The sequence below is a fragment of the Physcomitrium patens genome, chromosome 14, assembly GCF_059467195.1.
Source record: "Physcomitrium patens ecotype Gransden chromosome 14, ASM5946719v1, whole genome shotgun sequence".
Lineage (NCBI taxonomy): Eukaryota > Viridiplantae > Streptophyta > Bryopsida > Funariales > Funariaceae > Physcomitrium > Physcomitrium patens.
The window spans coordinates 6346859-6415338 of record NC_143423.1 but is presented as its reverse complement, the minus strand read 5'-3'; the positions used below and the strand labels follow the sequence as shown (position 1 = coordinate 6415338).

Below are 68480 nucleotides of genomic sequence, written 5' to 3'. Positions count from 1 at the left end.
TTGGTGCTTCTTCTGTAAATTGGTACTCATTCTATTGAAAGTTCTTTTTGAATATTAATTTGGTAACTTTATGCTTTGTGATAGCTGATTACAAAACAGTGTATGCTATTTTACTAGTAAAAGGAAAATTACAGAAGTTTTCATGTATATAATACAATATTTTATGGTGTAAAACAAATCAGGAGAATGCGTTTTTGTTCATTAAAAGGTTGAACATGCAGTGAAGATACGGATTCTATGGTTTAAATTATTTAACAAATTTAATCAGAAATATTCAGTTTTCTTTTTATTTTTCTTTTTTCTTTTTTCTTTCTGGATTTCATTTGTTACTCAATTATTTTTAGAATGTATTGAAATTGTAGTATATGTGTTTAAAATACATCTGTTTTCATCTGCTATTATATTTCCATAGATATTGCATTACTAAAATGTAGTATACATTTATATATATATATATATATATATATATATATCAAAATATGCAATGTTTGCAAATATTGCATGCAACATATGCATTTAGATAATGTATATATTAAAGTCAACTTTGCTTTATGAGTTCTATTTTTTCGAGTGAAACATGCAATTAGGATTGTTGCTGTGTAGACTTTATATGTTACATAACAACCATTTGCACCACTCTAATACTTCTTTTAAAAAAAACTTAAGAGTTGGCAAATCTACATGCTTCTACAGCAAACCATTGAATCTCCATACCTTTCATTTTAAGGCAAATTCTGTACTCATCATACTGCACAGAGGACATGCTCATATTTTATCTCCACACACTACAATATTCAAAACTCAAAGATAGCAATAAGAATAACTGCTTACAAATCAATTAATAACAACTGACATATCAACATTTTGCCTTCATTCTTATCACTGTTGAAGGTATTTTCGTTATAATGTTTTAATGTTTTACTATAAAGGCTTGATGACTGTTATTATTATTTTAACCCCTAGGAAAAAAGTTAACAAGAAATAGAGCTGAAAAGGGACTCCAACATGCACACAGCATGTGACCACATGAATTTTTCTAACTGACAGTCTTAGGATTTCGCTTGCATTGTCTTTCCACAATGGAAGTCAACACCACAAACACATAAAAGATTATGTTTAACGCATAATTCTATTCAAGGGGGTTGACAAATTTATCACTCCTTGTCATGACTTGCCTTAACTGATCCTGTCTTTGAATGCAAAAGAAAGGGGTTGTGTTTTTAATGAAGCATAGACCAGGTATGACGCAAAGTTTGGTGAGGGCTTTAGCCTCCGGAGCACACTGAACGATGCAGATTCTCAACCATCAACGACACATTTTCTTTCTTCCACTTTCTTTTTCGTTTTCGGATGTGGATCTAGAATCACCCATTTCGTTGATGATCAGCAGAAATATCTCACAAATGAGCTTAAATTAGCGCGATGTGGTACTCTTTATTATTCATGAATCTCGGGACAAAGTGTGTGTCAGTTTCTGACAATAGAAAGTGATTTATCGAAGTACGATGTGCTGTACCAATTTCATACCTGGTGGGAGAATTCCTCTTTCGCAATCAGTTGCGGTATTCCGGTAGAATCTGATGATGCAAGCATCATTAGCTACACGGGCACAGTTTACATAGCTGTTTTCCTCTGAGCTCATGGCAAGCATTTGTTTCATGCATTGCAGGCATGTGTCTAGCCCCAGCAGTGATTCCAGAGCCATCGGATGTTCGCTTACAAATCCATCTGCTCGCAAGTTCCGCAAGGACTACGAACATTCGCTACAAATCACTATTCCAAGATGTCAGGAAACAACATCAAAAGTTGCGGCCATCTCACTCTCACCGATCAAATCAAAAGCAGCTCTGGGTACACACATTCATTTCATTCTAGAATGAGGGTCACTGCTTCAAGCTCTCTACAAATGTTTTCTTGTGAGAAATGTAGACAGAAACTGAAGGAATATGCACCAACCTATAACATGGTGCACTTCGAGAACCTAGAAATTAAGGAGTAGGATTACTTTTACAACAGACCTGATTGCTAAAATGAACAATCTTTACAAAGCAGGCTATGCTTTAACTGCAAACTGTTATCTGCAAAATATGATCAACTTGAACACAAGCCATCAAGAAACGATTGCAAATCAGATTGCTTCATAATGGGAACCTGTGAAGCCTCTGCAGCGGTGTAGTCAGAATACAAGAGAGCCAACACTTGTCCGTGAGCTTCCAAGATGTTGGATTTTATGAGCCTGAAAAGGATGGACCTAGTCGAAGAGTTCTGCAGATACAAACCCATTTTTGAGACTATATCAGGCACATGCAGCTTCACAACTTTTTCAACGGCGGCTATCATTTCAGCCAGCTTGTCTGGAGTGGCAAAAGCTTGTTCTTTTAAGGGCTTACGTACTTCTGCATCCACGGGACGACTCCGAATAGACGCCTTGACAGCTGTTACCTTAGTAATAAAAGATAGCAAAGGCTCGATCGTGATCTTCGTCACCAGCATGATGAATTGCTCACAAGTGACCTTAAGATTCTTTTCAAGTTCTTTCTTCGCATCTGTTTGGTTGTCCATCACTCTAGGGGAAAATGTCCGAGCAAGGGATTGACTGCTCCAAAGTGAGGCCCGTCCTCTCAGAACTCGGCGTACATGGTCAAGCAAGTGTGTGAAATCAAGTTCCTTGTGTGTTACTGAAAAATCTATCTCATAAGGAGCAATCTGCTCACGAAGAGTTAAAAGATGCTTGATAAGGAAAAGCTGGGCGTCCATTTGAGATGCTCGTCTCTCAATCAACTTGCTGGACCTCTGTATTGAGGTCGAACACATGTTGATAGCATCTTGCGCAAGACTCGTAAAAGTCGGTGGTTCTAAACACCGGTACAGCTTAGACAGACAGGAGAGAGTCTTCCCCAAAGGCGGGTACCATGTTAAGTAAGAGTCTCTACCCTCCTCTTCGCTTCCAACAGCAGCTGTAGCTAGTCGCTCCAACCTTGCTGGATAATCAAGGTCATCCGCAGATGGTATATAATTTGCGATTACATCACGCATATAGGTTTGTGCACGGAAAGTAAGTCTTTCTTGCATATCAGCTAAGGTCTTTAAAATTGTAGGGCGCAAACCAGCAACAGTCTCCCGTCGTCGCTCTAATTTATCATCCAACACTTCACCTTTTAAAATATCAACGAGCTCAAAAAGCAAATCAAGATTTGCTTCATGGATGAAGCGAGCCCGTAAGGTGTCATAAAGTGTTGTGCACAAGGGATCCAGCAGAGGAGTAAGGTTTAAGGGATCCGAAGAAGACATTGGAAAGAAGTGCTCAAATAGCTGATGCTCCGATTGACAGACCTGCGGATAACGCCAAAACAAGACATAAGAATTCATTTCTCATACATCTGACCCTCAACAACTGATTCTCCCAAACTATGCAGTAGAAAATAGCCCACATTGATAGACTGTATCTGAACCACCAGTGTAATAAGTCAGACCAAAACAAATGCCGCAAAAGCTAAAAACCTGGAAATCCAAAGACCTAAAAGAACTGCAAGTACAGCAATAAACTCTGTTCTCAGTATTCCACAAAGCCTTTCTTTCAGCTCATATCCACACAGGAAAGCTCAGAGTGCATTGCTCGATAGTTACCTACGAGTAATAGGTAACGCACCACGAGGTTCCATTTGCCATATATATATATATATATATATATATATATATATAAGACGGTCTATGTTTACTTGAAGATGTTACGCATGACATGTAGCACATCGTGCCAAATCTATAGAACGACCTTAAGTAACTTCGACAAGGCAACTCACTCACTGAAAGTCTCGATTTAGGTGCTGGATCCGAACGAAACATACCTGACTCAGATATGCAAAGCCTGATCTTGTCAAGGACGGGAGGCGCTCCCTTTTAGCATACTCTGCAATTCGGGATGATATTACACCTTGAGCTACAGCAAGGCGTTGCTCACAATACAACGAAGTCAAGCTCGTAAGGAACTCACTATACCTATTCTGAGATGCCCTTTTCTCAATTTCCGGTATCAGGGTCTTCAAATCATTGGCAGCTGCTTTAAACCTCACATATAGCACCAAAGTCTCTGCACCCTCAGCAATAGCAATCCTGCCACTCCCATCCTGCGTAGAATTCTCTTTCACGGACGCCTGTACCAGTGATGACGCATTTCTCAACACATTGAGCACATAAGCTCTGATCATTTCCAAGGCAACTATCTGCAATCGCTTGAATTTCACAAGATAGACGCTGGAGTCAGTATATTGAGGATTATTTTCCACATAAGAAATGCACTCATCCAAGCGCTTCAGGAGGGGAAGGCAGTGACCACTTCCAACACTCGTTGTCGGGGCATGAAACTGCGTTGATATATTCTCCAGTTCATCGAAGTAATTGAGCTTAGTTCTCAGAGCATCAGCAAACTCAATTAAGCGCTCTTTCTCCACCACCAACCGCTCGCACACTTCATGCAGCGACTTCGTCTTCGTAGCCACCGCCTGATGATGCGCTTGCAAATCATCGAACCGTGCTAGGGATCCATCAAGATGCGCCAGGATGTCATCACAAATTTGCAAGTGCCCTGTAAGTGTGTCCACGTACCGACGATACTTCTCCTCTGTCTCGGACTTCGTCGCTGACTCTAAATCAGTGTACCACTCGTAAAAATGGTGCTGGCTGTTCAGCTCAACTTGCTCGCTTAACAAACTCCCTCCCTGCGACGCATCGATCGCTGGCGTCTCCGCCTCCCTATCAACTGGCAATACTGAGGGACGTTGGCTCCGCTGTGCCAATGCGACAACGTGACTCGGCAATGGCCTGTCCGCTGCACTCTGAGCCAGCGTTGCGATGGCTCCTAGCTGCTGCTCGGTTAACGGCGCATTCTGCTCCCATGTCGTCGCAAACTTGTACCCTGTCGACACCGCCACAGGCCTCGTGCCATGCGATAGGTGCATCGAAGCCGGCCCTTTCCTCTCCATCGCTGTGGCCATGGCCCCTGCACCTCCACTTCAACAACTCTTCTCTCCGATCGCACCCCTCCTGTAAGCCATCTCTCTGTCTCCCTCGATCCGCGACCTCAGGAGCTCTTTCAAAATTCTCCGGAAACCTAACGGAATGCGCTACAATCCTAACCTCATCGTCATCACCATCAAGAGATCCAACGCACAATTGCAGGGCGCACAAGCAGGACGCGACCTCGTCCTTGTTCTCGAATTTCGCCATTCATGCTTCCTCACTGAGCGAAGCCTCTCAGCTTCTGTTGCACCTACCAAGATTATCCTAGATCTCAGACTCGTCCCGCATATACTATGAAGAGGATGCCATTCTATCAGAAACCTAGATTAAGTGTGGGCTCCACATCCATCCAATGTGTACAGTTTCATCCTCCTGGACCTGGATGAGTTTCGTTTTCATTCGTTGATTTTACAGCCAGACAAATGCTATTTCAAAAGAAGTACCAAAGAATACATTTTAATCTTCAAAAAACATATGCAACTAAATGACTTCAAATGAAAAATCCTTTTTTCTTTTATGTGTTACATATACTATTGAAATAAGACCTTAGTTTTTACTTTACTGATAAATCAAGTATATGTGGACTTTTCTAAATGTAATTAGTATGAACTGATCGAATGTTTTAGCATTGTCTTATTAATCATATTTTCTAATCATATTTTTAGTAATTAAACGATTAATATAAATAATATACGAATTCACATTGTGTATTTCTGTAGCATATGATATATAAAACTTTGTATCTTAAATTATATATACTTATTATATTTGGATATATAATCATGGATACAAGTTCTATATATATATGTAAGTAGAGATAATAATGAAATAGTGCTTTACAGAATCTTTAAATTATACTCCAAATTATTTTGACGTTATCATTGAAAAAATACAGCTTGTTTTAAAACAAAAAGCATGATTTTACAATAATAGATAATCTAGTTTACATTATCTAAATGAATTGTGAGTTCGTGTCATTTAGTTATTTCATGTGGAAACAAATATGTGTTTCATCAATTCGCTTATTTGCAAATTTGCAAGACATTAACTTGTCACTTGGATCAATCGATACATGATTAGTTTATTTTATTTTATTTTATTAAGACTATGGTAATCGAGTCACAAAAACATCTCATAGCTATTTGCAAGATTTTTCAGTTTCAAATCCACAGTCTGTCAACATCAAATGAATAACGGGTTCTTAATAAATTCTAATGCATATGCCTTTTCGGTTTTTATGAAAAACTTGCATAGTTACAATTGTTATTTTCTATAACGAATTGTTATGATGTGGTTCAAAATAACAAGTACTACATTGGAACAGTCCATTTTTATATATCGAAAATCCATTACCAAATACATCAATGGTTCCTTACACATTGCACAAAGGAATATAATTGAAAAGGGATTAGTGAACATTGTTAAATTATGTATCCAAAACAGCTGCAATTATTTGGGTTTCAATACTGGAAAGGCAGTGGAATGCAGAGTTCCGGAAGAAAGCCAAGAGAAAATCCAAATAAAACACAGATCCACAAAACTGATTAGTCCACGTCGTCCATAGCAGCAAGCTTCCACGAACCAGTTAGGACCCCACTTATGTTCTGTTGCGTAGTAGGACCAGTGTGAATGGGGCCATTCTTCATCGAATCAGGGGCTGCCACTCTAGACTGGACCATCCTAGCTGGCAGGTCTTGCAGCCCACACGAGGGTTACCCCATCGCTCAATTAACCCAAAGATGGGCCCAACGCAGAAGGAAGGAGGAGGAGGGAGAGTAGTAGTTAGTTAGTTAGTAGTACGTAATGTTCTCTTTCTACCCACCAATGATTTTGAACCTGTGTCCAGCTCATCAACCGACTGCGCCATGATTTTACTCAACATTGGACAGAATACGACTTCCTCCGTCCTCTCATCATCTTCGTTTCTCAAAGCGTAGATTCTAGGGCAGGCTGGTGGGATGTTTATTATTTCAAGTGGGCGGCTTTAGGGTGATGAGGTGAGCGGGAGGAAGTGGGGGAGAAGAGAGTGCTGTGTGTGTGTGTGTGTGAGATTGATTGATTGAGTGGTAGCAGCAGCCGTAGCTCATTCTCATTCTCATTCCCAGAGGGGGGGGGGGTTGACTTTGGATGAAGCGGAGTAGGTGCTCAGCTGGTAACAGGATGAACAGAAGTGGCTCCTCCTCGCATCAGAACATCTTTCATTAAAAAAATTAAAACTCTTAACCCTGTGTAATTTGTTCATTAATGAATTTGTGTATATATATATATATATATTTTTTAACCCCGAACCCCATACGGTTTCTTATCAAAGTTTTAGGAACAATTGGTTCCCGTCAGTGAACTGTTCACAAAATCGGAGTCAGATACCCGACATCTATGGGTCTGTGGACACGTATGGATGACGGATGGATGAAATTTTAAAAAAGCCAGAGAGCGAGGTGAGTGATTGAGTACCTGTCTACCTACCTACCTACCTGTGCTGCGAAGGAAGTCGGTTGACTTACTTCCTTCCACCGTCCCAACCGTCACTACTATGCTTGGCCTCCCCGCCTCGGTGCTTGCCTTGGGTTCGGAAATCCGGCTTGGGGTCCAGACCTTGCACCATCCATCCATCCCATGCGAACTGTGCTGCTGCTGTTGCTGCTGCAGAGGACGAGGAGGAGGACGAGGACGAGGAGGAGGACGAGGACGAGGAGGAGGACGAGGACGAGGAGGAGGACGAGGACGAGGAGGAGGACGAGGACGAGGAGGAGGACGAGGACGAGTGAGGAGGACGAGTGAGGAGGACGAGGATGATTGAGGAGGACGAGGAGGGTCCAAGTGCCATGGACTGGAAAGCTTTCAGGGGTTCGCAGATCTCTCTCTCTCCCTCTTGCTCTCGCTCTGCACAACTCTCTGGGAGACAATTTGTTTCCATTCTATGGTTCAATTCAAAACCAACATCCAGAAGATTAGGTGTATTGGTCTCCGTTTCGTTCTATTTCTGTCCCTGGTTTCATACGCTCCCAATCTGAGAGAACTGAGAAGAGTACGGTTCTCAGTTTTAGGCCCCTATAACGATGTGCCAGAAATTGACACTGCAGTTTGTTTAAGATTTTTATATGTGGAAACAAGCACATATGCCACAGTTGATTTAGTAGTTGATGGTAAGTAAAAGCAATAAAGGTTATCATAATGCTATTTATTGTTACCCTTTCACGATTGATTGCAATTTTTTATTTTATAAAAAAGTTTCAATTATTTATTGATTTATTGCTTTACTCTGGTTCTCTGATTGAAAAAGCTCTCATCAATTTTTGCTGTTGATGCGATATCTGTCCACTTTTTTCATTTACAGGATATACATTTTCAAACATAATATATATATATATATATATATTATATATATATATATAAACGATTTCTTTTATCATTTTCATTGTTTTTTTTCAGACAATAATCCAACCTGGGTCTATTTCATGCCAATGAAATAACTCACTCCACTGCTAACTTGGAATGCAGTAGAGTCGACATACAATCATTCTCAAAAGAAAAGAAAAAACTCAATTAATTATATGTTTATTGAAATGGCTATGTTTGTATGTATGTATGTATGTATGTATGTAGAAATATTTTGACACACTTTTACCAGGATTATCAATTTATGGTAAGGGGGAAGTCATGAAATAAAAGTTATATATAAATGCATCTGTACAGTGGAAGCCTAGTCGTGAGTTGACGTGCCTGTCAGCATTCATCTGTTTGGGTTGGGGGTTGTTGTTCTTATGAAACAAGGAACACCATTCACAACACTGATTATCCATCGATTTACTTGTTTATTTTACACATGAATAAAATTCATTTTAATTTCGATTTTGATACCTAGTTCCTGTTCCTGGCACATACATCAGTGGATTGGTGACAGTTTTCTACAAAGTCGCGCTTTCCCTACCGGGCATGAGAGGGTTATTCACATCCCTGTAAGGAGATCTGAGTTTGAATGCAGTCCTGGCAAAGCCCAGAGGCATACAGCCCAGGAAGCAGCCCACGCTGCAAACGGTGCAGTACATACCCGTTATAATAGCGAGACAGGCCTCCCTTCGTCCTTCCTTTCCTACCCACCGGTGAGAGACCCGCGCGCGGTGATGGGACCAGACCCGGCCGGGAAGGGGTGCTGCGATAGGAACTCATCCATCCACGCCACCATCTATTTCTATTTCTTTTTCTTTTTTTTCCTTTCCTTGCCTTCCCTTCCCTTCAATGGAGCTGTGGCGTTGTTGTTGTTGCTGTAATATTATGCTGTGGCACTCCTCCTATTCTCCTTCTCTTCCTCTTCGGAGCTTCCTTCTCCTCTTCTGCACCCAGGGCCCTTCCTTCATGATCATCGGGACCAGCAGGGATATCATTCACAGCGGCCCTGCCCTGGGAATCTAACTAACCATTGCAGCAGCAGCAGGTGCTACTGCTTCGGTGTTCTCGTCATTGATACGCATCTTGTCGTGATTGATGGCATTTTGTGATTATTTTCCTTGAGACGACGTTTCGAGGCCCTTTTCAATCGCTGTCTGGTTGAGTGTAGTTCGGATTGGAGTCCGCTCTGTTTTCATATTTGCGTGGAGTCCTGTTTTCGTCGCACATTCGAGGCTGCGTCCTTGAGAGACATGCCTTAGGAATGCGTGGTAGTGCCGCATTTCAATCCCTTTGGAAGCACTTTAATGTTAACAGAGAGTTTTCGAGGTGTCTATTCGAAGAAATTGGAGGTACTTCGGTGCGAATCTTGATGCTTGTGGCGTCGATTGTTGTTACTATTGTTGCTTTTTTACTGTTGCGTTGTGCTTGCTGGTACATCCTCGTTTCGTTCGCATTTTCTGGGCCGGATTGCGTAAGTCTGTGTGCCCGCTAGTTGTTGACATTGGTATTTGATCGGATTTTCTAGGTTATGTAAACTTTGGAGTATGTGCTCTTCGGATTCGGCGCTTTCGAGTTCGATTCAGCACTTCAGTCTCAGACTTTGCTGCTTGAAGACCAGACTAAGTTACTGTCTTGCATAGGTTCACCAATTTTTGATTTCTCGGAGTCCAGTTGTGAACTCACGTAGTGTACATGAGGCTTCTCCCAGCTCTCTTTCGGCTGATAAGAGAAGGGTTGGTAGAGTTCGACTTCTGGCCAAGATCCCGATCCTAAGGGTCTTTCTCCATGTTCTAGGAAAGCCGGGTTGGTACCTGAGATATATTCATAGGCGGAGAGCATGGGAATCGTAGCATCTTGCAGTGTGCATCCCCGCTGCTGTAGGATCTTCATCCCTGGATTCTCATTTTACTCGATTTAGATTATACTCTTTGTCATGATGCCGGTCTGCCTCGTCTTATAGAAAATTCTACAGAGTTGTGAAATTAGTGCAGGGAGAGCTGATCATGATAATTAAAACCTGGGGTGGATCCTGTACTGAGGGAGGCATGCTTCTGTAGACTAAGTTACTTGCATGAAAGTCGTAAGGGGGCAGATGGAGCAGAATCGTAATCACAGTAACAGCCATGCTGGGGGCGTGTCAGCTGGTGGTGACGCAGTGATGGCCCGTTGGTTACAGTCCGCTGGGCTCCAGCATTTGGCAGCTCCCTTGTCAGCGGCGGCCCTTGATCATCGACTACTTCCTTCTTTGCTTATGCAGGTTCTTTCCATATTCTCAATATGTCAGTGACTGCTACTCATCTGCGATATGTTCTTTGTTTAAAACCCAGATTTTGCACGATGTTGTGGTGTAAGTTCTGATCGCATTGTCCACCAAACTATTTGCAAATGATTTTAATATTAGCGTCTCTCAGATGCCTTGATGCTCATTTCCTTCAGAACGCCAGCCGGCACTATGATCAACTCTATTTTGAGACTCCCAAAGATCTGGCTGAGAGGTTTCTTGGTGCCATCGGCAAGATAGTTGAAATGCAATAATTATACGTATTAATCGTTATGCGTCATCAATTATGCCAATCGGCACAGGAATTTGGCAATGGCTTTTGAAGTGATTCTGCTGGATATGTTAGTGTCAGTCAGAAAGTTACGATAAGTTGCAATTAATGCTGAGGGTTCGACTGAAATTGTCGCAATGTAGTTTGGATAATTTAGATGAGTTATTTGGACCTATTTTCGGAGAAATTAGATTTCCTCTCGTGAAGCGTTGCTTACCGTGTAGCATATCCAACTTGCCACTCTTCGTTGGGGACGTAATTTTCTCCAGGATTGTTCTCACGGCTGCTTGCTTGTAAAAATGTCGTTCTTTGGATCCTACGTCTTCGTATTCCTCGAAGGCAGTCTTTGCACGGCTCGAACTTCCTGTAGCTTTTTGGAAGTTATGATTTTATTTACGGTCCTCCCCATAGATACGAGAGTTCCAAGGTTTTAAAAATTCTTTTCCACCTGTTAGGCAATATCTTTGGTGAAAGTGGCACTGAATTAGTAAGAAATACCTATGGCGGTTCATTACCTTTTGATGTAAGAAGTTTTTGCCGCGAGATAGCTCCCCTTGTTGTTATAATCATCGGTGCAAATTTCAGAGCGATTTTTGAATGTTCTGTTTTCTGAAACTACCTTATGCTTTTCTTTCAAGTCTCCTTTGTGTGATGTGATGTCTGCTGTTAAGTATAGTGCAACGGCTGAAATGCTAGTGTTCGAATAATAATCCTGGTTGGTAGGATTTGCTGCATGTGTAACAGGATTATGCCAGATATGGCGTTCAGTCGTTAGAAGACAAGCAGAAGTTGTTCAGATTGATCAAGACAATTAGTACTGGCGCAGATTCAGTTTCGGAGCCCTCTACTCCTTCTACTTCTGCTTTTTCTCGTTCAATGAGTCAAAGTGCGATGGACGGTTTTATGTCACCGGATATGAGGAGCGACTTCAATTCAGGAATACTAGACTTGCACTCCATCGACGATACAGAGTTCTTTCCTGAGGTACATTAGGAAACCCTACTTATTTTCAATAACACTTGTTAAATATTCCACAGCTAATCAGCATTGACGAAGTTAAGAAATTTTAGTTTCTGTTTATATAACATATTAGATGAATGCAAATTTTGGATCACCAGTTCTTCTTGATAAGAGCTGATATACTTTAGGAGATTGCTAGTGATTATGTTTATATCGTGGTGAGCGGCTATCCTATTCGGTTGATGTTTTCAAACTTGAGATGCATTTGTTCCGCAGAAAGGGACGATGTCCTCAATTGATTTTCATCTTTCACAATCAATTAATGATCAGTTAGTGCGCAGGTTCTGAAATTTTGTACATTTGTTCTTGATTTTTTGCAGGTTGCAATGCCAGAGCCGTTCCAATCTTCACCGTCATTCGTCCCTATTGTCGAGAAAGGCTTTGAGCCTGATAAACCGTTGACCAACTTTAAAGGCAGGATGCAAGGACTGTCAGAGGGCAGTCCTCTGCGTTCGGTATCGAATGAGAGGGACAAGGCTGGCAATAGCAGTGGCCTTGCGAGAATTAGAGTTGTGGTATGTTCTGGGCCGACTCAAAATATCGAATTGTCCGTTCAAAATTGAAAAACTGTCTTCTAGTGCCGGTTTACTGCTATTTAAATTCACAGACTACATGCTCATTCGTTATTCCCTAAATCTCAATTCCAGACGAGAAGTTGTCCGTTAAATTAGGTTTATGAAATCTACTGTCCCTAGATTGTAGTAGGTGGAGTGTTTCACCTACGATCGGGTGAATGTATTCAGCGAAATTACGTGGACAGCGTGTGAACAGGATTAAGCTCTTCGCTTATGGTGGTTGTGACTTTATTATTGCAGGTTCGCAAGCGACCATTGAATAAGAAGGAAATTTTGCGAAAGGAGGAAGACATTGTGACCATTAGTGATATGGACAGTTCTCTCACAGTGAACGAGCCAAAAGTGAAGGTCAGTATGTGCGGTCCCTATTTAATATGACCCAAAAATGTCAGTCGACTTGACTGTGAGTGATGTGGGCTCTTGATATGCTGTGAAATCTTGCAGCAACATATCCAGCATTGACATCTTGTAAGAACATGAGCAGTGACGTTAACCGGGCTGTCAACTTGACAGGTGGACCTTACTGCGTATACTGAGAGACACGAGTTTGTCTTTGATGCTGTATTGGATCAACAAGTTAGTAACGATGAGGTAAGCATGTTGCAGATCGAAAGATGAAACTGTTTGTGGATCATATGTTAGAGGTTTTTGTTGTTTTACTGAGTTAGCGCTTTGGATATTCAGGTGTATCGTTCCACTGTGGAACCCATTGTTCCCACTATCTTCAATCGCACAAAGGCAACTTGTTTTGCGTATGGTCAAACAGGTATTTCGTCAATCAAGTTTTAGCACATCCGCTGATGTGTCGATTGTCTTGCGGTATTGTAGAGTTCACACGTTGCATTTGTATGTATTATGTCGATCTTAGATTTTCGTCACTGTATTTGATGCATAGGTTGAGCCTTTGTAGTATTGCGCTGGAGATTGTTTATCTACTCACAAAGTCGCATGTGAACTATTAATTGGCTGAATTACGTGTAATTGTTGTGTAGTTTCCTATCCTTGGACCGGAAAATTCAGTTTTTCTTTATGTGTGCACATCTATGTGTTTACGTGTTTCCTAAGTTGAATGCAAGTTTTACTCACCAATGTTCATCGGGGGATGGCAGGAAGCGGTAAGACTTACACGATGCAGCCTTTGCCCCTACGAGCATGTGGAGATATGATGGCCATCATGCAGCAGCCAAATTACCGCAACCAGGGCTTCCAATTATGGCTGAGTTTTTTTGAGATCTATGGTGGTAAACTTTATGATCTCCTCAACGAAAGGAGGTAAGTTTGGACCTGATGTGATTGCTGCTTGAAATAAGTTTCATGTCTAGCGACTGAGGTGAACACGTTTAATTAGTGTTTTTTTGGATCTTGATCCAAGGGCAAGCAATACTCTTTAATGCGATATATTTGGGCAGATCTTCAGTGAAGTCGGAAATACTTTCGACTATGTTCGCATCGATTTAATGTCAACATGAACTATCATTGCTTCAGTAGCAGGGGTAGAGGAATATAGCATACCTTGAAGAGGAATGGACGTGGAGAATTACAATTGGAATTGTGTATTTGTTCACAGGAAGCTTTGCATGCGTGAGGACGGTCGTCAACAAGTCTGCATTGTTGGTCTGAAGGAGTTTCGTGTATCTGATGTGGAGTTGGTTAAGGAGTATATCGATAAAGGCAATCAATCACGGAGCACTGGTTCCACTGGTGCTAATGAAGAGTCTTCTAGGTCTCATGCCATCTTACAGTTAGTTGTCAAAAAAGCTCAAGAGGGAAAGGAAGGAAAGGAAATCAGTCGAGTGGTTGGAAAGATTTCCTTCATTGATCTGGCTGGCAGCGAGCGTGGTGCTGATACCACTGATAATGACCGTCAGACAAGGTTAGTTCTTGTTGCTATAGTGGTAATCCAAAATGTTCTCTTCTCTTGCAGCTTCTTTAAATTCAGAGACTTAGACGTAGTGGTTTTTCTTTCAGATTATTAACTATGATGCGAAGACAGTACAGTGAATGTATGATACTCTGTTTGTCAGTTCTGTTTATTCACTATCAAGCACAAATCGCGGGAGATTTCTCAGTAATCATAGTGCTCGCATGACATAATGTACCACATTTTAGTCTTGGTTTTAATCATGCGGTCAAATTTGCAACTTCTTGATGTGTACTTCTATAATAATTCCATGATGTCTGTCTGGGTTTGCGATGTAGGATGGAGGGAGCAGAGATCAACAAGAGCTTGTTGGCGTTGAAGGAGTGCATCAGGGCGCTCGACAATGAGCAAAATCACATTCCTTTTCGAGGAAGCAAACTGACTGAGGTCCTTCGAGATTCTTTCGTGGGTGATTCGCGCACAGTGATGATTTCATGTATTTCCCCAAATGCAGGATCTTGTGAACATACGCTAAATACGCTCAGATATGCGGACAGGTATGCAAGATGAACTGAGTTTCGGGATTTTGGTTTTTCTTTCTACTTCAGTTGCAGAACGTTTACTTTTTCAACGGAGGCTATTCAGACCAACCTTCCATAGAGCATGTACACTTGTGAGTGCATCATCTAAAGAAGTATACAATTCGGAGAAGTGGATTTCTCATTTTTAAAATATAGAAGTGTAGATCTTCTGAAGCATGAAGTCTCGAAAGAGGGAAGAACGACCGATTCGACTTCTTCTTCTTCTTCTTTTTAATTTACAACGTAAAGTTTTAATATTTCTGCTTTTAATATAAGTGAATGAGTGAACGAAGGGATAAACAAATAATGAATATAAATATCATAATTTTTTTCACATAGATATAACTTAAGGTATAAATCTCAGCTACAGCCAAAAGTCTTGAGAGACAGCTTATAGTATTATGTGCTGACATTTTGCACTATTAGGGTGAAGGGGTTGTCTAAGAATAACAACTCAAAGAGGGATATTAGCTCAACTACTTTGCTGCCAAGAGAATCTAACTCGTCTCCTCCGACTCTGCAACCAGCAATTCAAGTTACTCCACAAGTATCTGATCTTGGGCAAGATAGATTGGCAGAGAATGGTAAACGCCCACCTCTTGATACTGGGCGATACTTGCAGCAGGGTGAGCGGGAACTTTCCAATCAATCACTAGAGTATAGTTATTCAGGAAGAGAGCATGGCAAAGTGAATACAGGTGTGGGTGATAGACAAATCTTTACTGATAGCGGTGAATCAGGCTTGAATGATGTCTACGGGCCCGACCAACAGGAAGTCGATAGGGCACAGGAAGTTCGGCGCAAAGTAGGTAAGGAGGAGAAGATAGATCGTTTATCAACTCGTGATGAGATTTCTAAATCCGATGGACCTTCCAGACGTGAATACAGTCGTGAAGATTCATCGAAACTTGATGGAAATTCAAGGAGACAATATGACTTCAATCGCGATGAATCATCAAAGCTTGACGGAAGCTCAAGGCGTCAATCTGATTATAATGGGTATGAAACATCAAAGACTGATGGAAACTCCAGACGTCAATTCGAATATAATCGGGATGAAGTATCAAAGCCCGATGGAAAATCACGGCGTCAATTTGAATACTGTCGGGATGAAGCATCAAAGTCCGATGTAAATTCAAGGCGTCAATCTGATTACAATCGGGATGAAGTATCGAAACCAGATGGGAACGCAAAGCGTCAATTTGAATACAGTAGGGATGAGATGTCAAAACCTGATGGAAATTCCAGGCGTCAAATGGAGCAAGCCCCAAACACTCTCACTCAGTCAAGGATAGAGCCGGAAGTGATCCCTGTGCAGTACAACCGCGAAGGTTATATCAATGCTATTCTCGAGGTATGAGTTCCTGTAATTCACCTGCATCATTTGCAGAGAGGTTTTGTAATGAGCATGGTTGGCCAGTTATAACTGGAGACTCTTAAATTTATTTTACACAATCTCCAGCTTGAGGAAGTGTAAGCTTAAAAAGTGTTACAGTAAATCAAGTCTGCATCAACCCTGCACCAACAGTGCTAAAGCATTTAAAACACATCTGTAATGTATTTTGAACAATGTGAAGTAACGATGGCGTTGCCGCTGACTGATGCAGGAAGAGGAAGAAGTTATATCAGCCCATCGGAAGGAGGTTGAAGATACTATGGAGATAGTACGTGAGGTGTGTCTTCGTTTCCTCGTCTGCTCTCTTCAAACTTGTCGCTACGTGTTCATGTTGTTTGTCTCGTGTTGGGGGAACTTCAGTTATGTAATGGAATGAGGTTGAAGAATGACGTCAGCTTAGCTTTAGGTTGTGCTTAGCAAGGTTAACTTGAATTTGGGCAAAGCTGACTTCACTCGGCACGTTTGACGACTGGTAAGCTTTAAAAAATTGGTGCGGGAATGGACTTGTGGAGGAGTATTATTGCTTCGTGTATGTGCATGTGGTTTGTATATATTTCTGAGTCACGAGGATTCTCCACATCAAATGCCATATCATTGAGCCATTTCTGTTTTGTCCTGATGTTCTGAAAATCTCAAGTGATGTTACAGCTTCTTTTATTTATGTGTAACGGCAGAAAGACTACCGACTTATTTTTCTTTATCTTTTACTCTGAAATTGATTCGAACTCCTCCGTCTAGCAAGATACGTTGTGGTTACAGGTGCTGCCTAGGTTCCTCAATGGTTGGCTTCTTGTGGATGCAGGAGATGAAGTTGCTTGCTGAAGTAGACCAACCTGGCAGTCGGATAGACCGGTATGTGTCTCAGTTAAACTACGTGCTCTCTCGCAAAGCGTCTGGCATTGTTAACCTGCAAGCACGGCTTGCCCGGTTCCAGCGACACTTGAAAGAACAAGAAATTTTAAGTCGCACAGGCGGACTTCGTCAAATATAGCTCGCCAGCTGTCATTGTAGGAAGTCCATCTTCCTCTTCATCGACTTGCTTACCTTTGGTTCTATAGAACCCCGTTAAGACATCAGAAAGCAGGTTGTTTGTGACTGCCTAAAGCTGTTCCTTCCCAGGCTTCAGTCTTCCTGCGGAGGACGTCTATATGGCTATGAATTTTGGAGCAAGGCGTGCTTCTGGCGTATATTTGATGTCTGGTCTAGCGGAAGTGGTTGAACTGGATGCAGAACATCAGTTAGTGGCTTGTAGTCTGGCCAGAGTGATCATATAATTGCCGCTCACCGTAGCTCCTAATACTCTTGAAAGTGTCTGTTGAAGCTGCTCGCGACGGTACTAAGATTCTTAAGTCGAGCCATGTAGTTTGCACTTGAAAATAGCCAAAGTTTACGTGCATCCTGTATCATACATTGAAACATACGTACTGATTCTCACGTTGAGTTGTTACTATGTCATTTTGACGGCTGCGTCAAATCATGGAACCCATGATTGACCAGCAATTGAGCTTATTTTATCTGAAGTATTAAGTTTACGAAGGATCTTAGTGTTTCCAGATATTGTCGAGATGTATCTCTTCTCTACTAAGTTGCAGCCACATAACTAACTACAGACGAGTATGTAACAATGTGCTAATTATAACAAAGTATTGCCATTCCCACCCACAGTTTTTGGTACTGCCACCACATGCCACCCACAACAAATGGGTGGTGGTGGGATGTGATGGCAATAGAGTAAACTGTGGTGGCATTAGCACTGCCCTAATTAAATTGTGAACATGTACTTTAATTTCCAGGATATTTTGACTGCGTCTTATGTTCAACAATACTACTCGGCATAAGGCAATTGTGGTGTTGTGAGAACAATTACGGTGCTAGAACCTAACCATGACTTAATCACGTAGAGTTCGTATGGTGTTGCAAGATACTTTTGCAGATTGAATCTCGACCATCGAAGTGATATCCGCTCACGAAACCACTTTTCTGTCTACCTTAGTTATGTTAGAACCGATGTGCAAGGGTTTATCTTGACATCTCTAGAAGTGTCTGTATTTATGTCCTTTGATGGTTGTGAATTGACATGTTGAAAGCAATTGGTTGAGCGGTTGATTCGAACTCAAAGTCTAATCATCGCAATGTGAAAACTAGTTGGTTACTCTGTGGTGAAAGCTTTATAAATTCTTGAGTACAATTTAAGTTGCTGATGATGTTGAGTGAAATCAACTTTGATAGTATGCTCTACACTTACATATTATACTGTATTATTTTATACACTATATTCTGCTAATTGAGTTATTTGGAGTCAATTTGTATAATTTTTTCTATAATTGAAGAATTGAAGAATTGAATATTCGATTTTGCCTCTGTTGTTCATGAATATTTATAAAAAAGACTGAAGCATTTCAATAGATGCTAACTGAAGTGATACCAACTTTTTCAAAAGAAATACTTGTTAGGCTTTTCAAACGATCTACATTTTTTATTTTCGAATCAGAAGTGTCTTACGTTATCAAGCCAATATTTGAACATCAGAACATTAAAATTATAATTTTTGTAGATTTTTGTGTTTTTTGGCTGTTGCTCAGTATGAATTCTGAAAGTCATTGTTATGTGGAATGTTTTTACATTATGTTGTATTTTGAAGATTATTATTATAAACTCCGTAACTTGCAACAAAAAGTTTGTAAAGTACAAAAATCAAGTAGAAAACAAGTTTCTATCTTAGACTATTTTAATTATAGTCTATTGAAAATGTTTGAATGAATTAAAGGTTGACATACCTAAGAAAATGAATAGAACACATGCTAACTTTTGTGGTTTTGTGTAAGTGTCGTTTACTTTGATCTGTATGTTAATCGTTTTTGCTATTCCGCTAGATTTTATTGGTGTTGTGATAAGGCTTGAAAAGCACTGTTTATCCTTCAAGGTCTTTTTCATTATAAATGAAAAAAAGATTATGTTTTATCAAACAACCTTCATATTAATTTTTCTATTTGTATATCCTACATTGTAAAATTATGATAATATTTAAAGCTAAACTCTTACTATTTATTTAATAAAAATACGTAAAATATTTAGAAGGCTGCCTTATTTTGTGTCCACCTTTCTGTAAAATAAGAAAATGTTTGGATTTTATTTGCATGTTTGTGTTCAATGAGCAAAAACACTTAAAACAAAAGTAAGAGAGTTGGTAGAAATTGACTCGATTTCAGAAACACTTCTACGAAGTTACTAATAATTTGATGATTTAAGAAGCCACAATGATCGTGAAAAAAATAAGACAACATAATAGAGTACAAGCTCAATTTGAAAACACTTGCACAAGACTTAAAATAGCATATAGTAGAAAATTTTCTAATTGTGATATATATATATATATATAGACATCTATACATAAATATCCAAACAAACAATCGAGCATATAATGACTCCAATTTTCTTCAATAAATCTATGTCAATTATATTTTACATTTATTTATAGGTATCGAGATTAAATAGATCATCATTCCAACAACTCACATCACAACATTATTATAACAACTCATACTTGTAAGTTTACACTAAAAATGAATACTTTGCAATGTGCTCCAAACTCTACAGCAGATATATAATACAAACTATTGCTTTACCATCTTATTCTAGAGTGCTAAGTAATTGTCAAGTTCATCAAATAAATTAATACTTTAAAATGTTTTTTTGATATCCAAAATAGATTTGAAAAGAAGTAAATAAGTAAATAAATTTCTAAATCTAAATAAATAAAAGTAAGAAAATGTAAATGAAGATAGATTGTAGATTAAGTTGATTTTTTTTTTTTTTTTTTTTTTTTTGTATGAATAAAAATAATATCATATAAATGTCAATAAGCTTTTTGGATGTGGATTAGAATTTCAAATTTTCAACTATTGTATTATGTCATTATACAAAAAAAACTTCTAAGAGTATTTTTTGATCCAAAAAATTATATAAAAGCCCCTCACACGATTTGGATATTTATTTTATATTGCCTTGGGGATTTTTTCATGGCCTTTTAATTAGCTAGTATACATGCAAAAAAATTGAGGCCATCTTTTGTCTTAAAATACTTGATGATAATCATTTTAATTCCTTGCTATCAAGACAATATATTATCCATGAATTTTAATTGCATTTATATGCCACAAATGCTCACATGGCATACATCACTCGTTGACAAAACCCAAGCAAATTGTCAATCTACAAGATTTACATTCTAAACAAGTTTCTATTTCTAGAAGACCTTTCCAAATACCCCCCAAAAAGAAATCTAGATACCATAAACACCATTGCAACACTACCTTTACCCATGTGGGCTTGTAATCAATCTTTTGATAGCATGGACGTTTGCCCTCATTTCATAAACACGAAAGACACAAAAAGGCAAAAAGAAAGACATGACAAAAAGAAGAAAGCAAAAAGAGGTTTGATTGCCCACTTGGCTGCATTAGGGTTTGATTAGTGGTGTCGAATCCACATGATAAAGAGCATCAACTCCGATGCTGATTAGACGTGATTGTATCACCAGTTCATGTCCACCATGTTGCGGTATTCGCAGAAAGCTGACGCCTTTGACGATGATCAGCATTCCCCACAAATGGGTTATGATCCCATTTTGTGGAAGCTGAAGGTGAAGCGAAGCGGCCATGCATCAGAAACTGGAACCACTTCCATAGCCCCAGACTGAAGAAGCTGAATGCGTGAATGTGTCATGGGTTTCCGTGAGTTTGCACCATGAAAAGCTGCAGGTGGGTTCATCAAGGTATCATTGTGCTTTTTGCAATTAGGTCGCTTGTGTTAACCTCTACATTGTTCTCTTGCTTTCGCTTTTGTTCCTCTACAGTGTCCAAAGTAAACTATGTATGAGTATCATGGCTCTCTCCCAGTGAAACATTAGATTGAGTCACCTGTTTTTATTATGCGCTTGGTTCAACTAATTTTAAGAGATTAGACGGAATCATGTAAATCGTTTTTCTGCATGGAAGGAGGACTCTTGTCTGCGTTTTGTGATTTGCACCATCTGATTGTGCATGTTGCATTAAGCTTTCGTTGCTGGTTGATATTCAAGAGATTGACGACCTGAGTGCTGCCGAAACAGAAATGGCAGCAGTGATAGACCTTCTTAGTAGTGACGATGATTGTGATACAGCACATTCGGTACCTTCAAATCGTAGTCGACGTGAACTTGGTTGTGTTCAAGATGGGGCGGTGGAACCCAATAGTGAGAGAGATTGTGAGAGTCCAGGCCCTGCTCTTGATGGAAGTGAACACAGAGATGGCGGTGAAGATTCTTCCGGTCCTGGCAGTAAGCAGGTTCATGTTTCTGCTGCTGAAATTCAAACCAAAGGGAAAATGAGCAGCGATAATAGGAGGAGAGAGCAATTTCAAAGTGATTCTTTGAGTCGCCAGTTTTGGCAAGCAGGAGAACTGTATGAGAAGCAGCATGTCCATGCTTCCAAAAGGAGGCGCGCTGTTCAAGGTTTGCATTCTCGTTGTTTGTGCAGCCTATTCTGAAATTTTAGTTGCCTAATTCTGAACTGATCTTTTCTTAGTAAAGCCAGGATGCCTTAAACTTCCCTGCTGAAGGGCGTGTATCTACGTTGGCTGTTTACAGCAAGGTTGAGTTTAACTACTTCTAGGAACCATGATTTTTGCTGGCATGAGGCACTCGTTGTCCGTTCGCGTGGTTTTGATGTGCACTCAACTACAGCAGGTGCTATGAGTTGCATGAATAATATCTGAGTTTTATGTTGATGACAGGAGCCATAGAACATGTGCGCGTGCACCCTTAGTTTTTGCACTCAAATGCCACGTCTCACAAGTGGGCTCTTGGAGGTATGCAGAGCAGTCTTAAAGTTTCAATTAGGTTTGGCGTGACGAGAATTGTTTCCTGGGTCGTAGATACATGGCCACCCAGTGGTTGCCCATATTGAAATCCTTACTTACCCCACCACATCCTTTTCTAAATAATGTGCTTCTCGTTTGCTAGCTATTGCCGAGCTGCTGGACAATTCTATTGACGAGGTTCGTCATATGACGTCCTTCGAAAGAATTATCTATTGTGCTTTCAGTTGTTCAAGAAACTGGAGAGGGAGCTTGTGCTGAATTCAGGAAACCATCGATGTGGCTTGAGGTATGGGAGGAGTTCCAACTCTAACATGCACGTCATTATTACAGGTGCAGAATGGAGCAACATGTGTGCGTGTTGACAAAATCTTAAACCTTCGCGATGGTTCCCCAGCTCTTCTTGTTCAAGGGTCCGTAACCCCGTTTCTATTTTTTTTGTATGCAAACAGAGATCCCTAGGTTTAGGAATGATTGTCTTATGTTCCTACACTCACTAAAAGTAGGAAAAATTTGAATTGTCCAGCTGGGTTGAACCGAAATGGCTGTGTATGGATTCTACTTGCCGACAACAATTTCTCACGAAGAGATTTTAACTTGGGCGCTCACTGCAGATGACGGAGGCGGCATGAGTCCGGATGATATCCGCATGTGCATGAGCTTGGGGTATTCTCAGAAGAACAGTAACACAACGATTGGACAATGTAAGGGGCTCCGACTCAGCTCCCCCTACTCTGCAGTGTTCCTGAAAATCATCTTTGATGTGCGATTGTTGTGCAATGGTTGTGGACGCATTTGAACGAAGGCTTCGACTGAATTTCTCTGATCATATTTCGTTTCGACATTTTGTGCTTTACCTTTCATCATCGTGTTTTGGCGATTGTCTTGAAGGATATGGAGTAGCCTCGTGTGAATATCATCTTACGGATTCCTTCTGTTCCTTCATTTAGAGTGGTGGATTTATATCTGTGCTGTGTGGCAGATGGCAATGGATTCAAGACCAGTGTCATGCGCCTCGGTGCAGACGTTATTGTTTTTACTCGCCAGCCAAATAACAAGGGGTATGAATGGATAACTCATTTCACCATTCAGGAGTTGTCTCACACGCTTGCCTTTATCAATAAGAACGCCAATTAGAGTCAGGCATGGAGTCTTATGTGAATGTTCATTAGCATTGTGAAGTAGAATGAGATATTGAATTCTATTTCCTGGTGTTTTCTACTCAAGTTGTTGAGGATGTGCTGTTAAGAGTGTCTTCCCTGAACGATGACAGGTTTGTGACACAAAGTGCTGGATTGCTGTCTTACACGTTTTTGATAAAGACCGGACATGAGGATATTGTGGTTCCAATGGTGAGCATAAGATTTCCGTTTCTTTTTTCTTTTTTTAAATAAAAGAGTATAAGAATAAAAAACCTAGTTCTTATTTTAAAAGTATATTCCACCAGTTATCCATGTTTACGCATGGTCAATTTTGTGAATCAAAAATTGTTCGGAACTAATGTGCACATCGTCCTTATATATCATTCGTATTCCTTGACAAAATATGCCAAACTCTTCCTTACTACCTTATTATTGTGGTGCCAGGTGGATTTCAAATTAAGATTAGATGGCACTGAACTTTCAGCTAACCTTCGGACGAATATGGACGACTGGATCAGCAATCTTGGGACAATCTTACGCTGGTCCCCCTTCTCCTCTGAACATGAGCTTCTTAAACAGGTTATTACAACTTATTCAAAAACAAGAATATACGGTTTACTTGGTGATTGGAATATAGGTAAATGTTTCAGTAGTACTGAGTGTTTCAATTCGATGTGCAGTACCCATTTTTTAAACAACTATTTTCTAAAACCTTCATTTCTCTCGCTGTCTTCAATCTGCTTTTGCATGTACAGATCCGGGCTTTTCTTGTCCCTGTGATAGCCCCGTTCGTGTCTATTAAAAGTATTTTTCTTTTAATTTGGTTATTAAAGCTATGTTCGGTAGTTGTTCACATCAAGTTATTGTCTCAAAATTGGGAATTTCATTGTCTTGATTAAATCTTCCATCAAACATTGCTTAACCACCTTGGTTCTTTCCGTTGTTTTCCAGTTTGACGACATAGGTAAGCATGGGACAAAGGTTGTAGTCTACAATCTGTGGCTCAATAATGACGAAAACTTGGAACTAGATTTTGATACGGATGAGCGAGTACGTGGCACTCGCTTTATTTTCTATTATCATTGCTCTTGAATACTCATGGTTCATGCATGATAAGTAGGTGTATTGCAATCTATGAAGTATCATTAGTGATGACATAGTGCCAAGTATCAGAAAACATAAGAAAGGGTGTTGATTATAGAATGTTTGTCTACAGGTTGTGTTTTTGAAAAGTATGTGAAACTGGGGGGGGGGATATCTTTGAACCGCAGGATATTCAACTGCGAGTGGGAACTGAGGAAAAATCCAAGCAACCCAAGTTGAATGCTCTCCTCGTCAAAGAACATATTAGCAATCAGTACCAAATTTCATTGCGGGTGAAGCTACTGTAACAAGCTCCAGAACTTGCTCTACGCTTAAGGTCCCATAACCTGTGGTGTGAATAGACTAAGTATCGTAGCAGACATATATTAATTTCATATGATGACTAATCTGAGATTATTGGCACTGCAGGTGTATTCCTCAATATTGTATCTACATATGCCCGAGAACTTTCGAATCATCTTGAGAGGAAAGACTGTGCAGCATCACAGCATAGCGGTAGACCTGAAACATACCCAGTATATTGCGTACAAGCCACAGATAGGATCGGGCAAGGACTCGAATGTGAAGGATGTAATCTCCTGAAAACCGACCAAGGGTGCATTTTTTTTTTTTTTTTTTTTTTTTTTTTTTTTTTTTCTCTTTTCCAATAGCCTCTCCTTGAAATTACTTTACAATGCTGGAGCCTGATATTCTTACTTTCTCCATGTAAGGCATAACTTTCTAATCGATCTTTCTGGTCACGTAACTTTAAACAACTCTTTTTACTATTACAACAGTATGAAGGGCATGCTGTCCAAAACACTGCTGAAACTGCACCCTTTTTCAACATCAACAGACTAGATAGTTCTTGCTTTGAGGACTGTTTCGATGTTCAGGCCTTGTTTCATGAAACTGAAATATGTCTTGCACTTCTGCTTTGTTCCAGGTAACAGTGATTACCACCATAGGTTTCACCAAAGAAGCGCCTTTTGTTAATGTCCACGGCTTCAATGTGTATCACAAGAATCGGCTCATCATGGTATTGTTGGGATCCATGCTTATCCTTGGGAAAATCTGTTACATTTCAGCATGAATGACTGAGGGCGGCATGTCTAACTCTCTCACAAATTTTCGCATATAGAGTTCTTTTTAGAGTGCTAATTATTTGCTCCTTTACACTCTGTGAGGCAGCCATTTTGGAAAGTTTTTCATGATAATAGCAGTCGGGGGTGGGGCGTTGTAGGTATGCCCCTTCCTAAGGCTTGCTGGTTTGCGAGTTGTGAGAACACCACTAATTATATCTCCATGATCGATATTCGCACTTGCGTTAGTTATTGAAATTATCGTAGCTCAATACAATATGTGGGATGCTTTGCCCCTACTGAACTGCATTGTATTTTACATACTTGCTGATTCAGCTCAGTTCTATATGGGAGTCTGTATTTGGTTGTGAGAGAACCGTAAATACTGGTTCCTCTTTTGATCATGGCATTGCCGTTGTGTCAGGTGTTATGGAGGCAAACTTCATGGAGCCTGCACATGATGTACATGATGTCTTTTCATGTACATTACATTCATGTACATTACATTACATTACATATGTCTCCAGAAAATGGTGTATCATTACATGATATTCTAGAGCAGAACACCATACTGCTCCAAAAGTATTTCACTCTTTCCTATGCTAGACAGCATGTTTAGGGCTTCAATGTGAAAGTAGTTATGCATTCTCACCACACATAACGAGGGAAAAGATGAGTAATGTCGCGATGTGTCTCACTTAATTACAACCTGCGTTTGATTTATTAAGCATGGATTTAAAAAGTGATTTCTGGCCGCTATCGATGGCACCATTAAGGAGGAAGAAAGTGTATTGGTTTTGGGAGGTTGATAGTTTTATTGCATTGCAGGTGCACGGATTACGAGATACGTGAGAAGCATTGGAGACTGAAACTGATGCTTCATGAACAGCGTGAGCAAGAGCAGGATTCGAAGGTAATTACTAACCCTGTGATTTTTTCGAACAAGGAACTGAAATTCCAATGAAGCAAGTCCTCTCTCAGGTCCCTTTTGACCCTTGGCTTCTATAAGTGCAAAGAATTCAAGTTCTTGTGTTAATCTTCAGTGCAGGTTAAAACTTTCTCTCTAATTTGAAACGCATCTTGTGTTATCGTTGCTTATGTTTTAGATTGCATCGTTGGAGAAACAGTTGATGGAACACAAGCCCAAGTGTGTGATTATGCTGGAGATACCCGATGGATCAGGTCAGAAAACCTGATAATAAGGATGCAATATCACAACCTTTACCATATGTTAGGATTCTGTATGGTTGTCTTTTCAACTATACATCTCTCTTCTGCAGAATATGTGCGGAGTGTTGAACATCAACATTAACCCTTCGATGCAGTCAAAAACAAAACTTGAAGAAATAGAGGAATCTATAATTTTGCAAAGCTGAGCAGTCCTTACTTTGAGAAAGTAAATATACTAAAAAACCCCATCACACAATATCTAGCACACTGAATATTATAAATTGAATACTAAAAATATACAGAACGTAAGCTTTTAAACAATTACTCTACATCAAAATAGTTAGAACTGCTAGTCTGTAATTTCAAAGATGTCTATCTATATCTATATATATATATATAATATAACATAAGTGGAAATATGGTTAGAAATTTTAAATCTTTTGGAATGTAATTCTAAACATCTCTCTCTCTCTCTCTCTCTCTCTCTCTCTATATATATATATATATATATATATATATATATATATAAGTATAAATAAATATATAAAAGTATATATAGATAATGATATTAACAGCAATTGGTGCCACAATTTCTGGCATTGTCATCCATCCATTCCCTTATTCATTTATGTTCCCTTGTTACCATGTTTGACCAATGGATTCTTTGTCTCTTTGTCTTATATCTAAGCACTTTTATATAATAAATAGTAGAACATTAAATCGATGCACCAAAATCTTAAATTGATCAACTTGTTCCAAAGTTTATGGTGGAGAACGTCGCAAACTATTTTAATAGAAGTAACAATTATATTTTATTACAATGTTTTTTAATTATTTTAGAAGGTTGCTAATCTATTGACATGTTTTATGAGAATCTTGTCTTAGTTAATAATAAAAAATAATTAAATATAGAAGAAGTCAAAGAAGACTAACGCTAAGTTGAGGTATAATACAAATTCCACCAAAGTGTTTTTGGTGTGTTTTCCATTACGGGCCTTAAATCATGTGAGTTGATTAAAGATTTAGGTAGTCTAATTGATGTTTTCGTATCTATATATATATATATATATATATATAATAACTACAATAGTGCAAAAAAATGATATTAAAATTTGTGACAATAAGAGTTAATCTAAACAAGTTTTGATAATAATTTTTTTGTAAACATTATTTTTACATACAAAAAACCAAATTTAATTTATACTTTAAAATATTAATTTTATAAATATATGATATAAATAGAGAATTTATCTATTTTATATCATAATATTAAAAGCCTTAACTATCATATAACATTAATCTTTTTAATTAATTTATAAATTTTTATTATTTTTTGATTAGCAATAATTTATAATTAATCATTTTAAAAATAAAACATAGATTTCAAATTTGTTTATAGACCTAGGATCTATAGTTGGATTTCAATTCTTGATAATGATTATTTATTTATTTATTTATTTTACTTATGGCTTTCATAATGTTTATCATTATTTTTTTTTTAACACATATTTGTTTGTCTTATCTCATTTTTGAGTTCTTTTAGCCAACTATAATGGCAGAATTTATTTTAAATAAGTTTATAAAAAACTTATAAGCCTAAAGATGTTTGATTACTAATTGGTAATAAAAATGTTAAAGAATAGAAATAGATTAAGGTAAGAAATTGATGGAGTTAATTAATTTGATATTTTTAAGGTATAAATGTTACTATGGGTTTTTTTTTTTTTTTTTTTTTTTTTTTTTTTGTCTTTCTAAGCATACAATTATTTTTCTTTTCAATAATCTCAATTTCTAAGGTAGTTCAAATTACTTTTTTAAAATTCTTAGCCCTTTTGTTTAATATATCTCAAATGGTAAAAAGACATAGACAAACCTTCCATAAAGTAATTACAAAATTTATCTTTATTTAAGAAATTACTAACATATTAGATACATACTACTTAAAATTGCTTTACATATGAAATTACATCTTCAAAAAGTTTATATATTATATTTTTGAGAAATATTAAGAGCTTATTCTTATCTAATTGTAAGTCTAAATTGACAAAATAATATTCCTAGGAGTTGTTTCTAAGTGGTAAATGATTCATTTATATAATTCTTTTATCAAATACTCACCAATTCCATCAAAGTATATAAAAATCATATTAAATAATATTTGTAGTTTGTCACTTAATTAGTGATCTACACTTCTATTGTAATAGATGCTTGTAAATTGCCTTGATTTACTTGGTGGTAGATATGGATAAATAGCATTTAAACACTAAAACAATCCTAAATCAATAAGACTAAGATGGGTCAAAAATACTTAGCCTATGTAAGATATAGAAAATAAAATATAAGAATTTAAGGCAAATCAAAAATATCCAACTTATCTAAAAAAGCAACACCCAAATTAGATTAAATTTGAGTATAGCAATAAATGGCTGATATTAGTAAAGATTTAACGTTGCCACAATTAAATAGAAGTAGTTTGAGTTTACAACAAGATCTTATTAAAGTAGTCTTTTTTCTTTGTTATTGTTGTTGTTCTATTAGATCAATGTTCAATCTAGACTACTTGTATGATCTATGGTCTCTATGTTGTTTCATCCTAGTTTTGCCTTTTTTGTTTTTATAAGAATTAAATTGTATATAGTCAAACTTTCACTGCACAAATTTATTTTTTGTGTTCCTATCTTTGCTCAAGATTTTACATCTTTGTATTTAGCAATAATATTTTAATTTTTTCTATCTATATATATATTTCTTTTTTATTTTTCATTTTTTTTCTTCTAAGTGATATATAAAAATATTGTCTATGTAGCTTTTGTTTAAATTCATATTTCTTACAGTTAACTAACAAAATCAATGTTTTGATAGTGCCAAAGCTTATATTATGAAATACATAAAATAATCTACTACCAAATTTGATTTGCTGACAATCTAAGAGATAGCTAAAAGCTAATATATTAGTATAAAAAGAAAAATTAACAATCTTTAGAAGAATAAGCTACAAAAAAATTATAACTTGGAAAATTAGTTTTAAAAAAATTATTTTGCTAACATATTTTACCACTTTATTTTTAATAAAGAAAAAGAAAAAATTCGTCAATTTTTACAATAGAAAAAATCTTATAAATTTTACTCATTATGGTATAGTTTATAATATTTAATTATTTTAAATAGTCACTCTTGTATTTTAGATTTTTTTCATTAAATAGTCTATGAAAAGTAAGATTTAAAAATTACATTCATGATTACATTTAGTTACACAAACATGCATATGTATAGTTACACAAAAATTTTGTATACATAAAATGTATAGATACATATTTGTATATTCATTTACAGCACATAGACTATATACAAAAAAAACATATAGAAACATACACACACACACATATATATATATATATATATATATTCTTGATAGGCTAAGATCATTTGATGGTTTTATCATTCTCTAAAAAATCTAATAATAATAATTATTATAGAAAGTGAAATATTACAGTACCCCCATACAAGCTTGAAGAGCGGGCAGCGGGCACTCTCCCCAAACCCTCACTTGGATGGATGTAATTTCCTGACACAACATCCATCCACATCACTCCCTTCGCCCTGGTTTTGAATTTGGGAACCTCATCTGCTCCCATCTGTTCTCATCCGTTCACAACTCTACATCCTCGAGCACATGGGGAGGAGATATTTTTCCCATCTCTGCCCATCGAATAGCGGGGCCCTGCAACCCCCCGTCTATATCCCACAAGCCGGCACCCGGAAAAGGCTTCATCCAACGTAACATGCGCTCGCAAGCAGCAGCAGCCAAACCTCCACGAGATTGCCAAAAGCGACGACAAGAGGCTGCGGCTTCGAACAGGTCCACCGCACATCGGTGAATGATCACAACCACTCTCAGAAACCAACCTCCATCGTGAAGAGCGTGATCAGTTGTCATGGCCATGCCTACATCAACACCGCAAACTCAATCAGCAAGTCGGTAAGGTCTGTCCTTCTTCACAAGTAATCGAATGTAAATTCTATTGACTCACTGGTGACTCGTTCCAACACGTGTCCACCGATCCTGTTGAGTAATAGTTGTTTGTGGCTCAACCATTTCTGTCTACAAAACGATCGATCTCAAACGTGGTTGCTCTCTGGTCCCGCCACCAGGTCAGTTATTCGCTTGACCGGTGAAGGTCCTCACAGGCTTGTGCATCTGGCCTGCCTAGCAAGGGTAAGGTAAATAAAGGTTTTTTTTAGCTTCATTTGTTGAGTGATTCCTCAACGAAGTGAAGGTTACCCAGTTGCCTAGAACATGTGAACGAAGGCAGATTCTGTAAAATAAAGCTCACCACGATAAGCATCATGCAATGGAGCTAGGAAATGAAGAAAATATCATTCTATTGAAATTAGGGCTCTATTAAGTAACACATCCTAGAGACGCACCTGATACATGTCACTTATCAATAGACAGCTCTTAATGTGTGAAAGGTCTAAATCACCGTCGAATGACAGAATTAGTACACTCTCACGTTTCACTTCCATCCTATGAGGCTAGAACAGATAAGATGGTTTCGCAAGAGAGGTAGACGTATTCCACGTGAAACACAGTATCCAGCGGCATGAGAACTCATTGCCGTGCAGACAGTCATTGATCGTCAACTACAAACTCTGAAGCCAGCGGGAACACCCACGAACATCTCATAAATGGTCACCTAACATTTCACAAACCAACTGAACAGCTGTTAGCCCATGACGCAACCCTCTCCTCTTACTGACGATCAGAACATCGGCACCGTAGTGAGCACCTCGGAGACGAACACAGTTGCAAACGCAAACGCTCCAAGGCCCACTGTCGCGGCCGACAAAGCCAACGTTGCCTGTACTGCAGGCAATTGAGCCATTTATACTTGCTTGGAAGCATGCTAAGTAGGTTCTATATGATAGACTGAAAAAGTCTATAAGCTCACTGTAGCAGATAACCAAGCCAGCGTTAGCATGTCTTGCGTCGATCGAAGGATTTCTACATGCTTGGAAGTATGTTAAGTAGGTCGTATGGGATAGACTGAACTAGTCTTTAGGCTCACTGTTGCAAATAACCTAGCTAGCATTGGCACATCTTGCGTCTACCGACGAGGTTCTACTTACCTGAAAGCATGTAAAGTAGGCCCTAAGGGATAGACTGAACTAGTCTTTAGAGTCAATGGTGTTCACACAGTGAAGGTAAAGACTAGTTCACTGTCGCAGATCACCAGTGAACTAGTCTATGAAATAACTGTTGCAGATCACCAAGCTATCTTTTACACGTCTTGTGTCGATCGAAGAACTTCTAATTGCCCAAAATCATTTAAATTAGGTCCTGTAGGATAGACTGACCTGGTCTTTAGATTCACTGTCGCTGATCACCCAGGTAGCCGTTGCCATGTCTTGTACAGACCGAAGAGTTTGTACTTGCCTCGAAGTGAGCCAAATTTCCAACAGTGAGCCTAAATACCTGTAGAAATTTGGCACATATTGGGTCGACTGAAGAGGTTCTACTTGCATAGAAGCATTTTAAGTAGGTCCAATAGGATAGACTGAACAAGTTTCTAAGCTCATTGTCACAGCTCATGCGGGAGTTCCACAGTACCAGAACTAGCCTGACTAGTGTTCAGATTCTAAAAAAATGTAAAACACAACTCAATTTTATTTACGTTTGGAATTTACCAGCTGGTTCTCAGTTTGGTGGGAGCTGCCAATTCTCTTTAACCATGAACTGCCAGCATAAAACGCCACCTCTCAACTGAAGCAAATCTCAAATTCGGAGTAAATCTTAAATTTATGCGAGTAGAAACTAGAACCTGGTTTACTGTATGCTTGTCTACCCAACTCACAAAAATACTTTGGTTGGAGACCCTGGGGGCTCTCGCATCACCAACCCAACATTGGAAGGTCTGGCGTGCACCGACACGTTTCTACTTGCCTAGAAGCATGTAAAGGAGGTCCAATAGTATAGACTGAACTAGTGTCTATGCTCACTGTCGCAGAAAACAAAACCATTGGTAGCATGTCTTGCATCAACCATAGATTCTCTACTTGCCTGGAAGCATGCAAAGTAGGTTCCAGAGAATAAACTGAACATACTTAACAGCGAACAAATCATTTACTCCTGTCTGGTAGCAGCAGATTGAGTTGGTCCTTTTGGGTAGGCTAGACATATCTAGTAGCCAACGAGTACTTTTATGGCATCCTATTGGTCAGCTTTGCATGCTTGCACAAGTAATTACACAGTAGCCATTTAATTGTCGGACGAACAGGATAACAAGGGTCGTACTTTGGCTGACTCAGCAGTGTAAGAAATTAAATTACCATAAATTAACTTCAATCATACTCAGATCAAAGCCTGGAATCATTGAAATACAACAGCAATCAGAAACGTTCTAATAACCCATAGATGGATTCTTTTCATCTAGAAAATCCTGAAAGCACCCAATGCCTCAACTAATTCATCTGTCAACTAAGCCAAAAACATAACTGCTCAAACATGTAGTGGTCAATTACAACTTGAGATATACAATAAAATTTTGTTATGTAAACATGTAGTGGTCAATTACAACTTGAGATATACAATAAAATTTTGTTATATAAACATGTAGTGGTCAATTACAACTTGAGATATACAATAAAATTTTGTTATGTAAACATGTAGTGGTCAATTACAACTTGAGATATACAATAAAATTTTGTTATATAAACATGTAGTGGTCAATTACAACTTGAGATATACAATAAAATTTTGTTATATAAGCATGCTTGTTGCATTGATAGAACTTTTTACCTTATTTGCAGCCAAAGTGAGATGGTTGACGTTTCTGGCCTTTCTGCTCCAGCATTTCTCCTGCAAGGGAACAAAATGGAGGGCTCATGCGGCACTATACCTTCATCAGCTAACAGAAGATAGGAGAGCAGGTTGAGTCCTTGAACCGTGCCTAATAATATCACCGCCCACGCAGTTATCAAGCCCCCCAGCGGACCTATATTCCAGTTCCGAGCACTCTCCGCAAATGCTATGGCTCAACTGCCCACCCCCAACCTCCACCATCCTGTGAAATTACACGATGTGACGTGCGCGATGAAAACAAATAACCATGCTTATTAAGATACTTTCTCGAGCAGAGCTCAAAGATTAAATGCGTATTTAGTCCGTGATTTTACGATCTAGTGTACTTCAGTGGATGATATTCAAGAATGAGTGAATACTGATGGATGACTTGCTCCTACATCTTCCTTCTCCACACAGTCATCAAAGTCATTGGTTTATTTTGAGATTATTTTCTTTAGTTTCTAAGAATTGTTTGTGGTGTTTTCTTTTTGTACTTTACGTGATTTATAAAAAATTCTCCGTGCATGTAACTTATTTTCCATGTGACTATCTCTGTGTGCTTAGATTTAATCTTCCAATTGGTGAGACTTATAAGCATTGTGCAATATTGTGCAAAGACCGCTCTTAGGAACTACTGGCGTGGAGTCTTGAAAAGAACAGTGTTGACCGTCTATGTGTGTAGAAGTACAAGCCAATCGAGTGAACCAAACTACGTCACGTTTTTATTTTTATTTTTTAAAAAAATATTGCCGAAGACATCTTTTTGCACAATTTCTTCTTAACTGACAGACTCCAAATTGGGGGAAATAGTGTTGAAAAGTCATCCTAACAAAGTCGTTTCCAGGAAAGCTCACAAATCCCTTAGTGGTCAGTGGTATGTGCTCAGGCCGTCTCCGAAGATATAAACAGAGCGATAGAGCAAGATGGTTTCTTCTCGTCAACGCATGAAGAGCCAACCTGAATTACCCGAACCATATATTCTTGATCGGTGGGCTTGGCAAGAAATGCAGTCATTCCAACATTCAAGCTCTTTTGCATTTCGCTGGCCATCTCATTTATTGTCAGCGCCACAATACCAGTTCTGCGTAAAAAATGCTTTCTCAAACTCTCGAACTGCCTTCCAGGATTCGTAGCCATCCATCGAAGGCATTTGCAAGAGGGACAGAGTAAACGAGGAAAAATTTCCAGTCAGGTTAAATTACTCATTGTCATGTTATCTTCACCAATTCTGTTAATAGTGAAAGTTGGAGTGCTGTTACATGTATCGCGAGACAAACCCTAAGGAGACAAAGCTAGTGGCCACCCCTTGTCACTAAGGGCTAAAACCAGAGTATTTGATTATAGGAAGTCGCGGAAATTAGCCAAATCAATCGAACCCATTGACAACGCTTTGCTGCAAAGCAACAGCAACGGAGCAATTCAGAGACTCACAGAAAAACAAGAACAGCCACAGTACCTCGCAGCCACGATTGAAGGTGTGGTGAGGCGCGGCGGAGTCTAAACCTGTGGTTATACCTCGTTGTATTTAAAAAGCGGTTGTCATGAGCTTTATCACAATATGAAAAAGTCAACTCCACCCATGTCAATCGCTCACCATCATACATATACAACGCCCATTTGACATCGACAATTTTATTTGATATTTGTTTTTGATCGTGTACAGATGAAGGGCTTGACAGTCAATGCCACCAATGACAATAGCGACTCGGAATACACCTCGGTTTTTCTCGCGACCGTTTGTTGCTGCGAGGAAATTTGTAGATGCATCCTTCACTGTGATCAAAGCATTAACAAATTGCAGACTATCGCACCCTTTTTCAGCTTGTCTCGGTTAATCTTGTGGAAGGAGAAATTGAGACCGTATGAGCTAATCAGAAACCAGAGCAATGAAAATTCCAGCACACTCAGACAGTACATAGCGGCTCAGCCACATTGCTCATCCACTGCATCGTAATTGCTCTCGGAGGATTGACGACGAAGAATTCAACAATTCCATGGTAAGCTTAGGAGAGTATGATGCTACAGTAACGCCCACCCACTTCGGAAGCTAAGTAACCTAGAAAGCTCTCATTTCAACAATTCCGAATCCAGAAGTTGCTGCTTAACTGGACCAAAACGAGACCCTTCGCACATGACTTTCATTTCAGCATATCTGAGGTGCAAAGTAATCAATAACATTCCCCCTAATTCGAACATAGTCGATGACATAATCGCAATTCAATTTGAAAGTTTGTCAAGTATTCTAGGAACTACATTGAACTTCAGAAAGGGCGTGGTTTCAAAATTATGCATCACTTTCAGCAGAATAGAACTCAAATCGGTGATGGGAGTTGAAGAGCCAAACGAAGAGGGTGGCTGTAGGGCCACAAAGGATCTAGATACCAGATAGGATTGCTTGTAAGCATCGGGAGCACCGTAACTTTGGTCAATCAGAGTCTCGTTTTCTTACACATGATCATGTTCAAGTGTGTCAGAAAATGAATTATATCTGTTTGTTTCGAGGAAGCTGGACAATATGCTATGAATATCTACGACTAATAATTGCATCTGTACAGCCGTGATGACTGGCTCAGGAACAAGGTAGAGGTACAGTATTGCTAGATGCAGTACTACTAAGGTTTTTAGGATTTCGATTAACGTCTGCATCATCGCATGCTCCTCTCGATCCGATGATCAACAGTAAGGTGATGGGTGATGCAACCGTTCGGCAAAAGCAGATTTCGTAGTATAAAATCAAAGCGAACCCAGCAATTCATTACATAATTGTATCGTTGTCGGATATCGACGTCAGTTCTCCGTCGGATAAGCTTGAAGAAACCAGGGTCTTAAGATGAGACCAAGTTTAGAGGTTTAGAGATTCAAGTCCCGGTTAACAATTCCCACTAAAGAAACCATTAATCTAACATTTTCCGAGATTGTTCGGTACGCTTCAAGCACATCTCGTCAGGCAGACTGCAGATTCTTTGTATAGGAAAGTGCTTTCAGTTTGTATAATCGGTGCAAGTCGCGCAGGTTGGCCCTAAAATTATCCAGACAGGAAGTGTATCATGCCTTCAATTATTAACCACTGCAACGTCCAAAGTAGATTGATCCCATTCTTACTGGATAGTTTTACTAGAACCTGGTGGGCACAGGAACTTTTGTACATGAAACCTTCATGGACGATCTCAAAAAAATTCCTCAACCATCTATCGTCCAATTTCAACATTACCTGGCGAAAGATACTGTGTGACAAATATCATGCCCATGTTATGCGCATTTTGCGTTACCTCGTACAGACTCATATGTCTGCAATGGGCAATGACATACACCCAACACCATACCAATTAGGGCAACTCTTGATACCCGTTGTAACAGTAACTTGCAGTCAATACATTCGTCTCAATTTGCCATTATTAGCATCCTAATATCTAATTCAACGAAATCACATGAATCTCGCACATAGCTGGTTGTTCCCACTATAAAGCCAAAGCCGAAAACAAAGAGCGACCGTTAAGTAAAAGCTTGAGGACAAGAATCTGCAGTGATGTAGTATTTAACAAAATCTGTAAGATCTGCAATTGAATCAGAAGTTGCCGTCGAGTACAGAACCGAGCAAGAATACAGAGCGTTGTGCAAACAGCTTCCGGGACATCTGATGTTTCACCAGTGATTTACTGATCACTCAATATCATAGCTAAATGACTTTTATCGCATGATGAACAAACTGTTTTGGAACAAGTGCAATTGCAACTCCTGCCATCAATACATAGAATTCTCCGCATCTCGTCAACTGCTCCCCCACCCACCGACAGAAAAATAAAACAAACAAACAAACAAATAACTCAGAACAACGTCATTCGACTAAATTTCTCAAAAACGTCCGGAGTGAAGCAATCCATCTCATAGGACCATAGCGAACCGAGATTTCACGACTACCATCATATACAACAATTTTGATGTGTTACCTGCTCTCCAGCGCATGTACGGCTCTTGGAAGACAATCTGCGCCACGTATCGTCCTGAATCAGCAGAGTTCAACCGACATTAACCTTATTGCCGCTACGAATCAAGCTGAAGCAAGCACGGATGGCATGGACACAATCCCAAAGTCACGGAGGAGGGCGGGTAAGACAACAGAGAGCCCGCCATAGTTGCCATGACCGATAGCTGCAGTTCTGCCTCACGAATTCCCATCCGATCTTCCCACTCCATAGCAGTGGCGATGGAGCTTCATACTTACAGCTCCCCGCTGCAATGTGCTTGAGCAGCAACCTGACTCTCCCGTTCAAAAAACAACGCATAGTCCCGCCAAGATTGCAAACAACAAACCTGCGAAAAGGCGCAGTTGGCGGGGGACGTGGATAATCTAAAATAAGTAATTAATTCAGTTGATTGATCCTAAAATTCTGAAAACGATCCCTTCATAAGCGAATCTTCAGAAACGTATTATGTCTCAGAAATTCTGTGGATTCTTGTACCCGATCCAAACTTTCTCCAACATTCGTTAAAGTTCCGGCACGTACTCATGCTTCCAACGGCTCGAGAACACAGGGAACTGTGGTAGGAACGTGATTGGGAACTTCGTCTCTCTCTCACTGGGCAACCCTACTTGCAAGCTCCCGTATTCTCTCGCGATGATCTATCGTCGCAGAGCTTCGGCGTTGTTGATTCTGGTCTGATTATTTCTCGATGTGGAGTGTGAGCTGCTGGTTCCGAGGAGACTTTGATTGATTGGATCTTTTGCGTGGACTGGTATTCTCTGAGGCGCGAGAAGGAAGTGCGGAAACCGTTTTGAAAAAGAAGCTTGTGAGGTTTGTCAATCTGTGGCGTGGTGTCGAAATTTTTCCGGCCGTATAGAGTCCTCATTGTCGAGGGTGGTCAATGTGTCCTTCACGTCTCATTTATCACGGTTATTTGGAATTTGATTTCGTGGTTATAGATGTGTGTTCCGTTGCAAATGTTAGAACTTGCGTTTGCAGTAGATGAATGGATAGGTTCTCGTTTGCATTTCAAGTAAATGTTGATTTTTATGGAATTAAAAGTTTCTCTTTCAGTTTTGTCAAAGTGTTTATTTGTTTTTCTAGTACAGATCATCCAGTTGAGGGGTCAGGTTTAGCTGTAGTATTTCAGTACCTGGGACTGGAATTTCCGACGTTGTGTTTGAGAATTAGGCAGAAACGTTTTTTTGCATAGAAAATCCTTGGATCTCTGGAGTGCATTTCACTCGCCAGCTTGCCGGGGATTGGTCGAAGAGGTTATTATGGTGGATGCTCTTTATCTGATCGTGCTTACCAAAATGATGATATCTTGAATTGCTTTCATAGGATCAAGAATTTGCAGCCACACGATTTTCTGTGATGTAAACGCTCGTATTCCAGATTCTCCATCGGTCTAGAAGAGGAGAGGGCGCACTACATTTCAAGTAACAGCATTAGCTTTGCAAATTAGACTTACCTCTGCACGGCCATCTCCCATGTGTTACACCTTATACAGTTAATGCAGAGAAGGCATTGCATGGATCAAGTCTTTAACTTTTTGATTCGAACAGTGCAGTAGTTGCCTCCTGTACAAACTCACCTACGTGCATTATTTTGCAGCATTAATATCTCTAGATTCATACTTGAATTCGCGACTACTGCGTCATTTAAGTAGGTTACCTTACTTCAATAGCATTTCGTGCTGCTTTCACGTTCCACGATGAAGATGAAACCTAAGGTCGAATAGATTATGATAATAGTCAAAACGATGACAATTGCTTGGCTGATTGGAGCTGCTGTTTGTCTGAATTACGCTTCTGCAAATTTCTGATAAAGATTTTTTGAATTATGAGGATAGGCAGAAGTTAGAGATACTGTTTTTATTCTTGTTGAGTTTGATATTCTTTCAAGTGCAAATTTATTACGTGACAAATTTCTCTTTTCTTTGCACCATTGAGGGTCATTTTTGAGAATATCGACAAATTTAATGTGTAAAGTGTTGAGATCTTTTGATGAAAGGCATTTTAACACTACCAACGACTATGAGTCAATGTCTTATATTTTCGGATGGCTTCCAGCACCATGGGCTTTGGTGCAGTGGTTACAGTCTAAGCTTATTTTGGTTTTACATGAAATCTCAGGTAAGCTTACGAAGACGTGGAGTTTCGTTTTCAAGCAGAAGCTGCGCGAACCACCACCGTCACCATGTGGGATTCTATGCTTGGGAAGGGCTTCAAAACCCAGAAATGGTGAGTATGACAACCGGTGCCCAAGATGTGGAATTCTGATTGATCTGATCAATTAATCATGGTGAAGCTGGTAATACTCACATAGGCTTGTCCGTTGTGACCTCCCATCGTTTACTTCGCATTTGATATCATGCCTTTGATGATTTAAATTTGATTAATAACCATCTTCCTATCATTTCTGACTTTGCAGTAAGACATTGCTGAAGCTGGCAATGGCACGCATTAAGTTATTACGAAATAAGAGAGACCTTCAGGTCAAGCAGATGCGTAAAGAGATTGCTCAGCTACTCACCAGTGGACAAGAGCCCAGTGCAAGGATACGCGTGCGTGTCTCTCCTTCACCTATTCCTTTCATTCCAAGGTTTAAAACTGCCGTCCTAACTGAGTTTTCCGCGAGCTCCAGTCAGGCATTAGCATATTCACCTTCATGTCCTGGATGAGAACAGACCGATGATTCAATTGTTTCTGAAGTGTCTTTATTCACATATTTCATTCTCGCACCTGTTTCATCCAAATGAAACTCTTAACACCAGGTTGAGCACATTATTCGAGAGCAAAATATTTTGGCAGCATATGACATACTTGAACTATTCTCCGAACTTGTGGCTGTCCGACTTCCTATAATAGAGGCTCAAAAGTAAGCTATCTTGTTCTAATAGAGTCGTCTTCTCCCCTGTTTCTCTAACTCACAGTTATACTCATTGTAATACTTCGGTTGTATCACCACTTTGAAAATTGTTACGAATGCCAATTTTGTTAGTGGATAATGAGTGCCATGTTGAATGTGCAGAAATTGTCCCTTGGATTTGAAGGAGGCCATCTCAAGTTTGATATTTGCGTCTCCACGCTGTTCTGATTTGCCTGAACTTCTACAAATCCGCCAACTTTTCGCTGCTAAATATGGGAAAGAGTTCGCCGCAGCTGCAGCAGAGCTCCGTCCCGACTGTGGTGTCAATCGTCGGGTAGGTATCTTCTTGGAATTCAGTTTTTATATTGTCTTCAATGCATTCGACTGTACCTTAGTTGAAGTTGAGATATCTACGAAAAAAGTTTCTTTCACTGCACAATGATTTCTCCAGGTGGATCATTGCACAAAAACTTGGACACGGATGAAAAATTGAAGTTGTTAGCACTAACGTATCAATTTTGAACTCTAATTTTGTTTACGGTGATGCTTGATATTTATATTTGGATGTTATCTTGTGTGGTGTCAATTGCAGATAATAGAAAAGCTTTCGGTACGTGCGCCTTCTGGAGAGGTGAAACTGAAGTTGCTGAAAGAGATTGCTGCTGAGCATAGTGTTAGCTGGGATTCTGCAGATACTGAAGCAGAACTCACAAAATCTCACGAAGATTTGCTCGTAAGTCTTCGGACTCATTGTTTGATCCTGTTCCCAACACTTTCACTCTCCTCACACTGTTTATATTGTGTTGTAGGACCCGTTACGATTAACAAATAATACTAGCAGAATATCAATGTGATTTTTCTTGCCCACTTTTTCAATTTCTTTTGCGTGGATTTTGTTAAATGATGTTATCATTTGCTTTTTCTTGCTTTTCTGAATTTATTTTCTGTGTACAGGATGGACCTAATCATTTCCTTGGAGCAAATGAGAAGCCCCCTCCCCAATTAGCCCGTTCACAATCCAGTGGGACCTATGATGCTGCTAGGGACGTTCCCACCAGAACTTTGTCGCGAATGTCATCGGACTTGTCTGGACTATCTTCATCTGGATCTTTACATGAGGACGAGAGAGAGCCCCAAATCCCGTTTAAGAACATCCCTCCACCTACAAAGTACGAGCCTCCGTCACCTACAAAGTATGTGCCTCCTTCACCTACAAAGTATGTGCCTCCTTCACCGACAGTTACTCCTATTCGAAAGGTGGACACAGTTGATCAGGTGTCACATGTCCCACACCAAGCGACTTCTTCGGATTTGAGATCTGATGCCAAGTCAAGCACTTCTGTGTCGACGAGAAAGGAACACCAAGGTAATTACTTCGATGTGGCTTCCGCTGCAAAAGCCGCTGCTGACTCAGCTAACCGTGCAGTAGCAGCTGCGCGAGCTGCAGCTGAGCTGGCTCGAAAGCAAAGCGGTGATTTTGGCACCAGGGTGCCTGACAAGCTTGGAAGACAGAATTCAATTCCTCCAGTTGAGGACGAGGAAAGCGCTACAGATTTGGACAGTGATGGTGATGATGATGACGACGATCACGGCAATCTTCGATTGAAAGTAAATTCCATTCAGAGCAGACTTGGTCAAGGGAGGAGCCCAGCACCAGCAAGATTTAGTGATAGTGATAGCGATACTGCTGAGTATGACGTACCTCGTGGCAGGGGGGCTGGTGGGAAGAAACCTAGGTCCAATGCCTTATATGAGCGCACTGATCCGTCTGAGTTATTTGAAGATCAGAGGCCCCCGTTGAAGGCAACCAAACTAGATTTTCAAACAGAAGATACTTCAAGCAGGCCGGCATTTGATGACGACGACAGTGGTGGTGAAAACTCAATCACCGCAAGGGCTGCAACGCAAGAAAGTGAGAGCCGAACCTATGGTGGCAGTAGCACATTTAGGAGTAAATCAGGCAGCTTCAATTGGAAATCTGGAAAGGAATCCGACAGACACACCTTTGATGTTGACAGTGGCAAAACTTCACTCCACTACAGTGTGATGGACACTGGTAATCGTAACCATTACGACGATCCTGATTTATCAAGAGTGGAAGGAAACCATTCATCATATGACCAACCTTTTGCTGGTAGGCTAAACAGTTCCAGATTTGATGCCAAGGGCCGTGAAGGCTCTCCATTATTTGACGAAGAAGGATCGATTGGTAGATCCCGTGAGCCTTCGCGTCTTGGGAGTTTTCAACGGTCTGCACGCTTTGACTACGAAGATGAGGACAATCCTTCGCGCTTCTCCAGTACACAAAAGTATGGCTCGAATGATTACTCTTTCACGCCTAAAACAGATTGTAGCTATCCGCCAAGCACAAACCCGCCAGGGTCGGACTTTTCAACCACTGTAAGGGTTTTCGACATTGATCCCTCTCCAAGGGTAATTGAGGATGATGATTTGGAAGCACGGTTTGAGGCTCTAAAGCTGCCATTTCGGCGGTAGCTGTGAAGGTATTCAACATTCTGTTAGGAAATTTTCGTGTGACCTATGATACGGTCCCTACTTTGTTTGGAGGTTGTCAATATATTAGTTGGTTCCGAATACAGTAGTAATTCATCATATACTCTTCAGAAGAGTTTGTGAACTTCCAGGCTTTGTATTTATGGTGTCCTGGGAGCTTTTAATCTCAAATTTTCTTTTCAATTAGCTTATGTACATGAACTGGAAGAATTCAGGTATTCTTGATTCTTTATTACCCAACCAAATCCTTAACAATAGTTGCCCACTGGATCCCTATATCTCTGCATTCATATCACACATATGAATTCTTGCACGGCAATGGGGCTGGACCATCACCTGGTTCATCATGGGCAGGTTAGTGAAGAATACTTGGGAGTCTTGCACAGGTAAAGGACTTCAATGCCACGTTTTGAAAATCTGAGGTGTTTGACGTGGATGATACAATTTTGCAGTAGCAACCTAAAATTGATGCATTGTTAACCCCAGTGATTACACAGTGCTTACCAAGTATAAATTGGGTTTGTCAGCACACCAACCTTGAAGTCGCACCCTAATCTGGATCTGTAATCGTGCAAGAGACAGGGTACTGCAGGAATGGAACAGAATTGGAAATTGTGTGCGTAACCTGTCTAATTTCGGTACCATACGGTGTACTCCAGATACAAGTACTGCTTCACATCATCTCAATCGACACAAGTAGAGTACCTGATTCCATCATCAGACTTTGAAGGGTGGCAGATTCCCACATAGTATACAGATTATACAACATGACTGATGTAACTCTGAACCTGACAATGTGACCCATGTTCCACGTCAACGATCATACCCTCAGTTCAGAGCAAAGGCTTTTTTTTCTTTTTTTTCTTTCCGTAAGGATTTTGTGAGTGAAATAAAATTTAATTTTATGACCGTAAATGTTAAAAAATAGATTCAAGCTAGCATTAAAATCCAGCAAACCTTTTTGACATAAAATGGCTACCCACATTAAGAATCCAAAAAAAAAAAATCAAAAAACATGTATGTTAATTTTTAACCAGGAGCTGTGCAGCGTAAGGAATTCTTAAAACATTGGCAACTATAGAGGCCCATGCAAGATTTTCATACTGCAAGGCAAATACACATCAACAGCAAAAGATAAGCGAAGAGGAAAAGAGAGTGAAACTAAACAAGTATTCAAGCAGTAGCTTGTACCAATAATACATAGAAAATAACGCTCAATAAAACAAAAACGTGAAATGGAATGCACACAAAGCACAAAAAGCACAAAACAAAATACCGTCGAACTTTTTCTTTTTCGAAACGTAAAGTAAAAGTTGAAAAGGTGGATCATGCTATTTGTAACCCCATGTTAGGAATGTTCTAGTGAAAATTGTATCCATTCTCATCACATTCACCCACATAATGCAGTTCTATAATGCAATTTTTGGGGAGAGCGCCAAGAATATTAACAAAAAAAGAGAAATATATAAAAGGAGTATCGTCCAGGTTGGCCTTGGCTGGGAAGGGGCTGGCAATAGCCCAACTAATACCCCCCCCCAAATAGCAGATGTGGAGGCATTGTACGCGGCGCTGTGGCCCTCTTGTGGACGGAAATAGGGTGCGCTTCCAACGGAGACCTGGTCGATGGGCCAACGGAGCTCTTCCCATGACTCCGCTCACGCGGCCTCCGGGTCTGTTCGTTTGTCCCCAGGCAGCAGCAACTTTGCCCTTCCTCGTGAAACTTTTTATTTAAAGTCGACCCTCAGACTGAATAAAAGTTGCTTTGAATAACGAAAGGCGCAATGTGCCACCATTAGTGCCAGCGAGTCTTTGCCACGTGGACTTAACAATTCAGAGAATACAAATTATTCCCAGTGTCGGCACTTGGACAATAATTGTACGAATGCCGTGGATGATATTCCTATGATGAGGTATTCATATTGTTCTTCATTCGTTCGTCTTTTGGAGGTGTGTCCCCTCTCGTGCCAATTCCATCCCGGAATCGTTCAGTGGTTGTTGACGTCACCTCCACGGAAGTGGGTACTGTTTGGTGGTAGGACATGGGCATGATCCTCGACACCGTGCAACACTATCATCCAATCCCTCACCTCACGTGGACTATGCTTCAGCCACGCTTGAGCTGCCATGTGTCCGTAATAATAATTGAACCTCACCTTTGTTTTAGTCTTACACTGTGTAAAATTACAATAAAAATTCAAAATGGTATTTTTTATTATTATATGAATTATTGATTTGGAGTTTAGAAATATATATCGTTCTAAAATTTTAAATAACAATGGAATTTTATGCATGAATTTGGTTCTAAATAGTGTCAGGAAGTATATATATTCACGTTGAAGTCAACGTAGGAAGAAATAGTGCATGAAGAATTGGTATTTTTTAATTCGTCAAACAAAAAAGGATCAAAATTCACATAATCTCAAACATGTATATATATATATATATATATATATATATACACATATACATGTGTGTAACATAAAATAGTTTTGATCAACTTTGAAAACATGCAAGTATGAAATATGACTGTATAAAAACATATAAACACATGTTTTTTTAATTTTTTACATCTCTCTCTCTCTCTCTCTCTCTCTCTATCTCTCTCTCTATATATATATATATTAGTAAAATAAAAAATTAAATTATTTTTTTTGTTTTGTTTTTGTTTTTGTTTTTGTTTTTTTGTAAATAGTCCTCTTATGTATCCTGGAGTTTTTATGTTTTTCTTTTAAAATTATTGCAAACATTTGTAAAAATACTTTAAGTATCACAATTCAAAAAGTTCCTTAAAATCACTTTGTTTAGTTTGGATTAATATATTGTTATTTTATTCAAGATGCATTGTGAGCTTGGAATAATACAGGATTTAAAAAAGTAAACAACATGTTTTAAGCCTTATTTAACATTGTGAAACCACAAATCAAATAATATAACATTTCAGTTCTTATTTTTGTCAGATACAGCATAGGATAATAAGACCAGCATGAAATAAAAACAAGGATTTGAAAGTTTGTTCCACACATATTTTAATGCTTTTGACTCAAGATGTATTAATAAACAATTGTGGACATGAAATCAGTCAAGTAATAGAACAGAATTTAATGCATTTTAAATATTACTTTCTTTTTTAAACTCAAAAAGTTTGCAACTAGAAGCAACTTAAAAATCATGTTGTGTTTATTTTAACCTTACTTCCTCTACATACATATATACATACATACATACATGAATAGAAAATTGTAAAATCAATCCACCCTTTCAATAAATTGACCCATCGTGTGGTGATTGTTGTGACTGTCATGCATTTCATTTTTTACAACTGTAAACCTTCAAAAACTGCTACTGGATATTAGATGAGCGCTATGGTAGGGCTTTAGTAGGACTTGAAAGAAAATTATTCTTATCAATTAAACATGCACAAAGATCACCCTAGTCACATGATGGGTTGATTTAGCTAAAGCATGGGTCAATTTAACAATTCCCTTTATATATGCATAAATTTAAGTCTATTTAAAATCAGATCAGTGTACTTTGTGCAAGAACTACTATGCAAATGATTACAAGTTTGTGCATGCAAGTGCCATGGATTTTCAACAAACTAATTATCCTTAAAAATAGAATGACAAGGAAATCAAATCCTTTCTTACTGGACCTGGCAAAATGAGTGGAAAGATTTGGTTGTATTTATTTTTTATGAATATATTAAAAACTGAATATGCATGTAAAGTTACAAGTTTAAAAACGGAATATGTATGTTGACCTTAGAGTGTAAAGTTTGATGGTGAATATGATTGTGTGTGTACTTATGTGAATGTGAATGAAAATATATATATATATATATATATATAATGAATATTCACAAAGATATGCATATTGTTTGGTTTTTATAAAATTACAATGAAAGAAGAGTTTTTTTGTCAACAATACAGAATCCAAAAATTCTCTATTCCTTTGTTCAATATTCGTGAAAAAAAATAAAAACTCTGAATAAAGTGTCTTGCAGCACAGTTTGTTGAATGTAAACGTGTAAATGTTATATTTACATATAGATACATAATCATGGAACGAGTATTAAGGAGTATTACATAAAAGTTCCATCAACATATGGTAATTATAAACCATAATGATGTATACAATAATTTAGATTTTATTCCTTGCAAATGAAATAATGATATAAATAAATACTTAAACAACAATTAAATCTTCACAAGATAATACTTACATTTATGAAAACAAGTCAAAGTGAGCAAATTGTAGTTTCTATCAAAAGCAGACATGTCTCTCGAGTAAAAAAAGTGAAAAAGTGAAAACCTATAATATTTACAAAATAATAATCACCAATGAATGAATAACAATTATGTAACTTTGAGGTATTAGTTTCACGTTTATTTAATTTTTCCTTCATGAACAAAGCACGATACAGGCTTGGGAACGCATTCGAACGAGACCTCGGACGTTCTCGAACCGCCCAGTGTCCCAGCGCGCAACCACGGCACATTCATCGTTTGGAAAATAGACGAATGAATTCATTCGTCCATAAGACGGGGTCCACCGGAAGTGTGTCCTGAATGCGCGAAGGGCGGGCACTCCCCGAAAGGCTGCGGGCAGTCGTCGAGCTCGGGATTCGAATCCAGCGGGCAGAGCGCGAATTTGTAACGAACTCGGCGATCGTCGTAGACCTCGCATCTCGTTTTTGTGTTTTGGTCCGAAAACTTTGCGCTGCTCAGATCAGGATCAGGAGAAGCAGCTTGGGTGAGGGAGCCGCAGACGTTGCTGCGTTGGTTTCGTTCATGACCTTGGCTACGGGATCAAGCCTGACGAGGAATTGTTTTTTGGTTTTCTGACTTTGTCTCCGAGTTCAGTAGAGGAAGAGCCAGCGAGAGCGAGAGAGAGAGAGAGCCTCAGGGAATTGTTATTTCGAGCTGGTTCTGCGAAGAAGCCGGATTATACAAGCAGCAGCAGCACCACCACCAGGTTCAGGGTGTCGCCGAGGTACGGGGACTATTTGTGTCACGACGTGACGAAGAGAGGATCTGATTTGAGCATGTACACGGATTGCGTGCACCTGAAGGAGAGTTGCGTTGCCGTGCAGTATCGTGGTGTTGTAGTTAGTAGAAGGCCTGCCCGAGTGCGTGAGTTTGTTGTGGTGATGCACTGCAACGGTAATTTGAGGATTCGAATTTCTTAACCTGGAGGTATTTTGAGCGGCGTGGGTGTCTTGGAGGGAACAGATTGAAGGATTTGGAGTCCTTACAATGATCATCAGTTTGGTTGTGAGGAGAAGGATTTATGCCCGCTGGTCTTTTTGCATGGTCCGTTGAGGTACATCCTAACACTGTTGTGAAATATGCTGTTAGAGCAGCGTGTTGTGGATTTGGTGACTTCGCCTTACTCGACGTCCTTAGATTCTGTTGTGTTTCATCCACGCTCTTCAAATTTGAATGCCCTTGACGCGAGGTGTGAAGTGTCTCAAATGTTCTGACGATTATGCATTCATGTTCATTTATGTTACTTCGCATTGAGTTACGATCTCCCCTTGCACAGAGAGATTTTGTTGCAGTGATTTATGCAGTAGAGTATTGCTTAATGGCGTCTCGTATTTTGACGCGCCAGGAAATTTTCTTAGCCGAAATCGTTTGCTGAAAGCAAGGAGACACGTAGAGGACGAAACTTGCTGGAGATCAAGAGGCTTTACTGGAGTTATCGACGAGGCTTCATTCCTGTAGGTCAATGATATAGTAGGTATCCGGTTTTCTAAGTTTATCTGTTAAGCCTGCGCAAATGGAGGGTATCGAAACAGATGATTTTCTTAGGGAGCTCGATAACTATAATCCCAGGCAGTTCGACTCGATGAACCCTTTGATAGACCTCACATCCGGTCGCAAGAATATCATGGGTAAATACTTGGACTTGCAAGAAGAAGAGCCGTGGCCTCTACTCGCTGAATATTTTGGGGTTGCATTGGCTTTCGCAGCGTTGGGTGCTCTTATCCGTGGTGCAAATGGGAACAGAGTGAATGCGGGTGAGAAAGATAGTCATCCCAAAATGCAAAAGATGGTTCTTCAGAACATGCTGAAAGGATCAATGGAGCGACTTCAAAACTTAGCTCGAAATGCCCAAAATCTACAGGACAGGCTCACTGAATCTACAGAGGCGGGTGAAAATCATCGGAAAGAGTGCAATCTAGAAAAGGCTAGTGTACTACAGAAATTAGCTACTGCCGAGGAAGAAGTTCGAAAATTGAAGCGTAGGAGAGCAGAGGATGCTAAAGCCAACGAGAAAGTTGTACGCATTTACGCCAATCGTGAGCATGGATGGAAGGCTGAGAGAAAGAAGCTTTGTCATGAGATTGACATTCTTAGAAAGTCCCTAATCCGTGCAGAGATCAATGGTCTTTGTAGCCCCAATGTTAGTTCGCTAAAATGCAACGAGTGTGATATTAAGAATAAACGCGTGAAAGACCTAGAGAAAGCACTGAAAGAGCAAGAGTTTGTGGCAAGAAAAATAGTAGATATTAGGAAGAAAGAGGAAGATTATCTCCAGCTTACAATAAGGTTCACTGCGGTGAAAAAAATTGCCGATGAACTGAAGGAAAGACTTAACAAGGAGCTGGCTAATTCAAAGGAGCGGGAAGCTATTCTTGATGAAGTTCGAAAGGGGCAGCAGGAGACAGAACATCGCTTAATGAAAGCTTTAGAGGATCTCGCGACATCTAAATTAAACCTTGAATCTCTACGCATTGCTACTGATGACCACTCGGCTATGGCCCAAAAGCTTTTAGATGAGTTAGCGACCATGAGGCAGGAGTCGGAAGATAAAGATGTGATGATATCCACAATGTTGGATCGAGCTACATTTGACAGAGAAGAGAAAGAGGATCTTGCTCGGGAGCTTGCGGCCGCACAGGCTGCAAAAGTAGTTGCTGAAGCAGAGTCAGGGCGGTGGAAAAGGTTAGCAGCGGAAAGGACCCGGACGAATCTCAGTGACGAAGTTCCGGATGCGGGTAGGACAGGACATCGCAGTCACCGCAGCTTGGGTAATCGATCCGAGTTAGAGAAAATTGCGGATCTTCAGCAATCTCACCTCGAGGAAGTGAACAACCTCTGCACTTTTTATAGTAGACAGGTTGAAGCTCTAGAGAAACAAGTCGAGATGTACAAAGCGAAGGCTCGAGATGCGTCTACGTTTTCCATGCCCGCTCTGTTGTCTGCAGATCTGCAAGGTACTCGTTCTCATCATTCTTTGATACCAAATTAGAACTGTGCTTGAAGTTTTACAAACTATCGGGAAACTCGTGTGAATTTCCTTGTTTTGTTTGATAGTTAATCAGGCGTTTTCGTTGCTCGATCTGTTTGGTATGGGAGTATAATTGAGTATGTAATTGAGACGACTTCGGGACATACTGCATGCGTGCATCTACGTCGAATATAGATTGTACAAGCTCTTCGTCTAAGTCCGGCCTGTATGGAGGTCATTGTTTGGAATGGTTGTATTTTGCAACCGAGAAAACTTGTATGGTGATTTCATTCAATATTATCCAATTGCAGGGCCACTTTCAGACCCGACTTGCAAAGCTTGGTTTGAAGTAGTGAAGGGGCGTTTTGCCACGCAAATAGATGAGAAGCACTGGAGTCAGATTGAGACTTTCGAAAGGCACTTGCGAGCCAAAGACGAAAGACTATCAGCTTTTAGATCGAAGTTGATAACACTGGAGTCGGAATTGGCTCAATCAAGGACGAAAGTTGATGACTTGGGTTGCAATGCGTCAACAGCTACGAATGAGCATTTAACTGAGGTTAAAATCGAGAAAAATGAAACACTTTCGGAGGACATTGTGAAGGATGATGTATGTGTGTGTTGTGAGAGAATGGGAATGACACATCAGCTGTCCATCAAGAAACTTCAAGTGGAGCTCAAAAGTGCAAAGTAAGGATTATCCTCAGTAATAGTTGGCTACCCGCAATTCACGTCTTGCGCTCGCTAATGCATTTTTATGTATCTCTAATCTCTGCCTCATTTCTACTTACGGTTTCTGGTAGTCTTTGTCACTTTTATTCTATTATTCTCTTTTAATCTTATATTTATGTTCATTTCTTTATTCCTTCTTCATCGTTGTTTTGGGTCGTTAATCACTGGAGCCTGGGCACCAAAAGTTCCTTTCCTGATCATTTGAATATTCCTCATGGGACAGGGATGAGTTGAAGACTCAGTTTGCTAAACATGAGACTACTGTTGAGAAGATGACGGAGAACGCCGAGGTAGAGCTCCGAAATAAGGATGTCCAGTTGTCAGTATTGGAAGCGAAGCTGTGCCAAGTACAATCGCAGCCCGAGGAATCAAAATCATCGAATGGAATGGCTTTGTCTGATAAATCCCAAATAAAGGTACGATAGCACCTACTGTTAATGAAGGGTTTCGTCTGAGACTGTGGTGACTAGCTTTGATTTGCACCTTTCGAAGAAAGTGGAACTTCTTGATTTAAATTACAACTTATCCAAGAGTTAGTTTTGATGCTCATTGTCGAAAATGATTGTCTTGTTTGGCAACTGGACTAATTTCATCTTTGGAAATGAACCGTTAGATATTTCTGGAGAATATTGACGAGATGCAAGCGAAGCAACCTGAAGAAGTGCTTCATAACGCAGATTCAGGAACTAAAGTTCTGAAATCCCGAGAAGATTCTCCAGAGAAGAAGCGTCTGGAAATGCGCTTTGATGAGCCTATGATTCTGATCGATAACTCCGTCTCTGATTCGGCAAAGTTGCTTTCCAAACTGAAAGATATATGCTTAAGAGAAGAGAAGCCTCCCGCTATGATAAGCTTTCATAGGAAATTAGAATTGGAAAGCTCTGATAACTTGATATTTTCAAGCGACGATTCTTGGTTAACTGCTGAACAAAGAGTAGGTGAAATGTCTTTGCAATTTATACCAACTAAGGATGTCCCTCTGCCGGAAAAGAATTCCTCTCTTATTTGCGAGGACGAGAATGTTACATCTGGGAACAACTCCATAAAATCTGAGAGTGGTAGAGACATGAATACAGTATCTGTAAACAGGAAAGGAAAGGCGGGCGCGAACAAGCAACCTTTGAGTCTTGTTGCAAGTACTTATCACGTGAACAAAAATCAAACTTTTGATAACGCCCCCTTCACGCAGGTAACAGCTACACCTTATTTTTTGTCTACATTTAGGATGGCAGTTCCGAAGTTGCTATTATCTAGCTCTGCCTTGTAGACACAAATCAGCACGGATTATTTTCGGGTTCACGACCTCACGAAAATAAATGTGATATAGGTCCCATCGAAAGTCATGATACCTGCAAATTTTGGTGGGTTTAACAAGCTCAGGGAGCATAAATCTCAGCATACTCTGTTTACCGAAATGAAAGGGCTGCAAACGACGACTGACAATCCCACGTTCATTACTCAGGATAGTGAAGTAGGATTTGCCTTGGAAGAAGAGAGGTGTGTTCTAATTTTCGTTCGCACGTTTTTGGGGGTTTGCATCAATATATCTTTGTTCAAGTTTGTAATGTCCATGTCTAATATCCTGTTTATTTTAGTCCCATTTTACTTGCTTGACCTGGAGTTGCTTTAAACAGGCAAAAGTCGCAGACCAGAGAGGATATTCATGTATTGGGATTGGCTTTGGAGGTAAGGAGGATAGAACAGCAACTTTCCAAAATGAACAAATCTATTGGAGATGCTCAAAGCCTACTTACCCGACCGGAGAAAAGTACCAAAAGTTCTGTCAAAATATCTTCTAACAAACAAGCTAGTCACTGCATGGGACTTGCAGGAAAGGTCACTCAATTGGCGAAGCAAATTGTACGTAATATCAGTCTTCCATTTCGTTGCTTGTTTGCTCTGAAATCAGTTGTTCTGTTCTGGCTACAAGTTACATTAGAAAGCTTTCGTCATTGTAAAGGACTTGCTACATTCACTGTTTAATATTTCAATGGAAGCTTCTGAGTGAACCTGATTATCTTCCAATATCTGTGCTTGCAGGGCCTGACTAGACCTCTTCGTAAACCCGCTCCAAAGTCTCAAATTGAGGTGCCGAAGTGCGCTCCAGTCGTGCTCCAGTCATCACATCTGTGTTTACGTAAAAATCCATTATTTCTACAGGAAACTACAGCTTCTGAACTTGTCTCTTTACAACTACGAGCTGAGAAAGTTGGCGAAAACCTTTCTGCAATACAGGCCAGAGTTGCCAAGGAAAACAGTTCAGATTTCTATGATCACTATAGATCTTCTACGTTTCCCAAAAGCAAATTGGTGGATACTGTTCGAACTCATCTCTCTCAAGTTCAAGGAGCGCTGCATTCGAAATTGACACAAACAGTTACTTCCAGAAAGCCACTTCTATCTTCTGCACCGAAACAATCTACTTCAACCAAAGCCTCGACACCGCATAATTTCACAATAATCAAACCAGCGACCACTCCCAAGAAAGTCAGCAGTCCAACCAAACTTCCATTGACACCTTCAACCAGGCGGGTAACTCCCACCAAACCGGTGGAATCTTCACCAAGGCGAATCACTTCGACCAAGTTGTTAACACCTTCACCGAAATCGTTCACTCCGTCCAAGCCGTTCACGCCGGCGCCAAGTGCTTACGGACAAACGGAAACGTCTCTAACCAAATCAAAACAGGTAATATTTCTATGTCTTTTTCTCTTCTAGCAGCAATTGCCCCTTTAAAAGTGGAGCTAAGTCTCGATTACCTGTAGATTCTCAACCGCACGGTGTACATTGCAGTCTATTTTAGTTTTTCACGTGTGATAACTTGCATGGATCCTGGGGTGCAGGTTCTTGCGAAAACATCAACGAAACTAGTGAAGGACGTCCATAACACCAAAGCTGCATTCGGGAGGAAAGAAACTAAGTCTTCTGTGTAAGTTTCAGACCATCTTAATTTGGGTGTAGTACACGTGTCATGGTTGTGTATTTTTTCTGAGCTTGTTTCTCAGTAACACACTTCTTGTTTCCTTCCTCAAATCAGAAAGTGATGAACTCGAACATAAGCATGAAAGGTGTCTTACATTGGCCAACAAATTGTGCGTGTCCCAACAGACATGACAAGCAGCCTCGGCAATGGGCCAGGAAAACCAGTACTCACTACGAGTTGGACTTGGAGCATTTGCGATGAGATTTAATCATAAATTTTTAGCATAATGCAGATCTCCCAGGGTGAGTTATCGTTGCACAGAGTGAGTTTTATTCAGATGTACTCAAGAGTGACATATTACATGGAAAGATGGCTTGTGGATATCACTTTTGCAGTGTGTTAAGAAACACACAACGCTTCTTATTCTTATGGGAGAAAGCGGATCAACCACATTTGAATCAACTCTTTTATGGCAGCCTTCGGCCACGAAGTGCTTCGAATATCAATCAAGGGACGCCATGGCGATGGCTATTAAGGGCGAACACCTTGCGGGGTGGTCGCACGTTAGTCGTGAGCGTAAGGAAAGCTTTTCATCATCGTCTCAGAAATGATTCTTCTATGGATTTCAATCACTTATTTTGCCGTCACTCGAAGACACCAATGGGGATTTATTCGCGACAATATCATCCTGCCCAATTTTTAAAATTAGGCAAGCGATGTGGTAACACTCAACTTTTGTTGAAGCAGGTAGTGTAAGATAAAGTTGTAATCTCAGTGGCTATAGAAATCTCATCTATTCCAACAAAAAATTTATCCCAACATGACCGCGATGTGTACTAATAGTTTGTAGGGCCTTTTTGTAATTATTCGCGTCAAGTGGCTAGTAGTAAAAATTCGTTGGTAATCAGCCATGAATTGAGGAAAAATTCTTTAAAAAAACTCTTTTCATACTTCAGATTCTCTTTATATTCCTGATTCTTCTATACTTCTTATCTCAACGAGCGTGGAACTGTAGATATTACAGTAGTACTTAAGAATGATACATTTGAGATGAAGGGATGAAGACATGGACTTGGCGAAGTTGAGTAATGGAATGGTTTGGAATGTAACTGGAACACCAATGTTTCAATTTCCGACTAGCAATGGCCTAAACATCTTTACTGTAACTCTGTCCGGAAAATGAACCACCTCGCAGTTAAATGATCTGCAGCACACAGCCACAACTAGATATTGTGAGATACTTTACGGCCATATAGATGAGTGTTCTCTAGGTCCATCACAATCACTAACTCCGACTGCTCCATGATCGTTCTTTGTGACTGCTTTCGAGCCTCTTGATCTGTACCACGCTGGTGGCTTCTGACCTGTGGAAGTTGTGAGAGGACCGGAATTGCTCTGGCGATGGAAGGAAGCAGAAAAGTGCCAAACAGATCTACCAGAATCTGATAAAACAGCCGAGGCTGACAGTGGACGCCCATTAGAATCCCTGCTTTTGTAGAGTGGCCCTGAATCATAATCACTGCTGAGGAAGGATGAGTTCGGAAGAAACCGTGCTCGGGGATCATTACAGACCCCGAGTTTGGTTTGGTCCGGAGAATAATCGATCGGATGGGAACCACTGGCATCTGAGTCATCGTATACAAGTTTTAGAGCTTGAACGACTTCACCCATGAAAGGCCTGTGTGATACTTCAGGCTGCACACACATGGAAGCAATAGCAGCGACCTTGGCGTAGTTGTCAAATGGAAAATCACCCTTAAGGTCTGGATCCATCAGCATCTCCAACCCTTCTTTAGATGATAGCAGCGGACGCGCCCAAGTGACCAAATTCTGCTGCCCTTCTGGGTTGTTCCTGTTAACTGGCATCCTCCCCGAAAGAAGTTCAAGTAGGACCACCCCATAGCTGTATACGTCGCTCTTTACAAGAAGGTGGCCCGTCATCGCATATTCAGGTGCTACATACCTGCATTATCGATTCAATTTGTCACTTTGGTCCGACAAGCAAAAAATATCTTGGTCCGTTTTACTATGTAAAGCTACAAAGTGGACTCATAACTACTGGTAAGACAGCGGTCAGCTCAATCTTAGGACATATCATGAATTTTTAGATGATGCTCATTATGAATTTACCTTCTTTCTACAAAAACCACAATCAGTATTGAACTCACCCAAAAGTGCCCATCACACGAGTAGATATGTGCTGACTGTTTCCTCCTTCAGCAGCTGCCTTAGCAAGACCAAAATCAGACACTTTAGGAGTGTAGTCCATCTCCAGTAAAATATTGCTAGCTTTGAAGTCTCTATGTATCACCCTCGGATTCGAATCCTCGTGAAGGTAAGCTAGTCCTCTCGCTGCTCCTAGTGCAATTTTCAGTCTAGCCTCCCAATTAAGTGGAGCATTGAATTTATCTATACCTGCAAATTAGTCCGGTAATTAAATTAGCAAACTTTTTCAATTGTTCATGAATTGCGGAATCCAATATCAGGAAGGAACCAACTAAGATGAGATGGCAGCAATATCAAAGAAGTTACTAAGAATTAATAGTAAAACTCAAATACGTTCACTTCGAAGATGTCTTCCTCAAAAGTATTATACTGGTGGTCATTAACTTCCGTCGGACTAAACACTTGAACATTCTCGAACCTGGTGACATTATCTGAAATGAAAAAGTAACTCAGAAAGATTTCAATAGAACTTGGCTCACAAATACATCCAGCCACCATGAAAATAAAGCGCTCACCATGTAAATGCGACTCAACGCTCCCATTGGGGATGAGCTCATAAACTAAGCACCGCATCTCCTCTACACATATTCCAACGAGTTTAACGAGGTTTCGATGATGCAATCTACTCAGCATCTCAACTTCGGCAACAAATTCTCTACCTCCTTGCTGATCTCCACGAGTCAAGACTTTCACAGCTACATGTGTTCCGTCATCCAATCTACCCTGAAAAACTGTTCCAAATCCTCCCTGTCCAACAATATTCCCAGGCTTAAAGTTCTCAGTTGCTCTACTGAGTTCTTCTATGGAGAAACACTTAGCAGTTCCTGTGTACACTGGAATGCTTGCTTCGCCTGAGACTGATGCTGATTGAAAGCTTCCAGACACCACAGAGACTCCACCTGTAAATGTAAAGAGATCACATTGTATTTGTGGTGCTAGGCATCAAAAAAGAAAAATTCTGCGGGTGAATTTAGTATCAAGCAACTTTCAACAGGCAGGCACACATTTCCATTGGTTTCATCGTCTTCCGGTTACCTTGTTAAAGCCTACAACAACGTATGCTTGCGGAGAGGGAGAAGAGATTACTGACTGATTTCTGTTCTAAGTTCGAAAGACATAAAATTACCTGAGCGAGTTGATCGTCTAGGGGCAGATGGATGAGTGAGTTCTGCAGCCTTTTCAAAAGCTTGAACGCGGCCATTGCACTTCAGCATCGTCATCCAAATTACACCAAGGCAAATTACTGCACTCATCGTCGATGCCAGAGCAATCACAGCAATTTTTGCACCACTCATCTTGTGGCTAACATTGTTAAGATCGACTCCGATCGGTCGTTGCGCAGCGCCTCCACTACTAATTGGGGGAAGTCCAGTTTCAGGTTCGGCTTGAGAAGGTGGAGAGGGAGGAAGGCCTAATATGAGAATCAAAGAGACCAGATTGGGACGATAAGAAAAAAAAGCTAGACAGAGAAAAAGTTGAAGACTTTCAAACAACGGTGAAAATATCAAAAAGTGTACTAGGAAATGAACGTAAACTCTAAAATTTACTCGTATTCCAAAAATAGAAACTACAACTGCAGATCAGTGAATCTTCCGATAACCAATTAGATGAGTAAAACTCCCTGTGCTACCCACCTTACAAAACATCTTACATCATATTGACACTTAAACGCCATCAATTATTTGGAATGCCACATTTGTTGTAACGACAGCTTTTTGGCACCTAGCTGAAGTTGAGGACAACCATTCAAAACCTATTATCTACTTCGAGAGTAGACTTCCAATTCCATAAGACACCGTTATTTCGGCATTGTATAAGTTTCGACCATATCAAACTTGGAATTCGTTCAAGTTCTTGTAGAAAGAAACAAAACTTTGAATCCGAGGAAACGCCAACTTGATAATAATACGAATACAGACACCTGAAAAATACTGATACATCAAATTATATCCACCGAACGTTTCTGATGCAGTTACCTGGATAACGCACCAAGATGACCAGATAACGGCCAAAAAGGGTCTCGTTTAGTTTCAGCCTATGTTCCCAAATTTGTGAAGCTAGAAGCCCTGCAAACGTGTTGTCAAAAGACATAGCCAAAGGTACAAACTGGGCAGTCACATCCGTATTGTCCTGGAATTGCTCAACTGCATTCGCACCCATTATTCGAACTTGACTTGGCTGTAGGAATAAGCTCTCAGCAAGTTCCTTAGCTAGTTCTGCCACCAAAGGAAAAAGTTTCTCAAGGCTGATGGCTAATTGAAATCGTGCAGTCATTGGTACAACACACCCACAGGGGGCACCTGCAGGTGCACTGGTATAGCCGTCTTCACATTCTTTACAATCTGTGGGATGTAAACAGAAGCACATGTCATCACTTCAGTCTATAGGGAAAATCACATCCTCACGTCGATCACCAAGATTGAGTCACAGAATTGTAATGAGCATTGTACATTTGAAGATCTGAAATAGTGCCGATGAACACATTGTTCACTCCAGCTTACCCAGCGCATGAGTATGATTTCTTCTGTAGCTATCTGTACCTTGGGAATTCTTTGGTGTCGGAGCATAGACAATTGGTGGCACTGGGGCAAAAACCGGGGCAGGAGCAGGTGCTGTTCAATCAACATCCTGATAAGTAAAACAGCTATATTTTTAAACGAAAAAGTAAAGAGGTAGGCAATTGCAGGACATCACAGTTACAGAAAGAACTTCAAAATATTCAGCGTCAGTTGAAACCAGGAATAAGTCCAGATTGAAAAGAGAATTATCTACTAAGGAAGGTCTTCAGACTACGTAGTAATTTCATTTTGCAATCCCCATCTAACCTCTGTGGCTGTGATGATGATGCCCTCTTGTTCTGGGAGAAGGGGCTGGTGCAGCTACTACCGGTTGCCTGAATCTTGTGCGATTAAGACGAGAAGGGCTTCCAGGAGAAGTTGATACCAAAGAATCTAACAGTTGCAGCTTCAAAACGTGGGGTGCCAAAGCAGGTTGCAGATCTAGAACTCTAGATGCCCGAAGTGGACGTATCACTAAATTACTAGAGGGCAGCTTGTCGGAAGATGGGAAGCTGGAAGTATCAAACCCTGACTTCTGGGTTGGAAGAACTCGAGGAAGGGGTTCATCCGTTGTAAGGCATGGCAAAGCTGTTGTAAAACGCAAAATATAAGATAAGTTAGTCACATGTACAACAGATATACTTAAATTAAGCAATGTATATTTTTATGCCAGTCTACAATATGCCAGAGTGAGCATCTTCATGAGAGAGAACTTTCAGACGATATCATGAACAAAGTATCAACGATGAGGTTACACCAGACACCATTTGTTAATAAGGACCTTCCTTATTAACTCGAGATTCTTCTTTGTGCTGTAGGATGGATAAGCATCTGTTCTGCCGTTAAAACCATCAACTTCCACTCCCAAGTGCAACCAAAGAAAGGACGATGGATGAATGCATGATGCCAGATGATTTATGAAATGAAGGAAGAAGAGAATGGTGCAGATGACACCATACCATGGCCAAGCCAGAAAATTTCGGTAACCACAAGCAACACAATAACCAACCCTGCAATTGTGCAGGCATTGCAACGCATGGTGGATTTCACCAGTCTTCAAAAGATCCCTCTTGACACTCCTGCGCTATAATTCCCATTCGTTTTGTCGAGGAGAACAAAGATAACACAGGCCGTGTTTGAAACAGCAAATCTTCACATTTTCGATTGCGCCACAAATTTCGCATTAACTTCATCAAGCCGAGTCAATGCCTTTCTTCATCTTCCAAAAAATCTATTCCTTCCAAAGTAGACGTACGCGACTGAAATTGGATTCTTAGCTTTCACGATCAAAAATATGGCACAAATCAAATGCACCAGCTTCATCCGTCAGCTAAGTCGAGGAACTGTTCGACAGACTTCTCTTTCTTGTAAGAATCTTCATCATTTCTCTAGAAAAGCACGGCAAACCTCCAGTTGGAGAGGTTTGAAACATCTTGCTGTCACAACTACTCGAAAATTCCTGTGCTGAAAGCCATAGAGCATTAAATTAAGAAGAGCATTCTAATGAAGATTAGCACAATCCTCCCCCAATCCCTCAAAATAATTGTTTAGAGTATCTCACCCGAAAATGTCAATGACCTAAGACAACTTTCCGTCCTCAATCCTATCGTCTGAAAAATCGAATCAAGTATGGCCAGAAATATCTTGAAAATCCAAATTTCAGACAGTCGCTGCAACTTTAAATCTCAAAATTTTCTTGGCGGCGATTGAACCAAACTCTTGGACAAGGTCAGTGACCTGAACCAAAGTCCAAGTCCGATGGCACAGCTGATTGACCTCTTGATGTGATATGACATGTACTTTCAGTTTCATGTGAAGCAGGGATCAGCACTCGTAAACCTTAAGGAATAGCTGCTAAGTCAAAAAATCGAAAGTGCCGATGATTTCAGGAAAAGAATCAAAGTACGGTAGCCTCGCAATAATACCTGCAGGATGGAAATTTGGCCATACTGTCAAAAATGTCTCAGCCTACGAGTATTTCAATTTAGTTGAACCATGAACTTGCTTCATAGTAACGCAAAGTTTATAGACGAATTTACTCATCATATGAATATCTCATACTCAGTTAAAAAAATGTCAAGGCTCAGAACTGCCAGTGCCAAGTAGGAGCTAAACCTTATTTAGACTGAATAGACATGCAGACTATGTCAACATGATAGTGAGCTGCTACTGGCTGGTTGTGGAATACAATCGATCATCACGCACAGACAGGGGATGACTGGACTCTGGAAGCGGAGCGAGCACTTGTATGGTGTCACGCGAGCAATGGGATGTAAGCTAGAAACTCCGGGCCCGACCAAATTAACTTGAGCATTCATTCGTGTACACAATGCCTTCTAGCTTTCCGAGGTTGCCTGCACTAGGGGAGCTCATTCTCTAAAACTCTCAGTAACACCTCATTATTAGCCTTTCATCCTCTCTCCTTCTTACAGTTAACGAAGCACATCGAACCCTGACCAATTATCGAACCTAAGAATAATCAAACCTGGCGAGGTATTCTCTCTACGCCGTTTCACCAACAGACCCTGAAACCTCCTTCCCAATCAAAGACACACGCAAACACAGAAACCTTATGCACGGAGAACGCAGCTTACCTTCCACAACGAACCAACTGCATTGCAACGCCCTCGCCCTACTTGTCCCCACCCAAGTATTGCAAGCACGGAGACGACCCCAGGAGAACCTCCTGCTTCAGTCAACAACTCAAACGAGGATACGAAAAACTAGCCACCTTGTCGCAGCACTCCTTTGGCAGCTTCAAAACGTCCTTACTTCAAGTAGATTTAAGCTCTCAGTCCAGCCGCAATCGGCGTGTTCCTTAAGCCCTTAAGCCCCTCGACTCCATCCTCCTAATCCTTCTTCTCCCTTCGATAAACCACAGGAAACTACAGCATGAACGCGATTATCACACTCGCCACACATAGCTCCTCCTCGACAGCACAACCAATGTCAGTACTAGAAACGAATGACTACACCCATGGAGCCGTCAGAAGTACCAGAGAAAGAGCAACAGCAGAGGAGGAGAAGAAAGAGGACGTAGGCTTAAGCTTACAGTGCAACAGCGAGCGAGGGAGCAGGACCAGGCGGGCGAGACGACGAAGACGACGACAACGATGACGTGAGGAAGGGGCACCAAGCTGAGACGAAACTTGAACATACGAACGGAACCGAGCCGAACGGAAATTTCCGAATGTCTTGTGTTTTGCTGTCTGAGGTTGCAGGCCTTCATCTGATCATCTTTGGGAGCGCGTTGCCGTGGAGCCTCCATCACCGCGCCTTCCTTTTCCTCCTCCTATACCCGTCTCCTCGACGCGAAAGGGCACCTCGTGGCCGTGCCCGGCTCGGCCCGGCCCGGTGAGATTCTTTGCCTTGTAGGGTCTTCTTATATTATATCCTAATTAAAAATTTGCACTAATGGTTATAAATCAACCCTTATTACTAATGGGTGTTAATTTTTACTTTATTTTTAGGTATATTATTGTATGTGTGTGTATATCTACATGTGATTATCCTTTCTGATAACCCAATGACACTATTTAAAATAATTAAATTGATTTAGGATTCTTCACATGATTTTTATTTTTTTTAACTATAAAATTATAATTTAAAAAATAAATTAATTTAATTAAATCAGTTATTATTATTTTTTTTTTACACCATTTAAAAAATATGACTATCATGTAATATGGCATTGGATGCCAAATTCTATTAAATGTATGTAGTTTAGTTTGGTTAGTGGATTTTCATCCATTGATAGTTTTTCCATTAGTTAACTTGTTCATGTCAATTAGTGTTTGAGTACTTAAGTAGAAAAAAATCCTTGACTTGACATTCTTGTCAAGTCAAGTCTTATGAGTGATTTTGAAGTAAAAGAAGTTGTTGTAAGGATTTGTTTAGCTATGATGTTTTAGTCATCTTAATAAAGCTTTAGGGTTTCTCTTATTTTTACTTTTTTACTCTTAAATTCCCTCTTTGTGGTGTAAGAAATACATTGATTTAATTTGGTGTAGATTTCTAATCTTTTACTTGACAAGAATCTCTCTTTTTCTTCAATTTGTAATATAGCAAGTTAGAATGAAGTAGATTAAAAAAATAAAAATAAAAATAAAAATAAATAAATTTTGATTTATTTTTGCTTTTAGGTTTTGGATATTGCTAAGCGCCAAAACCAACTGATCTGCTATAGTAGTATTACGTCAAAATACGCTATGGTACAAGAGTGGAAGTTTGGAGTGTTGTGATGGAACTGAAGTCACTGGGTGGCGTGCATCAAAGTAAGGTTGCAAAGTTGCATAAGAAGGTCATAGAAGAGGCATATAGATTGTATAGATTGATTACAAAGAATAATGCAAGGCAGTATTAAAATCACGAGGCAATAATATTGAGAGGTGATAAGGTAGAGCTGTGAAGGCACAATGTTGATTTTTATTTTATTTTATTTTATTTTTTTTGGAGCTCATTTTAGTCACAGTTTTATTTATTCTTTTATTTTTTTTAATTTTTTACAAGACTTGTTGTAGGACTTGCTTTAATCACAACAAGACATTGCATTGGTGGTTTTTGACATTAGAAGCAACTTTAGAGTTGCTTAGCAAGGCGCTTTGTGCTTAGTGATGCAACATAAGAATTTGGTATGAGTTCTAAGAAAATAACAAGCATTGCAATTGCAATCAACAACTAATGGCATACTTTTGTGGCTCATGGTATGAAGCCATGGCCTCGAGTGAATATAGTAAAAAGATCCACAATCAAAGGCTCTTTGTGAACAAAAAATGGACAATGATAGAGATGCACACTGACAAGATCCTCACAATCATAGGACCATGGTAAAAAGTCTATAGTCACCGACCTTGTTACATGATAATAAGACATTAAAAAACACATTATCTATAATTCTTAAGTGTCAATTTTGGAAGTTCACTCCAAATGCATATGGAATCTAAATTTGATTATTTTTGAGTAAATTTTATATAAAAGAGGGCCAAAAAATTTATTAACATGCTCAATTTTTGCAGTGGAGGACATTTGAAGCATTAAAGTGGCATTTACTAAATGTCAATTGCTTTCTTAATAAATTTTTGATTTGCTCTTACTTCTCCATATTTCATTTTATTATCTTTTATTATCAAAGATTCTATAATTTGTGTCTATTAAGCATAGGAGGGTGCTGATTGCTCTAATTTATTTTTGATTTTTTCTTATGTGTTATTGACAATGAGGATCTAGTGTAGATTTTTGGATTTTATTTTTGATACCTTCTCCTAGTTACAAGTATTATTTCCGAAGAATTTTTGTAGTTACTTCATTTTGTATTTGTACTAGTTTATATTAATAGGCATACTATAAAGATAAAGTTGGGTTGATGGCCAATGAGATCCTTTTGTTTATGGACATGTTGAATTTGTAGTGATCTAGAGGTGATTGCTAGTAAATTCTACAGCTTGGTAGTTTTGTAGGCGTAGGTTGGAATAATTTTTTTTTTTCTAAAAAATTATATATTTGGTGCATGAAGACAAATGGTGGATGGAGTTACTACAAGTGCTCAAAAAATAGCTAGAAATATGGCATCTATAATAAGTGAGATACTAGAACTTCTATTTGGCCATCCAAGTAATTGTAGAGATCTTAATACCTATATGCAATTACCTTTATCTTTTTGCCTTATAGATGTTAATTGTGTAGAAAAGCCTTCTATTCTAATTTCAACATAAGATAAAGATACTAGTGTTAAAAACACAATACATACTTTGATACATAAAGTATTAAATATGTCTATATTTTTTAGTATTGACTTATTGGCTTCAAAATTTAAACTAGTAGAAATCTTTTAATTAACTAATAAAATGTTAGAAGGCAAAGTATCTATGCCATTATTAGAGAAGGCTCAAGTAGTAACAAAACCTTCAATACAAGAGGATTTATCTAAGTTACAAGTAAAACTTACAACTAAAGCTATTAACATATTTAATAAAGGTTACTTAAAGGCCATAAATATAAATTCTTTAAGTAAGGTACCATTGGCTATAGAGGTAGTATTTTTATCTGATGTTGTTACTAAAATTGCTTGAAAACATCAAAATTTATGTCTTTTAGTTGTACAATTAGTTAAAAAAAATAATATGTTGGTTGTTAGTTGTATTAGTATCAATACTACTTGTGATATATCTTTGCACATTATACTAGATTTTGAGACTCAGCTAATTATGATTAACAAACGGCTTGCTCAAAAATTAGGTCTTATTTCTACAAACCTAGAATCTTATCCTTTCACCATTGTTACTTTAGTAGGAGGCACAGAGCAAGCTATTGTCTATACTAAGAACCGTTTGTAATTAATATTTTGCACTAAATTTGATCTACTTTATTCACACTTCTCTCTAAATTAAACAACGATTAATACCACCAACCATGATATTTTAGTAGGTCCATAGGTCCTTTATCTATTTGGTCTTAGCTTAAATAATTAGACTAAAGAAGTATGGATTCGACCAAGATGGTCTATTGATGATGGAAAGAAAGAATTCATTTCAGTCACATTTGCAGCCATTGCTATGATTATATCAGCAAAAATCTTATTTTGTTGTCCAACCTATTCAGTGGCATCCACCAAATGAGGGTATTATCCTTGTAGAGCTCTTTGTAATCATATTGATGATATCTTAGATAATTATCAAATTTTTATAGTTGTTACTAAGACTAATGAATCTCTTCTTACCTTGGTTAATAAGATGGAGTCACTTCATGGCGCATTTCTTATATTTGTGACTTTTCCAACATCATTTGCATTTCAAACTTATGGATCTGGTATAGTTTGGGATGCCAATTCACAAACCTATGAAGAAGCTAATACCAATAAAAGAGAGAATGCTACAAACTTTTTAATATGCCCCACAATTGCTTATGATTTCACTAAAGACAACATTATTTTTTCTTAGGCCATGCTATGGACCTCAATACTTTAATATAGATTATTGGCATATGTCTTAGTATTCAAAAGCAATTTTATAACCATATTAATATTTTAGAGTTAAAAAATAATTGTCAAGTAGTAGTAGATGTTGAATTTATCAAGGTTGAAGAATCCAAGTCATTTCTTTGCTTATAGAGGCATATAATTGATGAAATACAAGTTCAATATGTCTTTGCAATTTTAGTTAAAGACTTAGAGAAAAAAAATGCTCAAGAGGTTTTCTTATAAGAATTTTTTTTAAAAAAAATTCTATGTTCTATCAATATTTTTAATACATACAAATATTGTGGTAATGAAGCTCTTTATTTGATTAGTGGTGAGAATGTTGAGGACATAGGAATTATTTTTTCAACAAATTAGTAATTAAAGGCCATATTGGCATCTATTGGTGCTCTATTGGTCAAGAAAGAAACCACAAAGTTTGATGATTGGCCATTGGAATTAGAGCCACATCTTATTGATGCCAAAGTACAAAAGGTATGAGCTTTTATTTGATTGTATGACAATTGTTTTGCTTTTAGTCTTGAAGATCTTGAAGGTTATAAAAGCAAACCTATTCACATCCAATTAAAAGATAATCATCCAATCTTTTGACAACCTTATAGGCTAAGTGCCTTAGAAAAAACTAGTATTGAAGCTTCTTGCTAAGAGTTATTGGTTATAGGCTTAATTGAACTTTTTATTAGTGAGTATGCTTCTGCTACAATCATGCTTTAAAAAAAAGATTTTTTTGGCAATTGGATAGAGAAATAGATGTATAGAGACTATCATTTTATTAATCATAAGACTAAATTTGATTGATATCCAATGCCAAAGGTAGAAGAATTATTTGATGTAGAAGGATTTTTTTGAGTATTCAGCACTTTGGATTTAAGATCTGGTTGTCACCAATTACTATTATTTATTGAAGATTGGATGATTTTTTTTTTGAAGAATTAATCAAGATGACAAAGATAAATTCTATTATTAAAAATTCTTTCTATTTGGTCTTAAGAATATACCAGTTAAATTTCAACAAGTAATGGATCAAATTTTATCTTGCTTATCATTTGCTAGATACTACATTGATAATATTATCACTTTTAATAGCATCCCACAAGATCATGTGAGACATTTATAAGTAATGTTTGAGTGATTACGGCAATGAAAATTATGCTTGTATCATAAAAAGTATAAATTCTTCCATAAGCAATTAGCATATTTAGGTCATATGATTATTCTAAGATGTCTTGGCGTACAATAAGCAAAATTAGATGCCTTGTAGAAAATCCCGACACCAAGTGATGTTCACGACTTTGGGCTTTCTTAGAATTGGCAAACTACTATCAAAAGTTTGTTAAAAACTTTAGCATCATTGCTAAGCCTTTAACTATTCTTATAGATAAAGATCAACTATGGACTTAGAATTGTGAGCAACAAGATGCATTCAATATATTAAAGCAAAAGTTGGATTCAACTCTAGTACTTCAACATTTGGATGTCAATAAATCTTTTCAATTATACACAAATTGGATTGCAATAGAATTAGGAGCAATCTTAATACAAAATGATGATGTAAGACATGAATATATTATTGCATTTTTTTCTTGAAGTAATAGCAATATAGAGTCAAATTACTCATCTTATGAAGGAGAAGCTTTAGCAACAATTTGGACGATTACTCACTTTAGACCTTATTTACATAGTCAATCCTTTATATTGGTAATTAAATATCAATCTTTGAAGTGGCTTATGGAGTAAAACAAGCTTACTAGCAAGCTGAAAGATGGAATTTGTTGCTTTAAGAATCCAACTTTGAAGTTGTACATTAGACAAGCATTAATAATTTGGATGTCAATGGACTTTCTTGTAATCCATGTCCTTCAAAGAAAAACTTAAGTGGAGTTCGATAGCTTAGAAATTGTAATAAAAAAGTAATTCCTAGATGGCATGCAACCACATACTTGACTTTAATGTTAGGTTTTGCAACCATGGTTCTTGATTAGAATTCATATGAAGAATTAGATAAGAATCAAGTAATTAGTGATATATGAGAAGATCCTACAATCGTACAGAAGCTTCAATAAGGAACATTTCTTTCAACTATTTCTAACATGAAAAGAAATAGGATTAGTCACCAAATAATAAGATTGTCTTCAGAGAACAATTTTTTATTTTATATGTTACCTAATGGAATTAGATACATAGTTCCAAGGCTAGATCAAAGAGCCTCCTTAATACAATAAGTACATAAAGGACTTGGACATTTTAGGATGCACAAGACACATTTTATGTTGCATAATCAATATTAGTGGAGTAGTATGTATCAACGAGCGGCCACATATGTTTCTCAATGTAAAGTGTATGATTGAGTTAGATCAAGCTTTAACACCTTATCACCTCAATTGAAGCTTTTATCTATCATAGATTTGTATTATCATTGTTCTTTGGACTTTATTGGATCTCTTGTTATTACCTCATGTAGAACTAAATATATATTAGTGATGATAGAATACTTTAGTAAGTAGATTGAACTTGTAGCTTTACTACAAAATTCTTTAGAATTGGCAGCTATGGCTTTTTTGATTGAGTATTGGCATATTTTGGAGCACCTACTGAAATCTTAATAAATCAAAGAAGAAAGTTTCTAAAAGTTTTGAAGCTTTATGTATTAAAGCTTTGATAGATCATTGTACTACATCTAGAAATCATCCTAAGGTAGATGGCTTAATTGAGTGGATTGTTTAGACTCTCAAACGTGGATTACAAAAATATTGATTACTTCATGATAACCATTGTGATTGAAATTTCATGATATCTTGGATTGCGATAGGATATCACTTCAATAGATAAGAATCTTTGGCATCTTATAGTTCTTATTAGTTGTTGTATGGATAGAAGTCAATTCTACTAAGTTGAATATATAAGAAGTTAGTTC

The 68480-nt window shown here is 39.0% G+C and overlaps 6 protein-coding genes and 3 long non-coding RNA genes across 25 annotated transcripts; 4 read left to right on the top strand and 5 right to left on the bottom strand.

The window, feature by feature from the left end:
* Positions 1–1404: 1404 nt before the first annotated feature.
* LOC112290938 (conserved oligomeric Golgi complex subunit 3) lies at positions 1405–5284 on the bottom strand. Of its 2 annotated transcripts, XM_024537789.3 has the most exons (3): positions 3846–5284; positions 2443–3333; positions 1405–2265 (listed from the first exon to the last, which is right to left on the bottom strand). In XM_024537789.3, the coding sequence occupies exons 1-3, from the start codon at positions 4989–4991 to the stop codon at positions 2092–2094; spliced, it is 2211 nt and encodes a 736-aa protein (XP_024393557.1). In that variant the 5' UTR covers positions 4992–5284; the 3' UTR covers positions 1405–2091. The 2 variants fall into 2 exon arrangements, with proteins under 2 accessions (XP_024393557.1, XP_024393556.1); XM_024537788.3 differs by having other exon boundaries at positions 1405–3333; positions 3846–5283.
* Positions 5285–9288: 4004 nt separating this feature from the next.
* Positions 9289–17930, top strand: LOC112291461 (kinesin-like protein KIN-13A). 2 transcript variants are annotated; one of them, XM_024538885.3, is made up of 13 exons: positions 9289–9755; positions 9932–10663; positions 11703–11942; positions 12299–12493; positions 12794–12901; positions 13067–13144; positions 13238–13319; positions 13663–13825; positions 14121–14426; positions 14753–14971; positions 15422–16349; positions 16603–16668; positions 17194–17930. In XM_024538885.3, exons 2-13 carry the CDS (start codon positions 10478–10480, stop codon positions 17380–17382), a joined length of 2760 nt encoding a protein of 919 aa, XP_024394653.1. In that variant the 5' UTR covers positions 9289–9755; positions 9932–10477; the 3' UTR covers positions 17383–17930. The 2 variants fall into 2 exon arrangements, with proteins under 2 accessions (XP_024394653.1, XP_090111860.1); XM_090255734.1 differs by having other exon boundaries at positions 9313–9451.
* A 3887-nt stretch (positions 17931–21817) lies between these two features.
* On the top strand, positions 21818–26925 carry LOC112291462 (protein MICRORCHIDIA 6). Of its 6 annotated transcripts, none has more exons than XR_012218866.2 (15): positions 21818–21882; positions 22164–22238; positions 22581–22660; positions 22862–22951; positions 23230–23308; positions 23521–23599; positions 23834–23968; positions 24341–24439; positions 24661–24765; positions 24902–25063; positions 25419–25511; positions 25664–25715; positions 25979–26136; positions 26383–26467; positions 26661–26700. XR_012218866.2 is itself a non-coding variant. In XM_024538887.3 (15 exons), the coding sequence occupies exons 3-14, from the start codon at positions 22633–22635 to the stop codon at positions 26421–26423; spliced, it is 1035 nt and encodes a 344-aa protein (XP_024394655.1). In that variant the 5' UTR covers positions 21818–21882; positions 22164–22238; positions 22581–22632; the 3' UTR covers positions 26424–26467; positions 26661–26925. The 6 variants fall into 6 exon arrangements, 4 of the variants coding, with proteins under 4 accessions (XP_024394655.1, XP_073394614.1, XP_073394617.1 ...); XM_024538887.3 differs by having other exon boundaries at positions 25979–26050; positions 26661–26925; XR_012218867.2 differs by lacking the exon at positions 25664–25715 and having other exon boundaries at positions 25979–26050; positions 26661–26925.
* Positions 26926–28198: 1273 nt separating this feature from the next.
* On the bottom strand, positions 28199–32868 carry LOC149987818 (uncharacterized). Of its 2 annotated transcripts, none has more exons than XR_016506277.1 (2): positions 32083–32868; positions 28199–30669 (listed from the first exon to the last, which is right to left on the bottom strand). It is a non-coding gene; the product is annotated as an uncharacterized LOC149987818 (long non-coding RNA). The 2 variants fall into 2 exon arrangements; XR_016506276.1 differs by lacking the exon at positions 32083–32868 and adding an exon at positions 31515–32035.
* Positions 32869–36896: 4028 nt separating this feature from the next.
* Positions 36897–37981, bottom strand: LOC112291902 (uncharacterized). The gene is made up of 2 exons (XR_002972553.3): positions 37516–37981; positions 36897–37340 (listed from the first exon to the last, which is right to left on the bottom strand). It is a non-coding gene; the product is annotated as an uncharacterized LOC112291902 (long non-coding RNA).
* A 202-nt stretch (positions 37982–38183) lies between these two features.
* On the top strand, positions 38184–43194 carry LOC112291901 (uncharacterized). Of its 7 annotated transcripts, XM_024539873.3 has the most exons (9): positions 38186–38361; positions 38875–38972; positions 39148–39198; positions 39669–39776; positions 39967–40099; positions 40310–40413; positions 40567–40738; positions 40997–41137; positions 41359–43194. In XM_024539873.3, exons 4-9 carry the CDS (start codon positions 39733–39735, stop codon positions 42898–42900), a joined length of 2136 nt encoding a protein of 711 aa, XP_024395641.1. In that variant the 5' UTR covers positions 38186–38361; positions 38875–38972; positions 39148–39198; positions 39669–39732; the 3' UTR covers positions 42901–43194. The 7 variants fall into 7 exon arrangements, with proteins under 7 accessions (XP_024395640.1, XP_024395641.1, XP_024395646.1 ...); XM_090255731.1 differs by lacking the exon at positions 39148–39198 and having other exon boundaries at positions 38224–38361; XM_024539872.3 differs by lacking the exons at positions 38875–38972; positions 39148–39198 and having other exon boundaries at positions 38184–38361.
* Positions 43195–47706: 4512 nt separating this feature from the next.
* Positions 47707–54764, top strand: LOC112291447 (uncharacterized). Its single transcript, XM_024538839.3, has 10 exons — positions 47707–48230; positions 48532–50140; positions 50466–50844; positions 51110–51302; positions 51500–52075; positions 52214–52383; positions 52521–52746; positions 52927–53574; positions 53730–53815; positions 53995–54764. The coding sequence occupies exons 2-10, from the start codon at positions 48700–48702 to the stop codon at positions 54068–54070; spliced, it is 3795 nt and encodes a 1264-aa protein (XP_024394607.1). The 5' UTR covers positions 47707–48230; positions 48532–48699; the 3' UTR covers positions 54071–54764.
* Positions 54765–54881: 117 nt separating this feature from the next.
* Positions 54882–61598, bottom strand: LOC112291448 (receptor-like serine/threonine-protein kinase ALE2). 3 transcript variants are annotated; one of them, XM_090255730.1, is made up of 10 exons: positions 61188–61595; positions 60155–60518; positions 59553–60057; positions 58861–59181; positions 58576–58647; positions 58012–58377; positions 57162–57446; positions 56551–56934; positions 55978–56224; positions 54882–55772 (listed from the first exon to the last, which is right to left on the bottom strand). In XM_090255730.1, exons 3-10 carry the CDS (start codon positions 59629–59631, stop codon positions 55052–55054), a joined length of 2475 nt encoding a protein of 824 aa, XP_090111856.1. In that variant the 5' UTR covers positions 59632–60057; positions 60155–60518; positions 61188–61595; the 3' UTR covers positions 54882–55051. The 3 variants fall into 3 exon arrangements, with proteins under 3 accessions (XP_090111856.1, XP_024394614.1, XP_024394611.1); XM_024538846.3 differs by having other exon boundaries at positions 59553–60518; positions 61188–61598; XM_024538843.3 differs by lacking the exons at positions 60155–60518; positions 61188–61595 and having other exon boundaries at positions 58537–58647; positions 59553–59777.
* On the bottom strand, positions 61356–61889 carry LOC149987817 (uncharacterized). The gene is made up of 2 exons (XR_016506275.1): positions 61646–61889; positions 61356–61458 (listed from the first exon to the last, which is right to left on the bottom strand). It is a non-coding gene; the product is annotated as an uncharacterized LOC149987817 (long non-coding RNA).
* Positions 61890–68480: the final 6591 nt, after the last annotated feature.

What these genes read in the sequence shown, in the direction of transcription:
- LOC112291448 (XM_024538843.3), bottom strand. Translation starts at nt 59,631, where the DNA reads ATGCGTTGCAATGCCTGCACAATTGCAGGGTTGGTTATTGTGTTGCTT. An exon ending in TCATCATCACAGCCACAGAG is followed by an intron (nt 58,648 to 58,860) that starts GTTAGATGGGGA and finishes TTGATTGAACAG; the next exon opens with CACCTGCTCCTGCCCCGGTT. An exon ending in TAGACGATCAACTCGCTCAG is followed by an intron (nt 56,935 to 57,161) that starts GTAATTTTATGT and finishes TTACATTTACAG; the next exon opens with GTGGAGTCTCTGTGGTGTCT.
- LOC112291462 (XM_073538513.2), top strand. Translation starts at nt 22,633, where the DNA reads ATGGTTCCCCAGCTCTTCTTGTTCAAGG. An exon ending in AGGACTCGAATGTGAAGGAT is followed by an intron (nt 25,064 to 25,418) that starts GTAATCTCCTGA and finishes GCTTTGTTCCAG; the next exon opens with GTAACAGTGATTACCACCAT. An exon ending in AGCAAGAGCAGGATTCGAAG is followed by an intron (nt 26,468 to 26,660) that starts GTAATTACTAAC and finishes CTTATGTTTTAG; the next exon opens with ATTGCATCGTTGGAGAAACA.
- LOC112291461 (XM_024538885.3), top strand. Translation starts at nt 10,478, where the DNA reads ATGAAAGTCGTAAGGGGGCAGATGGAGCAGAATCGTAATCACAGTAAC. An exon ending in TGAACGAGCCAAAAGTGAAG is followed by an intron (nt 12,902 to 13,066) that starts GTCAGTATGTGC and finishes TCAACTTGACAG; the next exon opens with GTGGACCTTACTGCGTATAC. An exon ending in CTATGGAGATAGTACGTGAG is followed by an intron (nt 16,669 to 17,193) that starts GTGTGTCTTCGT and finishes TTGTGGATGCAG; the next exon opens with GAGATGAAGTTGCTTGCTGA.
- LOC112291901 (XM_024539872.3), top strand. Translation starts at nt 39,733, where the DNA reads ATGTGGGATTCTATGCTTGGGAAGGGCTTCAAAACCCAGAAATG. An exon ending in CCTATAATAGAGGCTCAAAA is followed by an intron (nt 40,414 to 40,566) that starts GTAAGCTATCTT and finishes TTGAATGTGCAG; the next exon opens with AAATTGTCCCTTGGATTTGA. An exon ending in AATCTCACGAAGATTTGCTC is followed by an intron (nt 41,138 to 41,358) that starts GTAAGTCTTCGG and finishes TTCTGTGTACAG; the next exon opens with GATGGACCTAATCATTTCCT.
- LOC112291447 (XM_024538839.3), top strand. Translation starts at nt 48,700, where the DNA reads ATGGAGGGTATCGAAACAGATGATTTTCTTAGGGAGCTCGATAACTAT. An exon ending in ATAACGCCCCCTTCACGCAG is followed by an intron (nt 52,076 to 52,213) that starts GTAACAGCTACA and finishes AATGTGATATAG; the next exon opens with GTCCCATCGAAAGTCATGAT. An exon ending in CTCAATTGGCGAAGCAAATT is followed by an intron (nt 52,747 to 52,926) that starts GTACGTAATATC and finishes CTGTGCTTGCAG; the next exon opens with GGCCTGACTAGACCTCTTCG.
- LOC112290938 (XM_024537788.3), bottom strand. Translation starts at nt 4,991, where the DNA reads ATGGCCACAGCGATGGAGAGGAAAGGGCCGGCTTCGATGCACCTATCG. An exon ending in GCTTTGCATATCTGAGTCAG is followed by an intron (nt 3,334 to 3,845) that starts GTATGTTTCGTT and finishes CGTTATCCGCAG; the next exon opens with GTCTGTCAATCGGAGCATCA.